This window comes from Azolla caroliniana, unplaced genomic scaffold (genome assembly GCF_043228905.1).
Source record: "Azolla caroliniana isolate FFs.n. ecotype wild unplaced genomic scaffold, voAzoCaro1.0.p SCAF_12, whole genome shotgun sequence".
NCBI lineage: Eukaryota > Viridiplantae > Streptophyta > Polypodiopsida > Salviniales > Salviniaceae > Azolla > Azolla caroliniana.
The window spans coordinates 17967430-18039518 of NW_028230447.1; the positions used below are offsets into that span (position 1 = coordinate 17967430).

Consider the following 72089-nt stretch of genomic DNA (forward strand, 5'->3'; position numbering starts at 1 on the left):
CTTTTTACATTATGTTGTTGATTAGTTTTAAGAGCAACAACACGAAATATTAGTTTTGATCTATTTTGCGATACATATACTAATCATTATTATTTTCGGACATGTTTTTGAGCCAACATTAAAGACTCTAAGGTACGCTATAATTATCTATATATATTAAAATATTCAATATCTTAGTTAGTGGCCATGGTTTTGAAGGTGAACTAGTAAAAGGGATGTGCTATATATCATTCTAGAAAAAGGGATTGCATTTATTTGTCCATAAGGAACTTTTGTAATTGTACACAATTTAATTTAATGCAATAATGGACTTAACGTGAAATTGTGGGTGTTCTCCTGTTTTTGTGACTTGTTGCTAGGAAGCAACTTGATCAAACTGGATTTGTTTCTAATTTATAAGTAGCTTCTTTATTTTTATTTTTTCCAAAATAAAACTCCTTCCGTTAGTTATAAAATTTTACAGACAAGATGATTATGTACAAATCCCTGTAGGGACGCGATAGTTCCATCTTATGTGGATGCCCGCTGACTCAAGAAAGGGAGAGGATGACCATTGTTGGATGAAGGCTATTCGTTGTCTTTCAACTCCATCGGAGTTGTCCTTGAGGCCATCATATTGGCGCTTTAGAGTGGCTACAATTTCACTCCATATCTCTTGCATTTATTATATCACAAAGCAAATTAATATCATCATTTTCAAACTTTAAACCAACATGTATTTTGTATGACAATTTCAATTGAACTTCTATCTGATTGTAATTTATAATGTCTTATAATTATTCATGCATAAGAGGAAGAGTCAACATATCTTAAGCATGTGCCTCACAAGCCTCTCCATTCCTCCCAAGTCCATGTACACGATCTCAGTGGGAAGTGTGTCAATGTCACAGTTCACTGGTATTGGGAGTGTGTCGGTCTCAAGAAGTACAAGCACGACGAGGTTTGTATCTTGATTTCAAAGAAAGTTTAACAATAAAAAAACATTAGAAATTTGGACATGTTCACTTTTGGAATTATGCGAAGAGATATTAAGAGTTTGATATTCAACGCTATAGAGAAGTGGTGGTGTAAGTCATCCATTATTGTACAAAATGTATTATTTCTTGTTGTTAGCACTTGGTTTGGTGCTATTGACAATTTTGTCTTGTTATATTACACATTGAAAAAGTTTCCAAGACCATATCGATAAGAAGTTGCACGTCTTTGAAATTATGCGAGTCAAAACAACACTATATTGTTTTTATATACCAAAAGCATGATCATGACATTCCCAATGGTTACCTCTTCCATGCCTTTAGTTATATGAACTTGTGAACCATTGTGTATGTGACATACACATAATCCAAAGAGAGTTGGTGAGATTTGCTTGACATGACTCATGCCTGTGAAAATTCTTCATGATCTCACTATCGAAAACTAGTATCTATGGAGAAGAATTCATGAATAAATAGTTTCTTTGTCTAGTCAAACTTTAAATGTCCTAGTGTATGTAGACTTGTAACATTCCTCCTATTCACTTGATGTGTTATACTTCAAAGATTTATTTGTCGAGTCAACCAACTAAAAACTTCTAAAGACATCTCTCCCATAGTAATACATACACGAGAGTCGATAAATCAATTTCTCATCAATATGAGACATTGGAGCCCTTGCATACCTTTCCAAAACCACTCACAATGAGCCACATCAAAATCTCCCTTAATTTCAAAAGTCAAAAGAGTGAGATGTGATGGGAAATGGCGACTTGATGTTTGCACAATCTTGCCAAACAATTCAATTTACTTTCTAGTGTGTTACAAATCCACAAACATTTTCAATATAAGACCAAATATAGTTACTAGAGTAAGTAATTAATTGCTTCTTTACAAGTTACACTATTCACGTCTCACCCTCGAAACCATGAGGCATGAGATGTAGAAGGGCACTAGTTAAACAAATAAGAGTCCATGTAATCCATTATAGCTTTCTTAGTATTCTCCCTATATATTTCTTCAAGTTCTATTATAGGATAAATTTGTGTATCCCGTGAAACTCTTGGCCATCATAATGCAATTATCGTTCTCTATTTGTTTCCCTCGTATAAGGATCAAACCACTATTTGAATGAGCATGATAAAGGTCATTTCTCATGAAGGGAGTTCATGTGTCAAAAAAAACATCGATGATCATCCTAAAGTTCATTGTATGTTTGGTTGAGGCTCCATTCAAAGAATAAAATGCGAGGTCATAAAGATTTTCATCCTTGTCGTTCCAACACTAAGATGGTACCAACGTTTCTCAACTATGACTTCAAACATCCAACACATTATACTACAACTCCTTCACATCAATCAAATAAGTACGAATATAAGTTCTTAGGAGTTTTGCAACTCCTAGAATTTATAGGCCTTTCAACTACAATGTAGAAACAAATCCCGAATGTCATTTAGGTAGAAGCAAAGGGCAATGTTACAATGGGCAAGGAACCAGTATGAACCTCTTTTGAGGATAGGGTTAAACCCCTAGTAATTTCTCAAATGTTTTTGCTACACTGCCTTTTGCGTGATTAATTTTTCATGGAGGTTGAAAATAAATCATTGCAAGAACAACATTTATGAGCAAAATTCTATATTAATACGCCTTGAAATAGATAATATTGTTTTTCTAATAGTCTATTAAGATATGTTTTTTCAAATATTTGAGCACTTAATCTTTTACTGTACAAATTATTTTTTGAACACATATATCTACGAATATCTTGCTAATTGAATGGTCCTCTAAGAAAGTGGACACCGGAAGAATTTCACAAACAAGTAGTATTCTTAGATCACCGTATTCAAAGAGGGTGGGGTTGGGTGGCAGTTGAGTAAGACTACATAGTCGATACTTCAAGGATGTCTTCACACTAGGGTATCTTTTCTATGAGACGATATACACTTTGACTTCTTTGTTGATTTTGACTTATGTCTCAAGGGAACATCTTCACCTACTTAATAACACACATTGTTGGCGGTCTAGCATGATATGAAGTTGCAAAAACTATAATGAAGCAACCACATTGTTTTAATTTTTAAGGGCGACTAACCATAAAGCCAAGCAACTATATGACTAATACATTCAACATATTTTTTGCACCAATCTTGTGTAATTGCCATTATTCTAATCTCATATAGATAATTGGGTTTGAAAATAAAATATACTCTATATATAGTAAGCCATTGGTTGGGAAACCAATCAAGAGAATTATCTCCATCTCCAAAAAGAAGGAATCACACATTCCTTCACTATTATCTTTCTTAATACAGTCACTTGGATTGCCTTGGCACCCAATGGTACAATGATTCATTGTAATCAAGCAAGCTTAATATGTTGAACATCAAGCTTAAAATTAGGGAGGAAAATAATATGCTGAATATAAATAGATATGTATGAACCTAGCCCAAATCAGCAGGGTGAAGAAAATGGCAAAACCCCCATTATTAGAATGGGACCTTTTTCAGGATGGCAAAACATAGTCCCTCTTACAAGGTATTGGAATGCCCCATGTGGGGTGCTAAAAATAGTCACAGTGACATAATATAGTGAGACGTGGAGCCTTCAAGGAATAAGTATTTATAGTTACTTTATTAATTTGGAATGAACATTGTTACAAATTAAAATAGCATTGGAATTCATTATAGAGGACACAATTATCCTTGATTGTAACATATTAGATTGGATCATGTGGAAAGGATGACCTCAATACAAACAACATAATTAACTTATAGACACAACTTACGACAGTTTTAGTAATTAAGTCTACCCACAATACTTAGAGAGTGAAGAATAGAAGAGCAAACAAAGACAATGAAATGTCAAATCAAATATTGGGCTCAACACAAATGGTAACACAAACGAGGATCTCACTAACCAATTATTATATTAGAGTCTTTATATCACATAGTCCAATAACACAAAAGCATGTGAGGTGACTAAAATACACATACATTTTTGTCGAAGGATTAAAATAGAGGGGCGTTTCTTGGTTTGCAAATGAGATTGGTTTAGGGTTCGATTGCAAGGCTCAAGGATGGATACAAGGGAGTGATGATGTGAAAGCGGGGATGATCGAAATATGGGTTGTACGAATCGACATTGAAGTTTGACTAGTGGAGTATATTCTAGTTATCCATCTTGTTGATACCAATAGTTGTGTTGCAAAAGGTAAAAGCTATGCATTTTGGCCAACAACAAATGTAGGGAGAACCAATCACAATAGTCGTTGCCATGCTCAAGGCATATTATTGTTTCTCTCAATGTGTGCTTTCCGTAGAAGCAACTTTTAATTCATCTCCTCACAACCATCGATATTATTCAACTCATAATACCTAGCCCAAACAACCCAAGGCCATGGTATCCTAAACCCAAAGGGCTTGTGTCATAAAACTTTGTAAAACATATAAATAGTCCAATAAGGTTGCGTCAGGTTGCATGATTGTTGAGGTGTGATTATTCGTGATCTGACAGATTTCACGAGATACAAGTAATTTAAAACACTCGCTCCTCTAGATCAATAGTTTGTAAGTGGGGAAACATTCACAATGAGGACAAAAAGTGAGGCAAATCCATGATATCAGGGCAAAGTGCCGGTCGGTCGGGTCAAGTGTGTTACAATATAGTGAGGAGTTATCATAAGAGTGAGTGATGATCATAACTCATAAGAGGACTTCAGATATAATAAAACCCATCTCAATGTTATGCACTAAACAAAGAACTTGTTATGTGATCATGTGATACATGATGAAGATGCTTTGTGGGTCATATTGTGGTTTGACTTAAAATTAGTGTTGTGAAGCTTTTGGCTTTGAGTGTGAGATGCTGCTCTGTGTCTTTCTTTGTTAAATTACAAAAGTGTCCTCTCTCCTTTCAAAGTTTAGAAATTTTAATTCTAATTTAATGCTTAAACTTCTTGATAAAAAAATTTGGATTTTTATCTTGCAAGTTTATTTATTTATTTTCAGATTTTTTTACCATTCAATTTTCATTGCAGTCAATTAATTAAAATTTCTATTTTCTATTCTTTTGTTTTATGTTTTCAATTTTTTGCAGTTTTTTCTTTTTTATTACACACACACAACATATGTATATATATCTTTTTTATATCTAATGTTCATTTGTTGTATTTATTACAAATATTTATTTATTTTTCTTCTTTATTATTATTATTATTATTATTTAAAAATGGTATTATTATTTAGATTTTATTTATTTATTTATTTTTTTATTATTTAAAAATGGTATTATTATTTAGATTTTTTTTATTTTTTTATTTTTTTATTATTTAAAAATGGTATTATTATTTAGATTTTATTTATTTATTTATTTATTTATTATTTAAAAATGGTATTATTATTTAGATTTTATTTATTTATTTATTATATAGCCCAAGGAATTTTAAGTCAACTAGACTTGTGCCCTCTCTTCACTTCTCAGATTTTATTCCATTCTCCAACCAACTAATTCTTTCTTAATCACTTTCCTTAATCACTCTGCTAAACATCATTTTTCTAACTGACTCTCCTTCCTCAATTTTCCTAATCACTTTCCTTAATCACTTGCCTCCATCATTTGCCTTAATCACTTCCATTTGATCACTTTCCTTTTATCACTTTCCTTTGATCATTTTCCTTCATCCCCTTCCTTAATCACTATCCTTAATCACTATCCTTAATCACTTCCCTTAATAACTTCCCTTTGATCATTTTCCTTCATCGCCTTGCTTAATCACTTTCTTTAATCACTGTCCTTCATCATCATCATCATCATCATTTTCCCTCTTGTCTTCACTTCACCTCCTCTTAATAAATCTTATTTTCATGACTCATCAATCGCCATCACCACCATTTGATTGATCTAAATGAGCCCCTAGTAATAAAAACTCTGTGTTTTAATCCATCACAGGTTTCTCCAATTACTTATGCAAAACCTATGCTATTTTATTGCGTTGCTAATCAGTTACAAATTACTTCTTCTACTTAATTATGGTTGTGCTAATTTCGCTAATCGAATAAATTATTTATTTACTTAGTTATCGGATTGATTTATTTTGGATTCAATTCAAATCACTAAGCCATGGAATTGGAGTCTGCTCATTACAACTACATTTCTGACGAACCTAGCTGCGATTTAAGAAGAAACAGAGGAAGAAGAAGAAGGAGCGGATTGAATATTCCTGCACCAGCAGCCGCTTGTGAATATTCTGGTGTGCCTTTCCGATGGGAGGAATCTCCAGGGAGGCCCATCATCATGGATAAAAAGAATATTCTTCAATCGGATGAGGAAGCGTATGAATCTAATCCGAAAATTAATCATGTGAAACTCTGGAGTAGCTGCCCTAATGCATCTAATTCTGCTGCCCTAAATTTGCCGCCTAAGCTTCAATATCAATATAATTGCTACCACAATAATAGCCAATCATTATATCATTCTAATTTAAACCCAAAACATTTGGATACTAAACTCTTTGCCCCACAAATTTCGGATGAATCTAAACTAAATCGCTCACAACTGGATCATACACTCATAATGAGCCCAAGATCAAATATGCTTGACAGGAGTGTGAAGAATCATTCTTCCAAGATTTCAGACCTATGCCAATCACAGATTAAATGTTCAGGATACAAATATCATCATCATCAGAATATACTTCAGATTCCTCTGAATCCATCCCACGACAGAATCAATGGAATTGATGATGACAAGGGGCATGGTGTTTATCATGATAGATTCTTCTTCAATGGCAAATTGAGCACTAGCCTTGACATGAAGCTTATGAGGTGCTTTCATGCTAGTTCAATACTAGATTCATGGAATCTGATTAATGGCACCCATAATAATCATGATGTTAGTACTAATGATGGTGGAGAATCTAATTTGCAATATAATCATCATGAGCAATTGGAATCTAGTCTATTAATGATGGATCGTGACGACGATGATGACGATCAATACGCGCCACCATCTCCATGGATTTTAGGGTTTAGTCCCAACATAACTAGCAATACTAATCATGATAATGCCGGTTGTATTAACCTAATGGGCATGATTAAGAAGAACAAGAACAAGATCAAGATCAAGGAGAAGAAGAACCAAATGCTAACCAATCATCACTCATATGTGAAGATCACTAATAAAGTCTTGAGGTTGGCCACATTGGTGAAGATGAAGTCTATGTTGGGCAAGCTCATTGATACTAAAGGGAGAATGAAGAGTAGTAGTTCATGGTATGGCCAAGGTCATGACCATAACAACATTTGGTCACCCACCTTGGCCACTTACCTATACAACCAACAGAAGGAATTACTTACAACATTTAAAGCCCGTGGACCCGAAGAATTGAAAGTGTCCAAATCTAATGGTGAACCGTACACAAGGTGTGGAACGAACTTAGGGTACGTCAAATCAAGCCCCGACACGAATGGATGTCACAACTTAGGTCCATCGGGCCAACATCAGCTCCTCAAGTCTCCTTCTAGAGATATTGAGGTTGCTAGATCAAAGAGTCGCGTCGAAACCAAGCCTACCAATGGTGACCCCACCCATGGAAAGCCTTTACATCAATCACGCGAGACCATAGTAACCAAGTCGAAGATTAATGGTGAGTGTGATTATAATGCTCCTTTAAATGATTTATTGACCGATGAGAATGTGGAAACCAAATCCAATGATGTTGCTTTCAACAAATTGCTTGAGAATGTGGAAACCAAGTCCAATGATGTTGAATATGGTTACAAGATTTCTTCAAATATTGGAAATGAGACCAAACCGCTGAAGAAATTTGAAACCCCTCAGAGGACGATGGATATCATTGATGATATTGAAACTCATGTAAATGTATCTAAAGGTGAACATAGTACACATGGGTGGAAATCAAACATGAGTCAAGCTAGAGCTCAATATTCAAGCCTAGCCAACAACCCTAACTATAACTTCTCATTGGGAGCCGGAGATAGCCATGGATTGGAGAATGCTGCAAACGAATCAAAGAGTGGGATACAAACCTTGGTCAATAACAACAATACCAATGAGCATCAATATTGTTTACCTCTTAATCTAAGGCATGGTGAGCGCTTGATACCAAAGGACAATTCGGAGAGTGATGGGCCAAGTGACAATATTATGGCTACAAGAGGTGACCTCAAGAACGTAACAAGTTCTCAAAAAGAAACACGTGACATGGTCAAGGAATACTAGGGATAAACATATTGGTAAGTGTTGTCTCATTCCTTTTTTATTGTCAAAACCTTGTCTTGCATTTCATGTGGTCCATACAAAAGGACAACATATAAATAAATGAAAACTTACCCATGCATATAACACTTGATTCTTAATAGAGAAGCCATTGTTTTCATCATAGTTGCATTTTATCAATACATGTATCCAATAAATTACCACGGACAAATATGTACTATCAATATCCATGGTTTTAATCATGTTTCCATATATGCTACTAAAGGGTATTATATATGGTAGTAACTTTTGGGGTATCTATGAAACTTTGGTCAATTCGTGCCATTGGAGTTTCAAAGTTTGTTGGGTGTTGTATACCGAGACCTCTTGACCATGGTGAGATGAGAAGAAATTGACTTGGCCAATATGTAAAGGATTTCAAAAAGAGAATTTAAAGTGTTGGGTCAAAAGAGCATATACATACATACATAAAATGGACCATTAACATGTAACTATGAAATGTCTCATTAGAAAACCATGTTAAAAAGAGAGGCTTCAGTAAAACATTTCATGTATTGATGTTAAATATGTGTCTTATATTGTAAATAAATTGTTTCATTAATTCTTTTGCCCTATTGGGAAGCCATTGTAATATCTGTTGACATCTAAGTGATAGATCATATACATATGCATACACTAACACTTTGAGATGTTGTGAATGTAGGTAGCAACAAACAAGCTTGCATATTGTTGTTTCTTCATCATAAGTCAACAAGTTCAAATATGTATATGTATGTATAAGCATTGTATTCAAAAGATTTAGCTTTTCCACATTAGCTTGTGCCATAAACCTAGTCAAGTTACGAGATCAAGTACTTGGTGTGAACCTATATGCAAGTACACTAGACAAGCATTCATTCCTATCTCATTAGCTTGTTTAGTCACTCAATGTATGTATTGGGTATATATATATATATATATATATAGAGAGAGAGAGAGAGAGAGAGAGATCTTGTAATATTTGTTATTTTTACTTTCATATTGTATATAGCTTTTCCAAATGCACCCGTGACCTCACCATTTCGATGAAGAATATGAGTGAGAGTACAATGCCTTTTATTGCTGTGGCTAAACATACACAAACTAGGAGGCAATTGAGAATGTGTATTGGAATTTCAAAAAGTATGCTTGGTCATAATTTTCAATGAGTTTTCCTAATAATAACACTTCTGTATTAAATCCTTTGCAATTTGAAAATAAGCATTTTCAATTGAAATAATGAAATCCTTGATTTCGTAATTATGCTTCTGAGCCATTCATTTTGCTCTTGATTCAAAGCTTAATTTGCTAATTAACATGCAAATCAATATAATTACAGAGCTTCTGATTCATGTAAAGCAACCATAGTTTTGGTGCGATTACTGAAGCCAATAACACTGGTTCAATACACTGATTCAGCAATGCGGCATTAATTTAGGAGACGTGTAGAATTGAACCCATCACGTTGTGTTGATAATCCACGACCTTGTTGTCATTATCATCAGTTCCCATTTTGTCTTGGCTGAAACATTGATTACCATGCTACACAACAGAATTATGTGGACAGCTCAGTTATATCCAGTCTTTCAGCAATCATACGATCAATCCATGTTCTTTTCCACTACTTATGGGTGTTGATGAGGGAAATTCCGGAAATATTTGAGAATTCTTCCCTAGAACTGACGAAGCGCACAAAACATTCTGTGGCAGATTGAGTTGCAACTTTCTTTGCTTGGTGTTGACTCTCATACCTGTATCACTAAGTCTCTTCAAGCCAAATCTTGTCCATTCTTCTAATTTAGTGTGTCAACTGCAATTATTATAACATCTCTGAACACTCTCATCACTTGCATATGAGCGTGTACCCTTCATATGTCTCTGACATGCATATGAAATAGTTAGTCAAGCATGGTTCATGCAATAATAGACCTTGGGTCTGCATGCGCTGACTTTGGTTTAGGATCGTGGTAATTGGCACAGAATTGATATAAGGTAGTATGCTAACTCCAATAAATACATATACACCATATGATCTTGCACAGATTTTATTTTATTTTATTCTTCCAAAAAGATCTTGCACAGATTTAATCCACTTACATTGTTTATAGAAGTGGTTAATTGTCTTCAATGAAAACAGATTATGATATTGACAAAAAAAGTTGGTGCGTTCGCAGTTAGGGAAGTACAGTACAAATTACAAACACTACTGATTCTCGGCTTCAAATTTGGGCACAAGTGTCCATTTAAATTTAAGAAAGAGTAATTACAGAGGTCATATGTTATGACCAATAATGCTGGTTTTCTTTTTCTCTTATTTTTGGGGCCAGGGAAGGGGGGGGGGGAAGATATTCATGGTGTGATAGATACATGGTAGAGTGAAATCCTCACATGAAATCAAGATACCACTAGTTTAACATATGCTTCATTCAGAGGCAGATGCAATTTGTTTTAAATTTGGCATCATACTTTGTAATTGTTCTCGTTTTTCTTCTACTCTAGATGAAGTGCAATCTGTTCCCTGATAAAGAAATAACAGTCGGATTTCAGAGAATATGTTCAAACAATATTAAAAGACGTCTAGAAAAAGAGAGAAAAATTGAATACTCAACAACACAGTAAATATAAAATTTGGCTAGAGAAGGCTACATACCAACAATATCAAGGGAAATTATTGGAAAATACACACACAGCGTGCACCTCATATCACCATGTGATGCTGATACTAGTAATTTACGTTCTTTACTGATAACTGCAAGTCATTTGACATCGTGATTTGTGTATGTTCAATAGAGGCCTTGCTACAGGGTCTCTTAGAGACGTCAAGTTTGTGCACAATTCCACAATCTGGAGGATATCATCCAGCTAGAAAGTATATGATTATATGATTCATCACATGTTTGTAAAACTTTATGGGTCATGCTTGAGACAGTTGGGCACTTCTGCTGAGACGGAGGGCTACAAGCTCTAAATATCCAAGATTCAGCCATACCTTCATGATTAATAGATCATATTTTCATCATTCATGCTAACTACCGGATAGACCATACCCAGTAGCAAGAAAGCGACTCCTTCAAAAAACTTACAGGCAGTCACATCCAAGATAGCATGGGTCAAGTCTGAGGGTCTGCAAAGTGACTTTGTTAGACCCTTATGTGAAGCAAGATTGATGGTTATGCCCCTACAGGTCTCAATTAAACTAAATCTCTTACACAACGCACTCCTCTACAGGTGGTGCTAATGCAATTAAAATTCCTAGTAAATGCTCTACATGTTATGCCAGCAGAACAAAATCTGTCATATTATGCACATGTCTACCAGTGCTAATGAAACAAACCTCTTAAGCATTCCCAGTAGCAACTTGATTTTATAGGAGAAAGAAAGGGAGAAAGAAATATTCACAATACAGACCCCAGGAGTTGAGGTTGAGAGCATCGAAAGTAGCGCGACAGTACTAATTTGGTAATTCGATAAAGTCTTGTAAGCTTCATCTGGGATTCGATTCTGTGTGGAAGTACCATAACATTAGTGTGCCATATTAAGAGTAATATTAATCATATTGCTATCACAAATACCTTTAAGTGGTTGATAGCCGCCAAAATAGTCCTTCCAGGAGCTTGCAATGCTTTATTAAATACCTTCACAAATGATGACTCAAAAAAAAAGTTAAGCTTTTCAGTATTGAAAACATGTCATAGAATCTTATTTTCCTTTACCTGTGCAAACAGCAATGCAACAACTTTAGGTAAAAGGGCTACTGGATCATCCTCTTTCTCAATCTCTGAGCAGAGTCCCTTCAACAAGAAAACAAAACAATGGCATCACACGGCCATGGCAGCTGTGTATCATATCATGTTAAACTGTGTACCTTCTTATATGATGAAAGAAGGGCCTTTTCTGACTTTTTGTCCAGCAATTTCAAGCGCAAACCACTAGTTTTAGAGGAAACACGTGCATGTTACACTAAAATTTTCCTGAAAAAAATCATTTTCTATGCAAAACTAGAAAAAATACCATTCTTCAGCTACATCTTGCAAAGCCGTATCAAATTCTGCAACATTCTTCACAGAGAAAAAATAAGTGAGATCTTTAAACCAATCAATTTACATGAATTTCCTCACAAAAACTCAACACTTATAATGAATGTGGTTGCTTCTTTTCAACACCAGTATCTACTAAACAAAAAGATGTGCTTTAATAAAGGATGAGAATTTTAGCACTATATTGGACAGGATGAAAACAATTAATCATGGTAAATTCCTCGATATAATATACCTTGCCATCTAGTACCTCCACCATTTTTATACACTTTGTTGATAAAGAACCCTTACAACCTTTAGCCTGAAAGAAAAATAACCTATTTCATCCATGTAAAATTGCATCATCTTATAATGTGGCCTATTTTTCAAAGAAAAGAAAATTACCAGAACAAGCTTTTGAGGAGTACTTAAGGGAACTGCAGTGCTCGGGAAGTTCGTGCAAGTATCCCCATTCTCCAATCTCTTCTCAAATTCCTAATCATCATTACAAAAAACAAGCAAACTTTCACCCTATCGATTAAATTCGAGTAAAATAGTACACAGATATATTGGACTTGATAGAAGAGTCTCTGCAGGGGAAAATAGCTTTTATAGGTGAAAAGAAAGCATTCTTTCCCTCAGCAAAATTCATTCTTGAGATTCACGTCAATACTCTTTAGAAAGGGGATAGACAGATGCATTTGATACTAAAATTCATTCTTCAGACCTTGTTTGTATGAAGAACAACATTTTAGCTTACTTGAGTATACAATATTGCATCCACAAGTTCTGATGCTGTTGTCCTCAGTAGATGTCTGTGTAGAGCAGGCTGTAAATAGCAAACAGAAAAAAAAGCAATGGCATAACTTAGACATTGAAATCTTTGTAGTAAGATTATCTTTAAGAAAAACATTACCAAAGAAATATTGTCATCATCAAATATATCCAAAGCTTTAGTGAAGAGCTGCAAATTTGCATATAGCTGCCATAGACAAAGATGTTCAGTTGACCAGATGCAATAGGAAATTGTTGATGCTCATTCAGGAAAATTCTTCTAAGACCTCGTCAATTGTTTTCTGCAGGTTCTCTGCACGTTGACGCCGCTCTTCAGCTGCAGCTGTGAAGGAAGCTTGTTTGACTTTTTCCCAAGTAGAAACAAGTACAGGTTTAAGGTGAGCTGCAATGGCCTTTGATAATGCTCCTTCACCATCATCATCTACAAAAGTTAGCATGTATTACACAGGAAAAATATTAATATCATTATTTTCGTTGTTCATAAAAAACAATAAAGCTTAACTGTTCCTTTCCTGAGGGCAACACCAATGATCAGGCATCAAATACAATTGCTGATTATTCATAATTCATGATTATATTTGAAGCCATTTTTAGTCTTAGGATGCCAACATAGAACACAGTTTTTCTTCCATTTTTTCTTTTGTTGATCAATGGCGAGGGTCAGATCTCAAAAACTAAACCTCTTCATGGAAAATGAGAGAAAACCAAGAATGGATAGTTCAATTTAGTTTTTTATTCTGTAAAGATGCCTGAATAAACAACTCCATCTGGTCATAATATGAAGAAATTCATGATTCCAATAACATCTGGTCATGTAGATATTATGATTGATCTATATATATATATATATATATATTATGACATTAAACCACAACATAATACACATATCACATATTTAAAACATAATATCTTTAAGTTTCCACAAATTGAAATATTATCCGGAGTAAAGACTTAACACTGTTGAACTAGTGATTATAGATAGACAAAAATAGACAGATCAAAATTCAATTATCCTGGACGGGGAATTCAATCAACATAGACAGGGAATCAGAAATTTTGCAAGGAAGAGAAGCAACAGTAAAGGCAGGAAGGCAATACCAGTAGAATGGCAAGGGAAATCGTAATTTTCAAAAGGGCTACATTCATACCGCTTACCATGCAGGAAACACTGTTCCCCGCATTATGCTAGCAAGTCACAAAACTTTGATAGATGACATAGTAGGGAAACGTTCATTTGACTTAACTAGTACATTAGTAGGGAAATGTTCATTTGACGTGAAAACTGAGAAACAATTAGGACAAAGAAAGAAAGAAAGAAAGATATATAACAATTAGAACAAAGAGATGAATATCAATAATGTCCTGGAACTCAAAGAGGTTATTATAGCTATGAACTTCCCTATCCTTCAAGGCATCGTTAGAATGCGAAAAAAGATAGGAAAAGTATGACTGGAGCCCAAAGTCTAACTGGAAAAAAAATATAACAAATTGCTCAAGAGTTAAATCCATGCAACCAAATAGCAAAGAGAGATTTGTATTGTCGAATGACCATGTAAGAACAAAGAACTTTGCAAATCCTTCCAAACGAATTGTAATCATGAAGATACATATAGACTGCATGTTATAGAGTGCATCCCATGTACGGAACCAGCACAACCCATCATTTTTTTAGCAATTAATTTCCGTTTTCTGTAAATTACAACCTCAAATGAGGTTCTTGATTTCTTCACAAGATTTGGACCACAATTCAAACAGCATCAGTTTTGGAGAACTTAACCAGAAAATACTCGTTCTCAAGCTCTCATGTAGACATCAAAATTAGTAATGAGATACAAGCATAAAAAATGTCACAGATAATTATATTACCTGTACCAGCACCCTCAAGATCAGGGAAATTTTCAAGAATCCGGGACGAAATATAGTCTTCAGATAGCACCTCATCTCCTCGTGTAACTTGTTTTTCTATATTTCCTCTGCCTCCTTTGCTTAAAGAACCAAGTTCAGAATTTCCACCCTTTCCTTTTCCACCCTTCTTCTTAGATTTTAATCCTTTTCCAGAAACATACTCATCTTCTACAACTTCATTTACTGAGAATTTTGTAGCTCCTTTTCTTTTACCAGGTTTTACTTGTGAAGCATTCCCTTTAGAGTTAGCTTCCTTATCATCTGAAGCTGCATTCAAGATGCCATTCCCAGAATTATGTTGACTCAAACGTGCCACAAGATCTGTAACTGTTGACATTTTCGCCAGCTCTCTGACTTCAGTTTCCAATTTTTCTGACACCACCTATAGATAAAATTTACCTTACTACATCATAAAAAGGAAGATAGAAAGCTTCCAGTTTTCCAATCTATTTTAAATCAGTGTCAGTGTCAATGAAAGTCTAACCATGCCAATAGGTTTGTCCCTAAGGAAAGATGGTTATATTAAATTAGTTAGCTCAATTTTAAACAGCAGAAACAAAACACCAAAGCATTCTAGAAAGTTCAACAACAAGCTGAAGAGGTCAAAGAAAAATTTAGATTTCTGAAGATCATAGAAGACTTTCCTACATACAACTTGATCCCATAAAAATTACTCATAATAGCCACAGGTTATTAATCACTTAAATTCGCACAGAAGCAACATCCTTCTAATCAGTAGTCATCTTTCGTCTCCACATCCAGGTATGTGAAGAAATGGTTCTTCCATCTCTGACAGTAATCCGCAGACCACATGACTAGAGAATAATCTCGATTGGTTGGTTAGGAACTGTTACAGGCATGACCATATAATATCCCGTGGTGAGAATTTACCGTAGTATTCTATACACATGGATAAGTGTGAAGGTTAAATGAGAGTGTAAAGAAGGGGAGGATCACTTTTAATCCTCGGGATTGAGACAACCCATTAGGCCAAGTGTGAACGTGCCTGGGGGCCTTGGATCTCGCTATAAATATGAGGCCTAGCTACCCTCATTTGATCATCTCTTGACTACGTCGAGATTCTGTTCTTGTGGTGGGTCAACTCTTGTAGCGAGCGCGCCAGCACCAGGTACGACTCGACGACACGGCGGTGGTATGGGACGCCGATCGAGGCTCGAGTCCGTCTCAATCCCTTCGCTCGGGGGTGGTTGGGTGCATCGGCACCCTTCTTTCTCTCTCGCGTTTCTTTTTTCTTATATCTTATATCCTTATCATATGCTTACGTAAGATCATAACTCTAACAGGAACTCTGGCTTTAATAGCAAAACAAAGATTGCCATTATACTGAATGACAGTGATCACTCCTTGATAATCCTTGACAATACCAAGAACCACTAAACCTAAGATTAGCCTAGCATAAAGTTCTTCCCTAAAACATAACTTAGGAGTATACATCAATTCAACATACTTGATCTTAGAATATGATTTTGTAAGCATGCTTACTACTTGGGCAGATACACATCATTTCTTTCATTTTTCTCGTAGAAGATACAATATTTTCAGTTGCAATAACTTCTCAAACATCATAGACAATTTTGGTTTTTTGGAGATGTTACGTCCCTTCCTCTCCTCGTGCAAGGGCACCAAGCATTTGAGCCTAGTGGTGTTTACTAAAACTTTAAGTTTCAACCTACAGGTGAAAGCTAAATCAAATTAAATCTGGTGAGATCACTCTAAGACACTAATATTGAAGACTAATGACAAGAGCCTTCACCGATATGTGAAAGAGCAAAGGAATTTAAATAATGCACCATAGATGCTGATTCAGGATGAGAGAATTTTCAAAGATCCTGAAGAAATCTTCCATGAAGAGAAAATTTAACCTGCACTAAAGAATGATGCTTGAATGTTGGAAGTGCAGGTCTGTATTCCTCTTCCACAAATCATATTTCTTTTCACTCAGGTAGCTCAATCCTCAAATTCTGGTCATTGGGGAGTGGATTCAGCAATTAATTCCGTAACAAAGGACATTCTATTGATAGCGATGACAGTGTTTACAAATCCTTGCATACCTTTCAAGAAGTAATAAGGTTGAGGGTTTACAAGTGACAGATATGCATAGTAATTTAGATACTTAGTTATCCATGTCATGCAAGCAAAACAGCTGAAGTAATCTGTTTGGACAACCATATCCACCATGTGAAGATCACCCCATATATTGGATGATATATGTCCTATAGGGAAATTAAAAAAATCCAGGGAAAGTGAATCCCTAGTTATGTTTGACACTATCAATAGGCTTATGACAAGTGAAAGCTCTTATCTTTTATTCGTATACAATTTTGCTAAGATTTCAAATGAGAAAGGAAATATTTCTTGAAATGGAATGCACTAGATTGGTAATCTATTTCATTGCATGAACGGATTGTAGCAATGAATCAGTGTCAATTTAAGTATGTATTTGCTTCCAAATTATCTGAATATTATACTTCGATGCTATGAGGAGTGGAATTAAAGAAACTTCAAGTTTAATGTATATTGACTATTATTCCTGCTGTAGTATTCCCCTATACCGGTACTTAAATAAATGAAACAATTGTAAAATTCTTGGGGGCTTTACAAACAGTAACTTACCTTCAGAAATCCAGCACTTATCACACAGGTCTCTGCGAGAATTATGGCTCTAGATTCCTGCAAGGAGAAGCATATAAATTGCATGAAGAAATGAGATTTAACATAAAACTGTTTAAAGAGAAAATTACCTTTTCAGCCCTTTGAACACATGGGCAAAGGGATACAAGTTTACCCACATCAGATGATGAAAACATTGATGGAACCAGTGCAACACAGTCAATCCTGATCATACAGACCAAAAGTTTCATTACTTATAATCTTGTATTTTGTACAAGGAGGGCCAACAATATGGCAATTTATTGTACCATCCACCACCATCAATTGCCTCGTCTACAGCTGCATCTATCATGTTAACCAAAGAGGAATGTACAAATACAGAATCCAATGCGATGCCATCTGCATACTTCTCCTGCAAATTTACACACCATCATATAAAGTGCCACAAGGAATACATTCCAAGTACTTTGCAAAATAGGCTTACCTGAAGAAACTGCTTAGGTTGTGATATTGCAAGCCTTCGAAGCATATCATAAGTTGCATATGAATTCTGAGGTCCAAATGTAACGGTTAATGCCAGGAATATTTCTTTATCTATCGTAGCACATAGATATTAGCACTTTTCCCTAAATAAAAAAGAAACCTGTGAGTAAAAAGACTCGACCCCTTCATGTTGAGCTTTTTCAAATACCTGCAAGTTTGTAACAATAAATGGCGTCATGTTTCTATCCTGGCATAATATTACAATGTGTAACAAGCATGGTGTTCATATTCATAGCTGGGAGTCCTTTGGTGTTGATTAACTATAAGGGATTAGGATGAACTGCATAGAGAATTCTACCATCATGGCCATATGGAGACGTGATTAACTTACATTTTTAAAACCAAATTTAAGTGATGCTGTTTGCTTTCTAATGTTTCAACAAAATACAAAATATAGAAGTAAACCATTTGATATTTCTATGTCTAGAGGCAGCTTTAGCCCTTCGTGTATTCTATTCATGATTTCAATATGCACGAAGTACATCATAAAAGGAGCAACACAATGTACAAGAATCTTACTGCAGGGATCCAAACAGATCCACCCCCACGAAGTGTGCCAGAGAAAGCTCCCTCCTTCAGAAGTCCATTGAACAAACTTTGAAATAACTTTCCTTCACCAATGATTACCCCAGGACCACCATTTGTCCCTATAAGTTGTTGCTGCAGAACATCCCAAACATTTGAAAGATTTGTTGGAACCATGAGTGCTCTAACTGCCCCCCGAATCATTGATTTTATCCTTGTAACATATGCTTGTGTATAAAGTTGTCCTCCCTCCAATTTCCCATGAATCTGTAATGACAGGGCCCCTAGACAAGTTTAGATATACAATAATTTACAATAGTTTTCAGAAAAAATAAGCATACTTTTGTGGTCTATAAAATGCACTATCAAACTTGCTAACCCAAATTTGGCATATTTTATTGCCAAATTTACAATTTCAGTATTTGGAATGTGAGAGACATGCAATTTTTACTACACTTGTGGAGTTTATCGTTCCTCTAGGTCAAGATACTTATTGGATTGGCCACATCCATGCTTACCTCGATGCACATGTCCAGAGTATAATACATACATACATGGAGGCCTTCAATGTCTTCCAGACTGTCAATAGCTCAATTAAATACATCTGGGGATGTGGGGACTGTTTGTCAAAGGTACAGTCATATCTTTCTTAAAGCAACAAAATGTAGGTATGTTCAAGCTTGGATCCTTTACTTGGAAAGGGTAATGATCTCTTCAGTTTGGCCATTTGTGATGGCATGATTGGAAAAAGAAGAAATTTAAAACCCAGCACCATACATCTACAATCAATCACATTGCACAGATACTGGCAACTATGACAATGATGATGATAATGCTAATTATAATTATGCTATGGAACATGACGACATTCCCATATCTCAGATATCTCCAGGGGGAAATCTTTATTATCAATACACATACTCAACAACGTCCACTACTAGATTGAGGGAGTCGCCACCATTACTACATTCAAGCCCAGGCTGTGCTATTGTTCCATTCATAGACACAATTGCTTCATTTTAAATGAGGAGTGCAATAGCACAAAGAAGATGATCTTTTACAACACTTAATTTAACCTCTTACAAGATTTCCCATCCGTGGCTCCAGCATAGTTGTGAGTAGCTCAGAACCGACATTCAAACGTGCAGCAAGATCGGCTAACGATACTTGACTTGCTTCCTGCAAACTCTCATTAATTTCTTCAGCTACCATATCCCAATATCCAGTTGAAATTACTTCTCCTTGCACTAGCATTAGGTCAGTATGGGCAGCAACAATAGACTCCGCTTGTCTCTCACAATAAAAGAGATCAACACCAATCCCATTGGCAGCTTCAATTAATGAAACACGCCCAAGTCTTCTAATCTCCAATTCCATCTCATGTCTCAAATGGTCCTGCATTAAAGTTAAAGGTTTTCGTGATTTTCGTTTATAAATCTATAATATGACCTTGGGAATTAATCATTTCCATCTAAACCTATTAAAAGTAAAAAAGAGATCATTTTTTTTCATTTCAAAGCATAGGACTCATGATAAAAGTCTTGATCTAACATGAAACATGAAATCTAAGTATGATATCATCATTAATTGAACCACGGAAAAAAAAAACTATGATGAATCATCAAGCATGCTCCAAATCAAAAAGAATTTCTTTTAAATTATAAAATGAAAATAATAATTAATAAACAAAGTATCAAACTTACAATTAAAATTGTGAAACTACTCTGCATATAGCCACACTCACAAAGCATGCATATTGAATATAAATGCATATACCCCGAGTCATAAAGGAATGCACACGGAATGTTAATTCATGGATGCACGTAATATGACGATATGCGGATATTGGAATTGATACATAAAAAACGAGCACATTAGGTGAGTGCACCTATGAACAGCACCTAATTTTATGGATGCTCTTGTTTAATTCGCAGCTATAAAAAGAAGTGCAAAAATGGCCACGCATGTTATGTATATATATGTATAGATTTGGATAGAACACGGCAATCCATGGATGAAAAATATTATGTATGCACTTTCTCTGTGCACTTATGTATGCATTTATTTCAAATGCATCCGACATGGGTGCACTTGTTTTACATGAATCTACAAAAATGAAAAATGAATTCATACACAGATACACGTATTATGTGCATGCATGCATCGAAAAACATGTGAAGACGTATAGATTGACATAAAGAAAAGGGACATACATGGATGCATGTATTACATATGTCCATTCCATGGATATGAACACTGTGTGCATAAATGAACGTGCATAGCGCACACACACATGCATAGATGTACACAATGCGTTCATAGTACATACATGAATGTGCATAGTAAATTCCTTCATATGCATACATATATACAACACGTGAGTATGTGGATGCGCATACATATAGAAGCATTTGAAACATGTGCATGAAACGATATTACATATACATAGTCACTAAAACATGTATATGCCAAATAAGCAAGACACGATAAATAAATAAGCAAAAGGAAATCAAACCTGTGTGAGGTATTCCTTCCCAGAAACAGTGTGAAGTAGGTTGGATTCAAGCAATCGGAGCTCTTGCAATTTGGTCACCAGCTCAACCACGTTGCGCTCCGAAAGCCTGGTGCTTGCTTTGGCCTGCTGCGCCGCTTCGAAGAGCCTCTGCAGCTGCAGAAGCTCAGGATCCATGGAGACCAAAAAACCTTCTCTCTCTCTCTCTCTCTCTCTCTCTCTCATGGATCCAAAAAACCTTCTCTCTCTCTCTCTCTCTCTCTCTCTCTCTCTCTCTCTCTCTCTCCTTCGTCTCCTTCCTCTTCGCCTTCTTCAGAAAACAAGAAGGAAATTCTAAGACATGTTTTCCAAAATTGCTCAAAATACCCCTCCCTCTATATATATTCTAAATTTCCCAAAATACCCCTCCCTCTATATAATACATATATTCCAAATTTCCCAAAATACACCTCCCTCTATATCTTTCCAAAATTTCCCAAAATACCCCTCCCTCTATATCTTTCCAATTTTGCCCAAAATACCCCCTCCCTCTGTAACTTTCCAAATTTGCCCAATTTACATGGAATGAAATTGTCCAAAATACCCCTCCCTCTGTAACTCTCCAAATTTGCCCAATTTACATTGAATGAAAATGTAAAATTACCAATTTATTTTCTTAAAGATTAATTCAATTGGTTTCCTTCCTATGCATTTATGCTTCAAACAAACACATGCCAAATGGCAATAGTGTAGATTGTTGGAGATATGTTGGTCCCTTTCTATGGTAGAAATCTATGGATGTGACTTGATATATCCTCCTTGTATCTCTCCAAATTGGTTTAGGGTTTAGGTTTTAGGGTTTCCAAATTTTGCCAATTTATCCCTCTCTTCCTTGCAATTCTTCCAAGCTCCCAAATATACACCTCTTTATCTCTTCAAAAATTGTCTTTTAGCACCCTTCAAAACTTTCAGAATACCCCTTACTGTCTCTCAAAACTACCCTTTCGTAGTATTGTTCCAAACTCCGAGAATACCCCCCTCCTCTTATCTTTCCAAGATACTCCTCTATACCTTACAATAACACCCTTTAATCTCTTCTCCCATATGCACCTTAATATCTTTCGAGCTCCAAGCATTACCACTTAATATATTTCAAAACTCCCAAACTACTCCTTGATGTCTTCCTTGCGGAAAAAAGCTACAAGAAGGTTGACAAAGTTCTCTCGCTCGATGGCAACCTCTCTCTCCCCCTCCCCTCCCCCCCCACCCTACAAATCAACTCACTTTCCCTTTCACGTGTAACATGGTGTTGGAGGTGACATGCAAGAAGACTCATCGATTATGCAAACTTTTCATGTAACAAAGTTCACAAGTTTGAATATTGCATTCTATTTGTCAAACACATCATACACATTACAATGTTCCACCTTTGGTTAAATTTGAGTTTGCTATACTCGAATTGTCCATTTGGTTGTATCACTCCATATATTCCTCTTACAATCGCAATACACAAATTCATCAACAAAATTCTCAAGCATTAAGAATGAAGACTCAACCTTACACATGTTGTGCAAAGGAATTCCCATTGGCCCCATAGGTCATATTTGACCTCTAATGACAATTAAAAAATATCAACATCTATCAACTATGCAAATTCATTGTCAATATAATAAAGAATGTGCACCTAAAGATTGTATAGCCATGACACTTGCATTCAACCTATTTATCCTTTTTTTACATCAGCAAGCACTTGTTTTATTTGCAAACTTATCATGATGATTCTTTGATAATCGCCAAAAATAAAATATCAAGGAGGATCAAACAATCAAGCGATCTAAAGTACGTTAAAAGCCTTTCTTTCTTTTACAATTTGTACAAAGTGCATCTGCATTCGCAAAGCAATCAAACGAGATTCCCTTTCATACATGAAAAAAGAGAGAAGAAATATCACCACACAATCTACAGAGATGTATGAAAGCAAAATGTTCACACACACAGTTAATTGATAGATGGATAAATATATATGTATTATAATCATAGACTGACATATTCACATTCGTGGGGCCTCCCTCACGAATGCATACGAATGCGAATACAAATATAGGTAACAATATTCATTTGTTTACTTTTAAAACTTTTTTTTGAAAAACAAAATCAACTTTTTTAATGCTAGTTACTGTGAGCGAGCAACATGGAACTTACAACACCTTGCATCTTGTTCGCGATGCTTACACCCTCGCCTCCCCTTGCATTATGTTCTTGGCCGCCAAATTAGGGGTTCTGCTGAAAACCCTAATTCTAGTCAAAACCCTAATTTCGACCATATTTATTCTTCTCGGCCTACATCCTCGCCTCCCCCTCATCCTTTGATGACACCTACATATTGTTTTTGGCCTCCAAACTCAGGATTTTGCTGAAACCCTTAATTTGGTTGAAATTAAGAACCCTAATTATTTAATTATTCGCAAATTAATTAATTTTTTAGCAAAATGATTCATTATTAGTGAATTAATTCATATTTTTATTCTTGAAACCCTAAATTTGGCCGAAATTAGGAACCCTAATTAATCATTTAATATTTTTAGTAAATTAATTCATTATTAGTGAATTAATTCTTTTTTTAGTAAATTAAATCATTTTTATTATGTAAATTTAAAACGAATGGTTTTGTAATATTCTTGGGGTCATTTTGTATTCTCTAATATCACGTATGTGTCAATCTATAATTATAATAAACATATCAAAAACAAATTGTTGATGGGATTTACATCTCTTATTGTGATGCAAGCAACCCTTTGCTTCATCCACTTTGTCAAGGAAGAGGGTAGATAAAGGTGTGAATCAAGGTAGAAGAGAACATATTGGAAGGAATTTTACCAGAAATTCTTTCACCAAAACCTCCCTTGTCCCTTCCTTATATAAGTTGTGTTCAAGAAATTCCTTTTTGTTGCTTGTCGTGATGGATTCACGCCCTTTTTGTTGCTTCCTCCACTTCATTAAGGAATAAGCTAGAGTAGAGGTGCGAACGAGGAACATACGTGGTAGACATAACATATAGGGAAGGATTTTTACCAGAAATTCCCCTACATATTCCACAAGTGAAGTTTAGAATATCCCCTAAAATACCCATCTAATGTGTGTGCATGTGTCGTCCTCCTAAAAGAAAGCTCAAATGGAGAGGGAAATTGGTATTAAACTCTTGACGCAAGTCTTTCTCATAATATCCACCATCACATTCATTCATCCACTTGATTTCCCAGGGTCCCAAGTAGGACTCAAACCTCTAACCTCTCACTCATAACATATACTTTTACACTAATTGAATTTCCCTAAAATACCCCACAAACCTCAAACCTCTCACTCATAGTAGATACTTTTACTAATTGAAATTCCCAAAAATACCCCTCAAACCCCAAACCTCTCACTTGTAAGGAAATGAGAGATACATGAACAAAAATGAGGAGAATTGATACTGCTATGTAATAGATAATAAGGTGGGATAACAAGTTGGAATACAACTACAAGAGTTAATTGCTACAACAACTAGAGCATAAAAATACCACACTCTAACGTTCCTGGTTTCCTCTTTATATAATAGAGAAAGTGGAGGGAACGTTGATGTGTTTAAAAATACGGTTACTAATAAAAGGAAAACAGTAATAGTTAATAATAGTAACTAATCTAGATGTGGTGTAGAGTTAATGTGATAACTAAAAGTAGTTGCTTTGAAACTGTTTTGTTGTTTCTAACACCCTCCCGTAACTCTAGCACCGCATTTGAGGCCAACATGTTGGCAACAAGACCAATGTTTGACAGCAGGCACTGGTTTGGTCAAGAAATCCGCCCACATGTGGAGGGTAGGAGTATAGTCAAGGCGAATGGTACCATCCTCAAATAATTCACACAAAAAATGATAGCGGGCCCGAATGTGCTTGTTCTGTTCAGTGATATTTGGATTCCGTGCTATCGTTATACATGACTTATTATCACACCAAAGCTAGAACTCATTAATGTGGATAATGTTGAGTTCATCAAAAATGGATTTTAGCCAAAGCCCCTCTTTAGCGACCAAGGTGGCAACGATATACTCAGTCTCTGTGGAGGACAATGCCATCGTAGATTGTTTCTTTGTCTTCCAAGTGATGGCACCACCACTGAATGTGAAAAGATATATGGATGTAGATCGTGAGGTATCTTTGTCACCACCCTAGTCTGCATCTGTCCAGCCATGTAATGGAGCCACCATTCCACCTTTAGAGAACGCGGGCAAGGCTTTGTACGAGAGGGTCATATCACGTGTGTATTTTAAGTATCGGAGGACACGTTTCAAGGCTTCCCAATGACATGGGCCTGGATGCTCCATAAAAAGTCATAGAAAACCTGTGGAGAATGATAGATCAGGGCGGGTGCAGCTCACTAAGTATCGCAAACTACCAAGAATTTGGCGATATGATATATTTTTCATAAAAGAAACTTCTTCGTGAGTAGAGGAGGAGAGTCAGAGCTAGATAGATGGCAAGGAATAGTGAGTGGAGTAACAATCCATCATATCAAACTTTTGAAGAATACCATAAACTAATTTATTTTGGGAGATGGAGAGGATTCCCGTACTGCGATTACGCTTGACTTCTAGACCAAGAAAGTATTCAAGTTCTCCAAGGTGCTTGGTGGGAAAGGAAGTTTGTAACTCCTTGAAAAATTGAAGAATGTCATGTCGAGAGGTACCAACAATTGGTAAGTCATCCACATAAACTCCTAATAAGAGGAAATTGGAATCCTGCTTGCGGATGTACAATGTTGGTTTTGATTGTAGTTGCATAAAACCCTTGTGAAGGAGAAAGTTATGGAGTTTGGCATACCATTGACGCGGCGATTGCTTCAAGCCATAGAGAGGTTTATGCAATTTGCATACATAATCAGGATGTGCACTATCTTGAAGTATTGGGGGTTGCTCCATATAGATATCCTCCTTCAAATCTCCATGCAGGAAAGTTGTCTCAATGTCGACATGATGGAGTTCTAAAATTAAATATGCAGTAATGGCAAATATGAGATGGAGAGAAGTGAGTTTAAGTGTGGGAGAGAATGTCTCATGATAGTCAACCCCCGGAATTTGAGTAAATCATCTAGCTACCAATCGAGCTTTGAAGTGAACAGAATTGCCTTGAGCATCAATTTTTTTTGTAAATAACCACTTACAGCTAATAATGTTTGATTTTGATGGTTTGGGAACAAGGCTCCATGTCTTGTTTTTGTAGAGTGCATCTGCCTCGATTTGTACCGCTTGTAGCCATCTTTCCTTTTCATTGCTTTGGAGAACTTGTTTCAGAGTTAGAATAGGAGCAAAATCGATGCTTGCATCTTCGACATACGTGGCAAAGGCTGAAATGTCAGAGTCGATGAGAGATTCGAAATACCCGTCGATGGTAGTTGTAGTTTCGTAGAGTTCTTGCATAGGTTTAGCTTTCCCCTTTTTTGCTCTACTCTCTAATTCTGTCATTTTATCATTTTTGTGTGTGTTTTCCTTCGAGCATCTAGGCAGTGGTGCCATTGCGACGGCTACAGAAAGCAGCCGTCGAGATCGGCCGCGGCGGTAAGTATTTCTACTCTCATCTGTTATGTGGTACCTATGAGATTGTCTCTCCGCCATTAATGGAGATGATGAGGTTATTATATTTAACACATCAAGTTGAGAGCATGCAACAGGGTTTTTGGGACATGAAAGACGAGGGCTTGAGTTCTCGATTGTTGTCCCTTGATGTTGGGATTCTCAGTGCATCTGTGATGGAGACTCTTTTGTTGCATCATCAGGAGATGTAATCTGAGATGAGTCATTTGGGTAAATACTATTGTGGTCAGTTTCCACCAAGTGTGGTAGACGTGCGGGATCTTCTCCATCTTCACTAGTTATAGTCTCTCCATTTATCTGTAAAAGGAACAACTCATCAAATTTTACTGACCTACTATAAACTGTTTTACCTGTTTGCGGGTTGAATATTTTGTATGCTTTGAGACCATTTTGCTCCCCGTACCCAATGAATCATCCTTTGATGCATCTATCATCCAACTTTGATCTGTGATATGGATTTACATATACATAGGTTACTGCACCAAAAATTTGAGATGGGAAACATTAGGTATGTCACCATGCCATAATGTAAATGGAATCTGGCCTTGTAATGCAGTGTGAGGAGTCCTATTTTGCAGATAACAGGTTGTGGAGATAGCAAACTACGGGCAACATTTAACAACGTTCTGTTCTTTCTTTCAGCAATGCCATTCTGTTGTGGAGTGTAGGGTACTGTTTTCTGATGAATTATTCCATTGTTGTCGAAAAAATTCTCCCATTCTTGGGATACGTATTCTCCACCATTATCACTTCTCACCTTTTTAATTGTTCTTGATGTTTGATTTTCTGCAAGCTATTTGTATTTACAAAATAATGCAAATGCCTCACTTTTCTGTTTTAAGAAGTTGACTACTGTGAATTTGATAGTATTATCAATAAATGAAATGAAATACCTTGCTCTAGAGAGAGACGGTACAGGAATTGGCCCACACAGGTCTGTATGAACAAGTTGAAGTGGGAATTCTGTAACAGTCTTGCTTTTGGCAAATGGCTGATGGGACATCTTTCCAAACAAGCAGCTTTCACATATAGAAATAACTTTGAAGCCTTTTTTTGGTAATCCTTTCATTCTTTTTAGTTGTTGACATTGTTGAAGTGCTAAAAAAATCATGTGACCAAAATGACAATGCCATAAATATGTAGCTGAGTGCACTGATTGTTTCTTTGTTTGCACAGGTGCAACTAATGCATATGTTGATTGATTATGGACTGGATACATATGTTGTTCTTTAGGACAGACCATCTGAATGAATGGGCTACCATCCTGAAATTGTAGAATTACATTATCTCTGCAAAACTAAATTGTAAGTCCATCTATTGTAGCTTGTCTGACTGATAACAGATGTTTTGCCAATCCAGGCACATAATACACATTATGTACAGTAATTTGGTGATCTTTTGAAAGTTTGATTTTAATTGTACCTTTACCGATTGCAGATTTCTTTCCTTTATCACCAAAGATTGCCTGCAACTGGTTGGAGAGAACTTGATAATCTTCTAGCCAATTCTTCGGTATGTGAAATGGTGTGTGGCACTAGTATCTAGGTACCATGTGTCATAATCTGTTTTCAATTCTTCTGTAGTGACATGGTATGCTTGAATAATGTTTCCTTCTTCTAGCATGTCATCGTAATCACCTCCTGATTCTGAATCGCATTATGATTTATCATCAGATTTATCCTCTAAAATGACATTGTTGGCTTGTGGTTGTTTCTTATTTTCCGCATATTGCTTGAATCAACATACCCTCTCGATGTGCCCTTCTCGTTTGCAATATTTGCAGACTAGTTTCAAGCCTCCACCAGGATGTTTTGATGAAGTTCTCTGTGATTCATTTCCCTTTCCAGTGTATTTGTAATTGTCAGATCTAGACTTGTAGCGATTGTTATATGACAATTTTTGTGGTTTGATGCTTGTAGTAGTCATTGCCATTGATGGAGTAGAAATTTTAAGTTGTCGTCGTAGATTTTCATGACGAACTTTTGTAATCAAATTAGATAAGGAGTTACCCTGACTATTCATAACGATAAAAGTATTCCAAGATTTTGGAAGTTTACTCAATAAGAGCCCAATCTTCATTTCTTCTGAGATTTCATTTCCGACAGTGGTGGCTTCTTCGAGATATGTCTCCCAGGTATCCAAGAAGGTAAGAACATCTTCTTCTTCCTGCAAAACACACGTGTGAAACTGGGTAGCAGAGTATGGATTCTAGTTGTACCATCTTGTGGTTCAAACATTTGTTTTAGTTTGGACCACATTTTTGCCGCAGTTGTGAGTTTTTGAATGGCATCAGCCAGCCTGTCTTCTACATGTAACAGTATTTCAAGTTTTGCCCGTTTATCTTTGTTTTTCCATTCTTTCCATGCTTTTGATTGTGTGCCTTTTGGTGCTTGATAGGTTCTCGTGGTGACTTCAAGTAGCTCCTCCAAGTCAAGTAGTAGCTCCATCCTTGGTTTCCAAATTCTGTAGTTCTTTGCGTTAAGTTTATCTACCAAGTATTTTCTTGCTTGAGTGGATCTTGCCATAATGCTAAGGTTGTTGTCTCGTATTCTCTTTTTTTTTTAGAAGTAGAGTATGGAGTGGGAGGTATATTTTCAGGCTTCGTACTACTAACGCTCTGATACCATGTAAGGAAATGAGAGATACATGAACAGAAAATGAGGAGAATTGAAATTGCTATGTAATAGATAATAAGGTGGGATAACAAGCTAGAATACAACTACAAGAGTTAATTGCTACAACAACTAGAGCATAAAAATACCACACTCTAACGTTCCTGGTTTCCTCTTCATATAATAGAGAAAGTGGAGGGAATGTTGGATGTGTTTAAAAATACAATTACTAATAAAAGGAAAACAATAATAGTTAATAATAGTAACTAATCTAGATGTGGTGTAGAGTTAATGTGACAACTAAAAGTAGTTGCTTTGAAACTGTTTTGTTGTTTCTAACATCACTCTCATAGCAGATACTTTTCCTAATTGAAATTCCCTAAAATACCCCTCAAACCTCAAACCTGTCACTCTCATAACAGATACTTTTCCTAATTGAAATTCCCTAAAATACCCCTCAAACCTCAAACCTCTCACTCTCATAACAATACTTTTACTAATTGAAATTCCCAAAAATACCCCTCAAACCTCTCACTCTCGTAGCAGATACTTTTACTAATTGAAATTCCCTAAAATACCCCTCAAACCTCTCACTCTCGTAGCATATACTTTTCCTAATTGAAATTCCCTAAAATACCCCTCAAACCTCAAACCTCTCACTCTCATAACAGATACTTTTACACTAATTGAAATTCCCTAAAATACCCCTCAAACCTCAAACCTCTCACTCTCATAGCAGATACTTTTACACTAATTGAAATTCCCTAAAATACCCCTCAAACCTCAAACCTCTCACTCTCATAGCAGATACTTTTACACTAATTGAAATTCCCTAAAATACCCCTCAAACCTCAAACCTCTCACTCTCATAGCAGATACTTTTACACTAATTGAAATTCCCTAAAATACCCCGCAAACCTCTCACTCATAGTAGATACTTTTACTAATTGAAATTCCCAAAAATACCCCTCAAACCTCAAACCTCTCACTCTCATAGCAGATACTTTTACACTAATTGAAATTCCCTAAAATACCCTGCAAACCTCTCACTCTCGTAGTAGATACTTTTACTAATTGAAATTCCAAAAAATACCCCTCAAACCTCAAACCTCTCACTCTCATAGCAAATACTTTTACTAATTGAAATTCCTTAAAATACCCCTCAAATGTGTGTGTGCCCTCTTACTTCTTCCTCCTAAAAAGAAGTTCAAATGGAGAGGGAAATTGGTATCAAACTCTGACTGAAGTCTGTCTTGTCTGTCTGTCTGTCTTCTTCTTCTTCTTCTTCTTCTTCTCCTTCTTTAGCATCCCTCTGCAAGATTGAGACGAGTTTGGCCCATCTCATTAGCTCAAGGATATGGGTTTTCGTTTTCGAGGAGATTTAAGACCCTTTCATCTCCTCTCTGTTTCTCTCCGTCTCTGTGTGTATCTCATTCAGAAGGATCTAAGATTTTGAAAAGAAATTCAACCCCCCTTTCTCCAGCATAATAAAGAAGACCCAACTAATCAAGGTGATTTTTTTGCCCTCACTCTTTATTCAGCTGGGAATTTCTTTTGTTCTATTTTAATCAGAGTACTCCCTCTGTAAAGAAAAAAACGGAATCGGAGTAGAAAAAGGAACAAGAAGTTAAGAACCAGAAAACAAGAGTTTGATTTGTTGATAAGCTCTCTTGTGGGAATGGTCTTGTAATCATGGGAACTGGAGGATATGGCAGCAAAGAATGGATGTAATGGATTGGAAGCTTTGCAATTCTCTGTTGAACAGGGTAAAATATCTTCACTGCTCAAAAGGAATGCTGTGGACTTTGAAGCAGAACCTCCCCCAAAAAAGGTCATATCCAATATAAGGATCGAATCTATGTTGCCTGATGAAGGTGAGACAAAGCCCCTTTGTAAGAGATATACGGGCAATGTATATGAAACCCCCCTATCAAGACCTTTAGATGAAAGATTGCGAAAAGATAGAAGAAACACACACCAGGATGTTTGGGATCCTCACCTAGTTTATTCTAAGGAACAGGATTGTGTTGATAACTTTGCTGGTCATACCCCTCATAAGGGGTATACAAACTCTTTATACGAAGCCCAACTGCCAAAACCATTTGATGAAAGAATGCAAAAGGATAGAAGGAGCATGGTTGATAACGTTTGGGTTGATCCTAGACTGGATTTTCAGGTAGGTTGTCGTATGAAAGAAGCTCATTGTGAAGATCAAGATGATCGAGGAACTGGTTCCTATCTGAAGCCTAACGTTACTGTACAGCCCACCCATTTGCATAACTCTTTTGCAACCGGATATAGAGTTCCTCCACTATCATGTGGGAATCAGCTCTCTTCTACAAATGCTCATATGTTAAGAGATTCATCTATAGGCATTGTGGATATCCATGATCCTCGTTTCATTGAGAAGAAATATTTGTCTCATGATTTTATTCCAGTATATCCCACACCACATAGTGCATCAGGTCTTCCACATCCAGCCTCTAATGACACTGCACATAGTATGCAACCACAACCTGTAGAAAGGAATATGCATGCCAATAAAGTCGATATGAAAACTGTATCAGATAATGAAACCTATCCTTATCCAAATAATACGAAGGTAATCGATAATCACCTTGTTCAGCTTGAAGGAGAAAAATACAGGAAAGATAGTGCAGGGATGCCACACAGTGATCTTCCACAGTTGGGTAGTGTGCATCCAATGTGGGTTGGTGTACAAGAAATGGCTGGTATGGGTCCCCCCCTGGGTGGGTTTTCTTTTCAGAGATTAATAAATGGGGATATAACTGGCCTTGAAGATGAATTGGAAGAGGATAGTGATGGTGATCATGATGAAATGGATCAAAACGTAGACCATGTCAATGAGCAGGTCTACATTGAAGATCATGATAGTGACATGTATTCCACTATGTACCCTTTATCATCTGAGCCACCCAATCGAGGCCATGATGCTGATTTTAGTGATGAACGAGAAGAGTACAGTGATGGAGATATTGATTATAACAGTGGGGAGGTTAATGAGAAGGATGCTCAAGAAGAGCACGAGAGTGACATGTATTCGACTGTATGCACTCCCTCATCTCGGGTTGAGCAAATTCTTGATCCTCAAATGGTTATGTTTGAATCGGAAAGTCCGGAATCTTATGACATGTATAAAGGTCACAAAGGAATTTCCAAATATTCAACCTCTGAATGGACGCTACATGCCGATGTCCATACGGATGGAGACCTTGGATGTTCCAATGGAATTCCATTGCACAGCAAGCATGAAGAATTCCATGGAAGTCCTAGTTTGCAGTGGGAAGGCCAGTGCCTGCAGCAAACATCCTCAGATTCTTCTAGAGACCTTTACAGCGAAGGAGTAGATTCATTGAGGAAGATAGAAATGGATCATGAAAGTCCTTGCCTGCATCCAATGACTAATTCTAGCTGCCCAGCATCACCCGACTATATAACAGAGAGATGTGCATACGATGATAAGCAGCTGATGGATCATGGAAGCCCCTGTCTACATCCAGTGATAGAATCAGAAACGCCTAATAAAGGAGAAACTGTTGTACCAATCACTCCCAACCAAAATGTTGCTAAAGCAGGCACACTAACTGAGGTGCCCAGTACTGCCAAGGCGCTTTTGTTGTCTGGTGTACTTGAAGGGTGCCAGGTCTCATATAAAGACAAGTGTGGTGGAGTAAGTAGAATGAAAAATTGGTATGATAAGATGCATTCTTGGTTTTGAACTTATCCCAACTTCCCTTATCAATTTCACTAGGTTAAACTTACCGGAATTGTAAAAAATGGTGGAATTCTGTGCAATTGCAAATGTTGTAAAGGAGAATCTGTAAGAACCTGACTTTATCATGGAAATCTATTTGTATTCATGTCTATTTTTATTTTAACCTTGTGTATGTGGTCCCCATCAATGTTTGAAGATGGTGAATGTGTCTCTCTTTGAGAGGCATGCTGGGAGTACTGCGAGACATCCAAGTGAGAATATTTTCATAGACAACGGCATGTCATTATCTGACATTCTGAGAAGTGGCATGAAAACTGAAGTAAAGTCTTCTAAAAAAGTCTCCAAAGTTATTGATGAGAGTGCCAGGAAAAATCAGTCCATGAGCACAGGTTTTTATACAGAAGATGCTCTTTACTATGCTGTTATTTTATATTTGATGATTTTGAATTGAGTGTGTCTAAAACCTTTTTTGTCACTCGTTATTATCAGGTGCAAGCAAGCGTCGTTCAGATGCTCATTCTTCAAAGGTTGTTCAGACATCCTCTCCTTCTCAAATGGGTCTAGATCAGATGGTTATTTCTCAAGGACAATTGAGACGCTCTCTCCATCTTGATGAGACAGAGAGTGCTAGGAAAAATCACTCTATGAGCTCAGGTCTTGATCAGGAGCATGTTCTTTACCTTGCTGTTTATTTTACACGGTGGTGATTTTGGATCAAACTTTTCTAAAAACTCATTTTTTCCACCATTATCATTAGCTACAAGCAAACGTCGGGCTGATGTTCATCTATCAAAGGCTGTCCCAACGCCCCCTACATCTCAAACAAGGTACCTATTGTTTGTCATAATGTTTTTATGTGGTGTGCTAGTGACAAATTTAGACACGTTCTTGTTTGATCTTTTTTAGAGAAATGAACCTTCATAAAATGCTTTTCTTGCCGGGAGGTTTAGCAGATGGCACTGAAGTTGCTTACTACTTTAAAGGACAGGTTTGATTCAAACACTCATGGATTCTTGTTCCATATAAATTTTTGCTGGACGTACATTTTCTTACCCGATATCTATTTCTGTAGCGTATTTTGACTGGTACAAAAGAAGGTTCTGGCATCTGCTGTGGTTGTTGCAATGAAGTGGTATGAGAACTTTTGAGTTTTGATACCTTGCAACAACTCATCTTTTCTTCATTTGAACTTAAAATCTCTTGTTTTAATCTCATGTGGCAGATTAGCTGTTCCTTGTTTGAGGCTCATGCAGGGTGGGGTTCACGTAGGAATCCGTAAGTCCCTCGTAAAACTCTATCATCAAGAATCCCATATCTAGATCAAATAGCCTAACATTCTTTCTTTCAATATATGCAGGTATTCAAGTATTTATCTATCGGATGGGCAGTCTCTTCACATGTTTGCTCAATCGCTTGATGCTAAGAGACAAGAAGAATCCAGTGATAAGATTACTAGAGAGAATGATGATGATTGTGCAGAATGTGGGGATGGAGGAGATCTTGTTCTTTGTGATGCTTGTCCAAGAGCTTATCATACAGGCAAGTTTTTAATATCTCTATTTCTGGAGGATGTGTTTGTATCCCCATGTATTTATTATAAATACCATCCATTTTGTGGGTCTATACACACCTTGAAGGTCTATTGGCAGCATAAAACAAAGTTTGTATTACGTCAGCCAACTTTTGATGTGAGATATCTCCAATGCAACATGCAAGTCTGACGCACTCAAACGATCTTCTATTGTCAAGTGGTATAGATAGGAAGTTCCTTTCACAAGCTTATATTAGAGAAACTTAGGTAGGTGTGACTTGGCATCCTCAATATCTTCAGGTGTTATTATTATGTTCAAATTAGCATACTTTGCCATTAAGGCAATTGGCATGCATGATATCTCAAAATTCATGACCCATGTGAGTTCCTATTTTTTTATAGTTGCTTTCTTAGACCCTACCTAGATCATGTATCCATGCATGCCTGGATGAAAGAAAGATATATTAACGTCTTTTAAGAGGCCAAAATGGCCTATAAGACCAAACAAGAGATTAGATCTTAAGTGTTGTCTCATCTCTGACGTTGTGGTTCATGGGGTTGGGGCCTACGTGCACGACAATTTGCTATTGCCCGATCTATTGTAACCCCTTTGTTATGTCTTGGTTGGGAGCCCATTTGTGTATCCCTTGATTGACTTGTAGCATTAGGAGTGATGGGGCTAAAGAAAGTTTTGATTATTCTTTGTGGATGAGCTTGTGTTGTTGTATTATTCAGCCACAATCGTCGTAGTCGGAGTTTGAGGTATAGTTGGTGAGTTGTCGGCTTATGGAGGCCGACTCACCCTTCTTCCTTCGACACTCTGCCTCGTAGTGGCCAAATTTGCCACAGTATCCACACCGGGCGGAGTTGTTTTGACGGCTAGGTCCGGCATGATTGCTCCCCCTTCTACCAGACACTCGGCCTCGCGTGTTTGCAACGTCTTGCCGGCAGAATTGCCTTTGGGATTGCCTTTGGTTGTTTCAGCCTCGGCCGGATTGGTCCCTTCTTCCATGGCCTTGCTCTCTTCCTCCGTCCAAACTCACATAGAGCATTTGTTTGTCTGATTCGTTGCCTCTTGTTCGGACGTGGTTTTCTTCGATCAGTAGCATCGACTGGAGGTTGAAGGAGGGAGGATTCTCCCTCGCAAGGATTGCCGACCGTATGGTGCCGAACTAAGGTGCTAGGCCTTCGAGGCATATCTGCACCATTTCGTCGTCATCAATGTTGACATTGATCGACCCGAGGGAGTTGCACAACTCCTTGATCTTGACGGTGTAGTTGCCAATTGACATATCCCTCTATTGTATGCTGTTCAACTCTTGGCGAAGTTGAAGCTTTCATGCGGTTGTGTTGGCCACGAATATCTTTTTGAGGTTCCCCCACGCCTCTTTTGGCATTTTGGCCTCATGGGTGTAGCTAATCATGTGATCATGAATGCATGATGCAAGGCAATACTGCACGCGACTCGCCGCTTGCTCCCAAGCTGGGTGGTTGGCATGTGCCGGGTTGGGTTGATTTTCTTGTGTTCCCTCGACATAGCTCCAATAGCCTTGACCGACAAGGTATTGGTGCATCTTGTACTCCCAAGATGCGAAGTTGTTTTTGTCGAGTTTCTCGGTAGGAAGAGCGCTTCCCATTTGAGTGTTCATGTTGAAATGACTTGTTTGGAGTTAGTTTTCTTCTTCTATTTCTCTTTGATACAAACTGTACAGGTTGCTGCTTCAGCGATCGGCTGGTTCTTCGTGAACGTCAACGTATACACAACACGTGAGGATAGGCTTGGTTAAAGCTACCAATTGCCCTGATACCATGTAAAGAATGGGGAGTGATTCTGTGCAGCAGAAGAGATATGTGTGTGTGAGAGAGAAAGAAAGAAAGAAAGAAAGAAAGAAAGAAAGAAAGAAAGAAAGAACGATATATTAACGTCTTTTAAGAGGCCAAAATGGCCTATAAGACCAAATAAGAGATTACATCTTAAGTATTGTCTCGCCTTTGAGAACAAATCAAAATAAAATAAATATCACACAGTAAATATAAAAGTAAATAACATGAAAAGAAAAATAATGAGGGAATCTAGTTTTTGGCACATGTGAGATCCTCAAGTTAGGTATAGTGTAGCTTTTGTCTTCGAAAGATCTCTAGCATAGGTCAATCCAGAATGGAAATGTCTCCGAAGCGAGGGAAGCACCTACGATGGCGGGAGATAATGGCTTTTATCTGTCGATGACAAGGGTGTTGAGGTTGTGGTCCATGGGGCCGAGGCCTACGTGCACGGCAAATTGCCATTGCCCGATCAATTGTAACCCCTTTGTTATGTCCTGGTCTGAAGCCCATTGTGTATCCCAGGGTTGACTTCTAGCATTAGGAGTGATGGGGCTAAAGAAAGTTGTGATTGTTCTTTGTGGACGAGCTTGTGTGGCTGTATTCTTCAACAACTTTTCCCGATGTCTCTTGAGCTCTAGCAAGAAAAGCCCTAGGCATCATTGGTTCTCATATTCCATTACCTTGCGTAGTGGGCCAAAGCCTTGTTTAAAGAGGCAATGGTATCTCCCTCTGATTTCATAAAAGACACTACAATGACAAACATAGTGTTCTTCAGATTCCACTCCTTGATGACACAATTGGAAAATTCTCTCTTCTAGAGGTAGTCGTGTATATCTGGCCTACCTCAATCTGTAGCTGATGTGATGAAGTTCGCAGCTGCCCTATCACACTACGCAACGCATAGGATAGATGTATGTCCATATAAGGTGGCCTGATGACAAATCCATCCTCCGATGTATGTAAGAAGTGTGTCTTATAGTGGGCCATCTTTGTACCAAGTGGTATTTTGGGGCTGATCCATGTTATCTTGTTTTCCAAGTTAATAATATCAGTTCGGATCACTCTATTCTTTTCCACTTTGGTCATATTTAGATGGGGACAGTCCAAGCTATATTGGAACGGGGGTAGTGCATTTATACTCATGCCATGTGACTCGAACCATTGCTGCATTTAAGCATACCAACAATGAGTGTCTCCATTTTGAGCCAGTTGTTTTGATGACATAAGTGCCAACCTTGGGTACCTTCGTTTAGGGAGCTCCCAAAAATGTTGGATAAATGTCACTGATCGGAACAACGCCTTTGTTATTATAGGTGCTGCTCCCATCTATGCCCGGATTATATCGTGGGGCACCGATGCTTTGCTCCTTATCATGCGAGCAATCATTGACACTAAAGGTCTCTCTAAATCTTTCCAATGATTTGCCTTGTTAAGACTCGGTCCCCATGTCTCTACTCCATAGAGAAGAGTTGGTGTGACAAGTGTATCAAATAACCATAGCTTAGTCCGTGGCTCTTGGAACTGCAAATGTGCACATTGTCTCTCGAGAGCAGCAAGGGTTGCATATGCACGAGAAAGTCGGGCACAAGCGGCCTCCTGTAAGGAGAACCGAGGTCCTATAAATGTTACTTCTAGGTATATGTAGGAGCGTGTGTATTCCACCTTTTCCTCTCCCAAGAAGAATTCTGGTTTTGATCTTGTTACCCATGCTTGGGTGGTGTTAAACACCATCACTTTAGTTTTATTCATGTTGATTGACAAATCTTTGTCCGTACAAAATAGTTTTAAGGCATTTAGATGTCTTTGTAGTCCCTCCGGAGAGTCAGAAATCAGCACAATATCATCAGCATATAGTAATATTTGTATAGCTATACTTGCTAGGTGTGCTCCGGAACCCCCAAATCTCTCTATATACTGTGATACCTCATCTATATAGATACCGAAGAGTGTGGGGGATAGTGGGCATCCTTGCTTCACGCCAATTGGGCTAGCCACTGCCTTTGACAAGCCCTTAGAAGACCGCACTTTTCCTGACATAGATTCATAGAGTGCATAGATTCCCCATTGCATATCTATAGGAACACCAAGGGCTTCTAGCCGCTGCAAAAGCTGAGCATGTGGGACAATGTCAAAGGCTTTTCGGAAATCCACAAAGCAGCAATAAATCCTCTTATTGTGGGCTTTGCCCTCCTCAATAATGTGATCCAAAGTTGTGAAACCCTTTCGAAAGCCTGCTTGTCCAATTGAACGGCAACCATTTTGCTCTGCCCATATACTCAATTCTGATTCTAGAATCGAGCTATATAGTTTAGCCAAGTAATGGCCAATCATGATTGTCCTATAGTTGCTTGGCATCATGGGGTCTCCACTCTTGAGAATTGTCACAATGGTATGTTGAGTCCATCTAGTAGGAAAACCTTCACACATGGCTCTATTAAAGATGTGTGCTAGCAATGGGAGCAAGGTGTCATAGGCATAGATAAAGTGCTCACCCACCAATCCATCATGATCTTGGGCCTTCCCAAATTGTAGCCGATCAATGACATTTCTTACATTTTGTGGTGTAAAGAAGGTTGATTCATGTGGGCGTGAGGCATTCGGGTGGGGTAGAGGAGGTTGCCCCGGGATATCATATAGAACCTTTGCATATTCCTGCCACACTTGAGGTGAGGTCAGTTGTGTGGTGGGTTGCCTCTCATTAAACATTTTCCATGCTCTTTTACGCTCTTGTCCTAGAAACAAGTAATACAAATGATCTTCAAATTTAGCCAAATACAATCTCTTCTTCTTCCTCACGAGGCGTTGGAAGGTTGCTCTCGCGTGGTTGTGTATAAATGCCCCGAGTTACATCACGTTGCAAGCATCTCCTTGTATCACGACATTCCTCATCATACCAACTATTTTGTATTACTCTACCGAGTTTGGGGGGATTGGCCGTTGTGTGAAGGAAGGCATTTGTGGCTGCTTTATGCAATGATTTGGATAAACCTTGGGTAAGTTCTTCAAGGGGTGCGAAAGGATCCAAATCTAGCATGCCATTGTATACACCACAACTATACACATCAATTGTCTCACGAGTGAATAGATACTCAGCCAGCCCACTCTCCTTAGCATATACATCCTTTGTGCATCCATCCTTTACCTCAAAGCGTAGATATGCATGATCAGCTGCCAAGCCAATTGGTCTTCCCGATATAGTGAACACTTTTATTTCAGGTATAAGAAATGGAGATCCCATTAGATAATCAACTGTGCTTGCACCCCCTTTTGGGTTCCAACATGTCAAAGCATCTGATCTAGGCCATTGTGACAAGCCATTATATATCACAAATCCATGCGCACTTCCCAAGGCTAGAAAGTATTTTCCATATTTAGTTATAGCACTCATATCTTGAACTTGTCGCTTTAGACCAACCTCTTCTGCCATAACTTATCCATAAACAGCCTCGTTGGTGTTAAACATATTTGTTTGTTCATCCTTGGTTTGTGCATTAAAATCTCCTAATAGTATTATGTCCCCCAAAGTAGCAAATCTTATGATATCATCATATAGTCAAACTTGCACCTTTTCCTTCTTGGATTCTTGCTAATCACTGTTCTCCTCTGTAGTGGTTATCTGACCTTGTGCTATGCACATCTATGACTTTTATTGTACTTAGCGATGGCTCTTTAATAAAGAGTGAGGTTGAGTGTGGTGAATCTAATTTTACTACTCTCTGAATTTATCGAATGTGTCACTGTGTTTGCAGAATGTGCTGGGTTATCGAGTATACCAGAAGGTGATTGGTATTGTCCATCTTGTGAAGGCAAGGGTGAACATCCAAAGCGAAAGAGCACACGATCATCTGGACACCTCTTTGCTGCATCTGTTAATGAGAAACAATCAGATCGATGTCAAAGAATTGTTAAAGTTTCGAAAAATGCAATAGGAGGCTGTGTGATCTGCAAGTAATAGGCTGCAGGAATGAGTGGCTAATTCAAATTTTACGTTTCTATAAGGACCTTGATTTATGTGGTTTGTTGTATTATATGTGCAGGAATGGCGATTTTTTAAAGTCTGGTTTTGGTGAAAAGACTGTGTTGTTGTGTGATCAAGTAAAGTCTATAATCATCTAGAAGTTTGGTGCTTTTTTAAACTTTTGAAGAAGGCCCTAAATGTAGTACTTCTTCTGTGTATATGCCTGCAGTGTGAGAGAGAGTATCATGTTGGATGCATGAAGGAAGAAGGTATAGCAGACCTCAAGGTATTCAAAGTGTAATTGCTACCATGTTGATGAATAGAAGTTGGAAATTTGTGATTTTGCATCTTAAATCAGTGTAGAACTCTCTATTAGATTTGCTCAAAGGGTTTTGTATTTGTAGGAGCTACCAGCAGGCGAGTGGTTTTGTGGTTTGGATTGTACACGTATACATAAGACCCTTCAAGAACTAGTTGTAAATGGACCTCAACCTATACATCGGAGCATTTTTGACATGCTTAAGAAGAAGCGTGATCAAGAAAGCAGTGAAGAGTTGAAGTTTCTAGATTCAGAGTTTTCATGGCAGTTGCTTCATGGTAGAAGAGGTGACCCTGAGAATGGAAGAATCTTGTCTAATGCCGCAACAATCTTAATGGTAACAAAACAGTTTTTCGAGCATTTTGAAAAATAACATCTGCATGAATATTCATTCTGACATTCAGTGTTTCTGTCATTGCAGGAAAGCTTTGATCCAATTATCGATGCAGCTTCAGGGCGAGATCTTATTTCCCTTATGGTTCATAGGTAAAATTTGAACTCTTAAGTAATTCCATAGGAATCCTCAATCCTTATATTCTAGGTTGATGTATATTTCTTTGATATGTTTTAGCCACAATATATGATGTGATGCAAACTATGGAATCGCTTTTATCACATGAATGGGTTATTTAGTGGGTTTGCCCATTCTTCTTGCTATTATCTTATGTGTTTTTGTTCAACTTGTTGTCGGCAGTCGAAGCATCCGGGATCAGGATTTCCGGGGTGTATATTGTGCTGTCCTTAAGTGGAAGTATGTCGTGTTCCGTTGAAATTGATAATGCCTAGCTGTCTATGCTTGTTACACTCAAGAGATTTAAAACTCAAGATTGTGCAATTTCTTATCAGGGAAGCAGTTGTATCAACCGCAATAATTCGAATATTTGGACGACATTTTGCAGAACTTCCTTTAGTGGCAACCAACACTGCCAACCGTGGACAGGTAAACCCGTGTACCAAAAAAACTTTTTTTTTGTTTTTAGTCCTTTATATATTTACATTGAATTTTATCAAGAAATGAAACGAATAGCTATGGTGGAAAAACAGTGGTTCGTTTTATTATTATTATAAATAATTATTCTCTTATGCCTTAGAACTGATGAATTATATTGTGAGCTTTGTAGCATCATAAACAGACATTCCGGCTAAGACTGCCCCGCCGGGAGAATTCACTTTTTGCACCTAAGAAAATGACATTTATCCAATAGGTTGATGACAATTTTCAATCGATGTATGCTACGAAGGAAGAGAAAGAAAGAAAGAACTTTTGACTGTCTTCCAAATAGTTGATGAAGTAAAAGTTTTTCTTATCAGCATTCAATGACAATCTTGTAATGTATTTAGGTTGCAAATTTGTGGTAACAATTATGAAATCAGAATTTAAACATAGAGTATGCCAATGGTAATGTGGACATTATGATAAAAATAATCTCAAAACATTCACAACATTACTTTTTTTTGCATAAATTTGTTGTTTAATTGACAACTGGAAGATGGAAATATGCATTGGTAATAGAAGAAGATGAGATAACATGAGTATATTGTGTTTGTGAGGATCAATGCTGAAATTTTCTCCCTTCTGACTTTTTTTCAATTTCATAGGTTATTAATAGACCATTAATATAACAATGATATCTTATTCCCATCTTCGCGTAGGGATTTTTCCAAGTGTTGATGTTAAACATAGAGAGGCTTCTTGGTATACTACAAGTGGAGCACCTTCTCCTTCCTGCCGCAGAGGAGGCAGAATCAATCTGGATAAATAAATTTGGTTTCTCAAAGATTAATAATGATGAACAGGTTTTTACATTGTTCTTCTTCTACTGTTTCTTTTCCATAAATTAGAATTTCGAAGCTAAAAATATTAAATATTAATCCAGAAACTCTTTTGAACATGTGTACTATTTGTGTTTGTTACAGTTGCAGCAATTTGCCTCTCAGGTGCAGATTATGATTTTCCAAGGTTCTTCCATGCTGCTTAAATCCATTAGACCAGACTACTCTTCTTGAAACCATTTCATTGGCAGATAAGAGGTCGACTTCTCCTTTACCTGCAGGCCATATTTTTTTCAATTACAAAGAATTCTTCTTTTGAGTTATTATGTATGATATATATACAGATTTGTGTGCATATCAGAATACTATAATGAATATTATTGAGATAAACAAGCCTCATTAAAAGTAATGTTGTAAGTCGTACGATATGGTAGATCTACAATGCTCAACAATAGGTAGTGTATTTATAGTGTTTGAAGATGCATATTATTTGATACAATAGCTATGAGGGAAATCACTAAATTAAACCATTAGAATATCTGAAAAGTAAGATTCATTAGATAATGTTAGTAATAGCACAATACTACACTCCAGAAAGTAGATGTAAATTTAAACAGTTCAAAATCATACTAGGGTATCCCAAAATCCTAGAATTTCAATAGTTATGTTCATCATCTAATGAATGAGTGGACATTATAACATCATCACCATCATAATCCTCCTCGATGTCTGTAGTAACAATCTTTTAATCTGGCCATTATCATCTATAAAGAGTGGTATATTGGTCAAGATTGTCCATCCATGAGCAATCTATGGGAAGGAATGCATCATGGTTCAAGTCATATGCCAAGGGGGCCCTTTTCATCCAAACACTTCTTCCCAAAAATATTTAAAAGCTGTTTCTTTTCTTGGGCTACAAGGACTTCATACGTCTTGAGTTGTAACTTTGTCAAACTTCAATCCAAAGAATCCTCATTTAGACATTTTTTACCCCTCTGCGTTTTCTGCAATGTCTGGCTAATCACAGTGTCCTCTGGTTATCTGAAATGTCTGCCTAATATCTGTGTCTTCTGCCTTTTCTGTAATATCTGATCCTCTGGTTAATACCATTCTTCACTCTCAACTGGTTGGAATACTCAGATTTGTTAATGTTCCGCGGGGTGCTCTCCTTAGCCAGGATCAAACTCTCCATGAGATTCGTAGTTGCATCACTTATTGCTTCTTCCTACGTGAATGAAGATGATTTGGAATTCGGGCGAGCAGTGTTGCTTGCAAGATCTCTGGGTTTTTGCCGCCCACGTCCTGGAACTTCTTTGTGATTTCCCCGCAATCAAGCAAGCTCGCAAGTAAGCAAGCAAACTCAGGATTTGTTTCCTGGCATTTGATCTGTCCTTGGAAGGCAAACCTTATAAATCATATTTCCAATTCTTAGGCAATGCATAAAAATCGGCATTGCTAGTAACCCTAGGGTTTCCAGGAGTTTCCTGCAATCTCTGATCCTCTGCATTTTCTGTAATGTCTGACTAATCTCTGTGTCCTCTTTGCCAAATCTCTATGTTCCTGGTTTCACTCTATTCCCTTTTCCCCTTGCATGTCTCTGGCCATAGGGTACCCGTTGTCCTAACTATAGGAGACTATGGATTCTGAATGGATAGCTAATGAAGGTATGGATCTCAATACCTACAAAGATGGTCCAGATCCATGGAAGACCCCAAGAAGATACTATAGAAGAAAAAGTGACCAGATGAAGCACCCCGAGTAGCACCAGAAGGTGGCACAAGGCACCTAAAATGCAGGTTCCATTTGATGTCGAAGAGGGGAAACATGATCTATTAAGCCATTTGATTAGGCAAGAGATCAATCTTATAAGAGATAATATAGAAAGAACATTAAGAGAGGAAATGAAAAAGGAGATAGAGAAATAAAAAACAGAGCTGTGTGCCTCTCTCAAGATTGAGTTATTAGAAGAGATAAGAAAAGACATCACTAGCCTTATCAAGAAATCAAACTTGCTCAAGGATGATAGGGTGCAATACCTTAAGGATGAAATATCCTCAAATAATGGCATGCTAGATTCTGATCCTTTCGAACCCCTAGATGAAGTCACAAGGATTGTCAAAGTCATTGCATAAAGCAGCTACAAATGCCTTTCCCCACTATGGGCAATTCCCGCAAACTTGGTAGTCATACAAAATAATTGGTATGATGAGGAATCTCGTGATACAAGGAGATGCTTGTAGCGCGAAGTAACTCGGGGTATTTGTACACACAATAAGCAAGAACAACCTTCCAATGCTTTGTAAGGAAGAAGAAGAGATTGTTTGGTAAATTTGAAAATCATTTGTATTGCTTGTTTCTAGGACAAGAAAGTAGAAGAGCATGGAAAATGTTTAATGAGAGGTAACCTCTCACACAACTGACCTCGTCTTAGGTGTGGTACGAATATTCCGAGGTACTATTTGATATCTTGGGGCAACTCCACTTCCCCACCCACATGCTCATGCCCACATGAATCTACCTTTTTTACTTCACAAAATATAAGAAATGCCATTGATCAGTTACAATTTGGGAAGGCTCAGGATCATGATGAATTGTATAGTGAGCACTTTATCTATGTCCATGACATCTTGCTCCCATTTGCTAGCACACATCTTTAATAGAGCGAGGTGTGAAGGTTTCCCTACCACATAGACAGAACATATCATTGTGCCAATCCTTGAGTGGAGACCCCATGATGCCAAGGAACTATAGGACAATCTTGGCCACTACTTGGCTAAACTACATGGCTGGATCCTAGAGTCAGAATTGAGTATATGGGCAGAGCAAAATCACTGCCATTTAGCTGGACAGGCAGGCTTCTGGAAGGGGTTTGTGACTTTGGATCACATATTGACCCTCAGAGCCCTTATCGAGAAGGGTAGAAAGCCCATAATAAGAGGATTTATTGCTGCTTTGTGGATTTCAGAAAAGCCTTTGATACTGTGAGGTGTGTTGGCTTATGCAACAGCTAGAAGCCCTTCGTGTCCCTATAGATATGCAATAGGGAATCTCTGCACTGTTTGAATCCATGTCATGAAAACTGTGGTATCCTAATGGTTTGTTAGAGGCTATTGCTAGAACAATTGGGGTAAAACAAGGATGCCCACTAGCACCTAGTCTCTTCAGTCTCTACAGAGATGAGGTATCGCATTACATAGAGAGGTTCAGGGGTTCGGGAACATGCCTAGTGAGTATAGACATACAAATATTACTATATGCTGGTGATATTGTGCTGATTTCTAACTCTCCAAAGGGACTATAAAGCCATTTAATCTCCCTAAAGGTATTTTGTATGAACAAAGTTTCATTGATAAACATGGATAAAACTAAAGTGATGATGTTTAACACCACTCAAGCATGGCTAACAAGATCAGAACCAGAATTCTTGGGAGAGGAAAAGGTGGTACACACACACACACACACACACACACACACACACTCCTATGCATACCTAGGAGTAACATTTACAGGGCTCAGGTTCTCCTCACCGGAGACTCTTGTGCTTGATGTCCTCGTGGATATGCAGCCCTTGGTGCTCTTAAAAGGCAATGTGCACATTTGTAGTTCCAAGAGCCACCAACTAAACTCTAGCTATTTGATACACTAGACATAGAGCCACTTGAGAACAATCTGTATGCAATCAAATCTGGTTCAAAAGTATGAAATTTCATATGCTTGTTTTGGAAGTTTTTTCAGTCTCCATAGCAACTTTATTACATCTTTCACCCGTATAAAAGATTCCCATGTCCATACAGTCTTAGGAAACTCTGCTTTCATTAATCCTCCTATGGATACACAATTCAAGGCATTGTTTGTCACTGATTGCACCACAGTTTGTGGTCTAACCTATCTGGACCATGTAAATTTGTTTTTTCTATGTTATAAAACTGTAGCATACATGCTACAAGATGTAACTTGGTTGCACGAGAGTAGCCGGTGCAACAAACTGTAAGTTTATACTATACAAAAGGGGTTGTCTTGGTTAAGGGAGGTTACCATATGGGAAACTCACTGATTATGTATCATCATCATGTAGAGGAGCTTATTAATGATTTTAGATCAGAAACAAAAAGTATAGCTTTATGAGGAAAAGTTGACATACTAAGTCATAGAATACCTTATATGGTTAGGTGTTGCAAACATTCATTTTGTTTGTGTTGAATTGTAACTTATGTAACAAGACAATTGTGGTTAGAGATTTTCCTAAGAAATTTATACCATGTTTTGATACCAATGTATCCAATGGTTTCAGACCACCTCTAGAAGAATCTTCATCTTTCATACTAAAATATAGATATTGCCTTTTGATACATACTAAAATATTTTGCTCTTCATCTTTCAGAGCTCAAGGGTGATGGATGAAGGGCTTCATTAATTTATTTGGATATATGGCTTCATAGTTTCAACGGATTGAGAGCTACATTGTTTGTTAATGTTACTATTATCAGACATTCTGTCCATATTCTAAAGGAAAACTCGATATATCTGAGAATGTATGGATTTTATTCTTCTTTCCTGAGGTGTTATAAGCACATAAAGAGCATCAAATTAGCAATGGTGTACTAGGCCTATATGCTAATGTAATGGATTTTACATGCTTTCAAGATGTAATTCATATCCTATATAAATTTTCTTTATAATGTTATGTGAATAGAGCTACTACATATTGCAATATCTGATGTATATTTGGAATCAAACATTCAATCATTCAAGTTGAGGCTATGTTTTGGTCACCCTTCATTAGGGCCAAGAATCTTAATATTTTAAATAATGCCACTCATTGTTTTATGTGATGCGTTGATGACTATCACCATTCATATGCTGTTTCTCTTTCATATCCTCATTTCTGTTATTTACTTTTTCCTGTCACATCCGTTCTTAAAAGTTTTTTTTGCTGTGATAACCTTTTCTGTACATATTTAGAGTTTTGTTTGTAGATGATATTGCTGTGACACTTTTCAGAACTTACCATTGGTTGCTCCTAGAAACAAAAGACATACACAAGGCTTGTTTTTCATGACATTAATAATGCCTTCAATATTTGCAATGGTAGTAATAATGTGAGTACCGTTCTCATTTGTTGTTAATGAGTACTTCAGTTCGATAATTATTGTCATCATTAAGATAATCATTTCTTTTGAAAGTGTTCAACAAAGTTGGTGATTCATGTTATTTTAAACAATTTCTTTTTCGAAGCCTAATAAATATAGCCAATATGGCTATGACTAATTAACAATTAAAATAGCAATAAAGGGGAGATTGCTTCTTAGTTTGGTGAAATGAAGTCCAAATTTTGCAAGGGAAATGTGACAATGTCCAAAACGAATAGAGGAAGAGGCCATTGAACCCTAACAATCTATTTTGGGGATGTTGACAAAAATGTAGCAAATAAGTGAATTGTTGCATAAGAAAAGAAACAACTTTTAAAGTTGAGGCATGTGAAGTTCTTGTAGCTCAAGAAAAGAAACAACTTTTAAATCTTTTTTAGAAGAGGTGTCATTGGATGAAAAGGCCCCCCTGGCATATGACTTGGACCATCTTGACCAATATACCACTCTTTAGAATTGATAATGGCCATATCGAAAAGACTGCCACCAAAAGAGGGGATTCACAAGGCTCTCTTCCTAATGAATAATTATGCAAAATCCTAACCACCCCTTTGGTTATTGTATTAATGATATAGAGAAGGTGATTTTTTGTTTTACTATAAACATTGGATGATTTTGATGGTGATGATGTTATTATGTTCAGTCATTGATGGGACGATAAACATAGCTATTGAAATTCTAGGGTTTTGGGATACTCCACTAGATTTTGGATAGTTTAAATGCTAGTAGTAATGTGAAAGAAATGGTTATAATGGAATGAAATGAATCCATTCTGGTAGCTGGCAAGTATGGTATACTCCAAATTCTTAGTTGGCATTGCATAGTTGATGAATACAAACATAGTTTACCTATGATAGGACAAAAATAGGTTTCTCAAGTATATTGACTTGGCATTGCATAGTTGATGAATGTAATGACAAGAGTCGGTCTAGGAAAGGACACATATACTTCTCTTAAAATTTAAATCACCAATAACACAACGACAAATTAGAATGTACACTAGTGGCTCAAGCACATGCAATTCATATAGGCACTCAATCAATATACGAGATATGTGAATTGGTTAAGGGAGAAATCTTCAATTTCAATGAGAGAGAAGGATCATTCTCATTTGTTGTTAATGAGTACTTCAATTCCACGACTATGGTCATCATTAAGACAATCTTTTCTTTTTGAAAGTGTTTAATAAAGTTGGTGATTCATGTCCTAATGGTTATTTTGAGGAATTTCTTTTTCACGAACCTAATATATACAACCAATATGGCAATGACTAGTACATATCTTGGTGAATTGAAGTCCAATTTTTGCAATTTACATGGCAAATGTGACAATTTCCAAAACAAATCCAGGAAGAGGCTATTGAACCCCAACAATATATTTGGGGATGTTGAAAAAAATGTAGTGAATAAGTGAATTGTGGCACCTAGGGCAATCTAGTTGACAATACCATATATATGCACCCAAAAAGCCCTATTTGGAAATTAGTGATCCAAACAAAAAACCTCACAAATTAGAAATTTTGCAAACAAATGAAATGAATTCACCTAGGACACATGAACCCAACCAACAAAATTGTCGTGTAAGTTGTTTCCAAGGGAGTTAGTGGTGTGATGCTACGACGTATGTGTGCACAACCATAAGACCTTTTAGTGGGCTACGATTAATACTCACTCACACATTAGAAGGGTGGGCAACATCTACCCATGTAGACTTGATCTATGTGTATGAACCAATACATAACTAGCGACTGGCTACAGGTTGAGTGGTTGGGTGATTTCACACGTCTCCTACTAGAGCCTCATGTGAGATAAGGTCCTCATTATGATTTATGTGTCCAATCTTCATTTGTTTGCCATCATCAAAGGAGCATCAATCTTGATTTTAACGCATAGCTAGTCCCATTTTTGTTTGAGATTTTCCCAGCAAGCCATGATAGGGATGCACAACATTCTTGAAGTAAAAAAGGATAGGGTTGTGAGAGAGAAAAATGCGGAGAGGTTTCATCAAACTCCATTGAGCATACAAACATGCCCCATGTGAAAACTGATGGGGGAAAGTAGTTAGCAAATATTCTAAGGAGGCGTTGCCATACCAGTTGAGACTCAATGTAGTCCCATTAACAACGTTTTTGAGTTTCAGTTTGTAAATGACAACGAGCACATCTAGAGGATATGCCCATCTTATGTAACCATGTGCAAACAGGCAAGGCTCGATGTACAAGTAACCATTGTACATGCAATATTTGTTGTCATTGTTTTCTTGCCCATAGATTAACCCATAACTTAGCAAGGAGCTTCGGAGTAATACTTTGTTGTCTCCAATATTGAAATGTAGTTGGTAACACATCTCGTCTATCCTAAACCACGTGTATTCCCAATTGCATAGAATATTCGAAAAAATTAAAGTGAAATGGAGTTGGTAACACATCACGTCTATCCTAAACCACATGTATTCCCAATTGCATAGAATATTGGAAAAAATTAAAGTAAAATGGATTTGTCCATTGATAATCAACAAAGGTTGTTTAGCCAATACCCACAACTTCCAATGTGACCTTATATCCTCTATAGGTGGATCAATATACCATTTACGATCAACGTATCCAATTACCCTTATCTTGTGTTCATTAGCATAAGGATAATTGATTACCATTTCCTCCGATTGGGACAATTGATTTGTTTTATCCGCCTCATAAAAACAAAAGCCTCTAAAGCCGCTCAACGTCATGAGTTACTTACCTTGTGGATAGCTACTCCACTTATGACCTCCAAGAATGGCACTTCTTTCTGGCACTTTCAACCACCAAAATGGTTGTTTCCACACATCATGTAGAGTTCAAAACCTTGTAAATTGTTTACACTAATGAAAGGTATGTATGTATGTATGTATGTATGTATGTATGTGTTATGTATGTATGTATGTATGTATGTATGTATGTGCGACGTGTCTATTATGACACAAATCATAAAGAGGGCTGGTGAGGGAATCGCGGCCACAGACGGTGCAGGTTGCTCAGAGAAGGCGCGTGCAATCTGCATCGTCGAATTTCGATAAGGAAGAACGCGCGAAAAAAAAAGTTGTGCAGAGGTCGCCCAACCTTGTCAGAGGTCGCCCAACCGTTGGGTGACCAGTTTAAGCAGGTTGCCCAACTGCTTTAGGGCTTATATTGAGTTGGTCACCCAACCAACTCAATAAAAGATGCAGGTCGCCCAACCGTTTATTTTTAAAGCGGTTGGGTGACTTGCAAAAGTAGGTTGCCCAACTGCTTTAGGGTTTATATTGAGTTGGTCACCCAACCAACCCAATAAAAGATGTAGGTCGCCCAACCGTTTATTTTTAAAGCGGTTGGGTCACCAGTTGAAGCAGGTTGCCCAACTGCTTTAGGGTTTATATTGAGTTGGTCACCCAACCAACCCAATAAAAGATGTAGGTCGCCCAACCGATGACTATAAAAGCCTAAAACCTGTCATTATCTCTCATTTTTTCAAACGATATTGACAGGTTTCTTTTGCCGGGAAAGAGTTGGGCATTAGGCGGCCTGCAATCAACATACACAACAATCAATCTCCTCCATCACTATTCCCAGGTATGTACTAAACCCTATCGCATCACTTTTTCTGTTTTTTTTACATGTGGTAGGAATAGTTGAGGGATTAGGGTTTGGAGTAGTTGAGGGATTTTGTTTCTTGTTGAGGGATTACAAGGATAAGGATTCATTACTAAAATCATGTAGAAGGCTCTACCTCAGACATGAAATCTATGCATTGAATAAGGCAGTATTCGATATTGCATCCTGAGTCTTTTAACTGCATAGTTAAGGTACAAAACATGGAAATGCCATCACTATTATCCCCCCAAAACGAAAAAATAGTAATAATAATCACGAAGTTGCATTTGAATTATCTCAATCCTTGGTTTGATTGATTCAAAAAGGGGTATTTCAATCTTCCCCCTAAGATCATCCACATCAATTACCACATTTTTTTAATCTTCTTCGAGAATGTGTAACACTTTTCGTTGAGCGGCATGCAAGCATACTCTACATAACGAAAGGAAAACTATCTTATGTTCTATCAATTACACATTCACTCATCATCATAATCATGGTTCCATACCATCATCAATAGCCTTACCCCCTCTTCATAAACCTTCTTACTTTTTTAATCATGTACTCTCTCTAGTTTACCAACACCAGAGACTCTGGCTTTGATTCAATTAACTCTCTTTTATTGACAATCCCCAGAGACAGCTCTGTGCCATGTTTAAACTGTCTCAATCCTTGTTTGATTCAGAATGGCATTGATTTAACCCTGAAGTCATTCATATCATTATCATCAAAAAAAATTTGTCATCAACAATGTGTAACAATCTCATTGTCATCTTTTCTTTTCTTCATTTTTTTAGTCATCAATAATGTGTAACAATGGCACTAAAGCATTGCCATTGTTCCATCCTCATCTTTTTTTCTTAGAGGTCACATCAACCACATTCACTGCAACACATGACTTTTCCTTTTAGGACAAACCACATTTACTAAATCATTTAACCTTCATCTGTTGTTTTGCACACAATCCTTACATACAGGGAGGGTCACCACCATCATCATTATATTCCTCCTCCTCTAATTAGGGATTTGGAACATGATAAGTAGGATATAACATATGGGGAGATTTGGAAGTGAGGGATTAGGGTTTCGGGTTTAGGGTTTAATGATTTGCTTGCTTAAACTTAATATTGTGTGTGTTTGAGTATTAAATTCAAAAAATGTTTGATTACTTGAATGGTGGTAGATGGCTTCCAAATCCAAGTACAAAGATTGGTGGGATTTCGATAACAGTGACATATATCCAACTCAAGAGAGGTATGTCACGAACCAATCTCCCCTAATACTAGTTTAGGGTTTGATGCATGTATGTTGACTCGTGATTTGTTAAAGGGTCTTCGTTAGAAGACATTGGTGGGGGAGTTCTTACAAGGATGGATATCTCCGACTTTTGTAAGTGTAATTGCAATGCCTTATTCATGTGGATTGTGTATAGATGTGTTCTTATACATATTTGGTGACAGGGCACAGAGATGTGGTTCACCAAACACGAAGTGGATTCATTTCGGAATCATATGGACGAGTGGGCACGAAGGGTACTAGGATTTGCACCTGCGACCGGTGGCTCCATATTGTAAATTTTGTGAATGTTGTTTTCAGCACAAATTTTGCTATAGGGCTGATGTTATAACTATATTTTGGAATCCACACAAATTTTGTATAGCGAGAATCGACTCATTGTATATCGCGATTACTTATTAATGGAAATGTTGTTTACAACAAGTGTTTATCTCAAGTTGATTTGTTGTTTTAAACCAATCACAAGTTGTGATCTAAAGGTGATTTGTTGTTTTCAACCAATCTAAGTTGTGATCTAAAGTTGATTTGTTGTTTTAAAAGTTTCTCAAGTTGTGATCTCCAATAGATTTGACGTTTTAACCAATCATCTACTTAATCCTTTCTCTATCTTATTGGTAAATTCTAATTTCACACAGCTCCTAGTTCCTAAAAGACTTTCAATTGACTTTAGCAACGTTCCTAGAACCTTCCTCGCGTATGTCTAAAAAAAGGACTTTTTTTATTTCTTTAATGAACTACGATTTTTCATTCAACGGAGAAACCAAGTTGCCCAAACCTCTTACAATTAATTCTCTTTTGATATGGTCACCCAACCAGGTTGCCCAAACCTCTTAAAATTTATTCTCTTTTGATATGGTCACCCAACCAGGTTGCCCAAACCTCTTAAAATTAATTCTCTTTTAATATGGTAACCCAACAAGGTTGCCCAAACCTCTTAAAATTTATTCTATGTTGATATGGTCACCCAACCAGGTTGCCCAAACCTCTTACAATTAATTCTCTTTTGATATGGTCACCCAACCAGGTTGCCCAAACCTCTTACAATTAATTCTCTTTTGATATGGTCACCCAACCAGGTTGCCCAAACCTCTTAAAATTAATTCTCTTTTAATATGGTAACCCAACTAGGTTGCCCAAACCTCTTAAAATTTATTCTATGTTGATATGATCACCCAACCAGGTTGCCCAAACCTCATAATCCAGGTCACCCAACTTGTTACCTAAACGGCCAAAAAAACGGTCACATTTTAAGTCATATTAAACCCTTCACCGTCTTAATCAAGTTCTTATAATCACATTCTCTGTCTTAATCACGTTCTTATAATCCCATTCTCTATCTTAATTAGGTTCAATTAATTACATTCTCTAGCTTAATCAGATTCTTGTAATCACCGTCTCTATCTTAATCATAATCTCTGTCTTAATCAAATTCACTTAATCACATTCTCTAGCTTAATCATGTTCAATTAATCATATTCTTATAATCGTCGTCTCTATCTTAATCATAATCAGATTCTCTATCTTTATCATAATCTCTGTCTTAATCAAATTTACTTTATCACATTCTCTAGCTTAAATTACCTCTGATTAATCACATTCTTATAAACCAAGTTGTCGAGATGAATCAAAATGAAATAGATTTCATCACGTCCTTGTATGATTCTGAGGATGGTTATGCATCACCATACTCCGCAACCATCGATGAAGACTTGGATTCGTCTACATCCGAAGACTATGAGTCGGCTTCATCTGAAGAAGAGGCGGAGGAGGTTGATCCCTTCATGTATTGTTCGGCGAGGTATTTTGCGTTCACTAGAGGTATGTACGATTTAATGCTTAAAGATTTATTGGGTCAAGTTAAGGTAACATTTGAAATATTAAGCACACTCGCAAGGGGTGCACCTCTTAATTTACATGCATGGAAGCGCATGAAGAGTCGTCTCACGCTTAGAAATGAGAATGCAATACACCTTAAGGCATCGCCTCATCTTCAGATTACGCACGTAGAGAAATGGAGGGAGATAGTATTGGCGTCACATTGTGGCGCATCGCACCGTTCTTTGACAAGTACTCTGTTAGAGTTAAAGAGACTTTGGTCCAATGACCTTCGTGACCATGGGATCCCTAGTGCGTATGTGAAAGCAATGATTGACCAATGTGGTTGTCAAGTTGTGTCGAGGTTAACTCCATCTGACATGGAGGGGACAAGTGTCGTGAAATATAAAAAGTCTAGACCCATAGAAGTGATCAAGATAGAGGCACATAGGGTTGATGATACGCTCATAGATGTTCAATTGAGGTATCACACACGCTTCCGTACAGGGATCACAAGGGGTGCACATGTGACTAGGTATAATTGTCACCGATGCGGTGTGGCCAACAAGCAATATCCATGCACTCGACGTAGAAAGCATTCATCTCGATGTGGGTGTACTTTTCATGTGAACGCTCGAATGAATGGCGGGGTTGACCATGGGACAGTGACCGTTTCAATATATGGACCTCATACGGGTCATGTACCGGGAAGTAGACCAGATTTGTAGTATTTGCCAGTGGCCCCAAATGTTATAAGTTGTTGTAGAGATGACCTTTTTGATGTTGGTTGCCCACGACATGTGGCACGAATGAGCATGCGTAAGGAAGCATATCATAAGTCCAAGGCTAGTCCATTAGACCTTGTGAGTTATAGGTTCTTTATGATACCAAAGGAGGTCAATAACATGGCCAACAAGTTAAAAATTGGGAGTGCCATGTCAGGGGTTGATTGGTCTTTGATGATGCAAGATGCCTATGCCCTCCGAGATCTTGGGAAGGTGGCTCATGTCCAACCCTACTTGCCTGGTGAATATGGATCTCCCGCAAGGCAACCGTTCATCTTGGTGCTCCAAGATGAATGGATGTTAGAGATGTGTGAGCGATTGTCAATAAACAACTCTTGGGCAATCGACTCCACGTTTAAAACAAACCAATTTGGCTTGCCATTATATGCAGCTGTGACCCCAAATGCCATGGGAGTTGGTATCCCATTATGGTACATGATATGTAGTTCTGATAAGGGGTCTAACCATGAGCAAGTAGCTTTAGAAACTTGCTTGAGAGTCATATTTGCACGGATGCCCAATGTGAGGCCAAATGCCATAGTCATCGATAAAAGTTGGACATCATATAATGCCATAAGTAATGTGATTGCAACAGACCGATTATCTTGGATAGTTACAAATGGGCAAAGGTCGCAAACACATTGTCGACTTTTGTTGTGTCACTTCCACGCAAAAAAAGCATGGTTGGACAATTTGTTGCCAAAGGTAAGTGTAACTGAGAGAAACCATCTTTATAATCGGATGTGCCAACTCATGCAATGCATTACGGAATCCACATTCAATGCCCAATGTGAGGAGTTAAAGGTAGAATATGCAAACAAGCCAGGTGTTTGGCAATATATAGAAGGAGGATGGTGTGGCTTGACATGTGTGTGGAGGAAACTGTGGCCCAAATTTGGTAGAATGTTCAACTACGGACATGTTGACACTACCAATCTCGTGGAGAGACATTGGCAGTTTATCAAATATACTGCCTTAAGAGGGAGGATAAACCGATCAATTACCGATCTCGTGCATGTTTTAATCGGGGACAGTCAAACTGGCACTTGCATCGGGGGTACTGTTATTGAATGGTACAAGCAACGACAAGAAATATGTGAGAGTGGTAGATTTGCACCACGTGCAAATTGTAGGGATCAAACAACAAGACTTAAAGAGGCCGAAAGGCTACTAGAGGGGTATGAAACTAATGATGCGACAATGCATATTGTGGACGAGCCCCGATATTGGTTTAAAATATTGAGCTTGAGAAAACCGAATGTATGGTATAATGTATCGCTCCAATGTTCATATTGTGATTGCCAAGACCCTACGAGTAAATGTAAGCATATACTCGGCATCAGGATGATTATTGAGAGGCACATGCCACATCTATGTGGGTCATTGCCTTTTATAGATCATGCAACCCATATGCGCAATGACCATTTCACAGAGACGGAAGTGGAGACAGAAGTAGAACCAGTCGAGGAGACAAACCCTATAACATCACAAATGGAGGAATGGGAGTCGAAAATACAAACGGTTGAGGGGGCTATTCAATGTCTTAGGCAAGGGTTACGATCCCTCGACCGTGCAACAATTTTGGCATGTATGGAGTCCATTGAAGAAATAGGTCAGACGCTGGTGTATCACCTAGGTGCACCGAAACCAACCAATGAAGAAGACCGTGGATCCATAGGGCGTAGGCAAGCAATTGGTGCAAAAAGGGGAGCATCAATCAACATTTCACAAGATCTTATTGGCAGCTCCCCAAACACTTGCAAGGCACACACATGAAAAATGCAAAGAGGCGCAAGTCGAGCTAGGAGGCGGTTGCCAATATGTGCAACAGAGAAGATGCGATGCTTGCATTGCGATGCCTTGACCTTTAGATCAAGGGACTCAAATGTTGATTGTTGCAAGAATTGTGGTCGCATCTTGCCATCATCTCTGGATGAGCCATAAACATAGCTTGGGTGGTTTTGCGGACCGGTGCATTTGGGTTTACAATGTTTCAAGTGGATTTATGTTGATTTATGAGTGCATTTGGGAGTATGTCATATGTTGATTTATGTTTTAAGTTTCCTTATTCAAGTATGTCATCCTTTGATTTGGGTTTACGGTGTTTAAAGTGGATTTACGTTCTCTGTTTTAAGTTTTATGTTTTTTAACTTTTAACTTTTATGTTTTAATATGATTATTTGTTTTAACATAAGTATGGTAAAGATCGTCGATTTTGAATAATTTAAGGTTGGATTTTGTGACTATTTGATATGTTATTGTAAGTTTTAAGGGTAATGAACAAGCTTATTTGAAGATTTTGGTCGAAATGATACATTTGGTTGGGCGACCTGCAACGGTTGGGCGACCAATCGGTTGGGCAACCTGCAAATGTCAGGGTTGGGTGACCTAAAACGGTTGGGCGACTTGCAACAGTCAGAGTTGGGCGACCAACGACTCAGAGTTGGGCGACCTCTGACAGGGTTGGGCGACCATCGACTCAGAGTTGGGCGACCTCTGACAACTCTTTTTTTCGCGCGTTCTTCCTTATCGAAATCTGACGGTGCAGATCGCACGCGCGTTCCTCTAAGCGACCTACACCGTCTGTGGCCGCGATTCCCTCACCAGCCCTCTTTATGATTTGATGTAGAATAGACACGAGCATGTATGTGTTATGTATGTATGTAATGCATAGTTCTAGCCATACGTCCCATTCGTGTCATACTCAAACGCCAATATTCGTATCATACTCATACGTGAAAAGGCTCCAAGTATGATTGAAATCCATACGCGGTACATAGATATATTATATATACGTATGGTGTATATGGTGTACATAGTGTGTGTGTGTGTGAGGGAGAGAGAGAGAGAGAGAGAGAGCGTGTGTGGTCTAGAGAGAGAAGCCCTGTTTTGCATGTGTGAGGAGACAGTGATTGAGTGTATATCTAGACTCTAGAGAGAGAGAGAGAGAGAGGAGCTATGGGTTTTGTCTGTATGAGGGAGTATGTAATATGTATATTAGATATCTAGATTTTGTAGAGAGAGAAAATCTGTCAGTTCTCGTGTGAGAGAGAGAGAGAGTGTGTGTATGTGTGTCAGATGTCATTTCTATTCACAAAATATTATGAATATCAAAAATTAAAAAAACCAAAAAAAAGTCAAAAGAAAAAAAAAAAAGCCAAACGAATATCGCGTATCATACGCGTACGTTTGCAAACGTTCGCGTACGTCCAGTAAATTGGACGTACGCGAATATTAGGAACTATGATGTAATGTATGTATGTATGTATGTATGTATGTATGTATGTATGTATGTTATGTTATGTATGTGCATTTTGTCCGCCAAGGTTTGGACACAGCCATGAAAGCTCATATAGAAAATATAACTACAAATCTCCTTCTTTTGTTCTTTCCTTCTCTTCTTCTCTTGAACACAAGAAAGGAATTAAGGAAAGGAGTGCAGGTGATTCTCTCTCTCTCTCTCTCTCTCTCTCTCTCTCTCTCTCTCTTAATAGATGGATTTGCATATGTTTTCATGGGAGAAATGCATTAAGCATGATCGAATTATCCCAATTCCTCCTGACAGACATGAAATGTTAGTTTAGTTAGTTATACAATGCATGGTAAATCTATGAGTTTTGTGTGTAGGACAAACTCACAAACATCGGTTTCCCTCCCCTACTCTTTGCTATCATGTGACAATTAGATGTTAAACAGGAGAAACAGTTGTTTGTCTTGCTACAGAACCAAAGATTTCAATAAAATGCATGCGTTTTCTCTAATTTGTGCCGGCTTGCCTTGGAGATTTTGATGCTCGTTTGACATCACATGAGCCCGCCATCATCTGTTGGAGATATATAATTTGCTGTGACAAATTTGATGGAATCGACCGAATCTCAAATCGATGTATGTATTCATTGTTTGTTAATATGTGTTTTTTGGTCATTACCATCATCTATTTGTCAATGTCCATATTGGATCTCAAATTGATGTATGTATTCACCTTTATTATGTGTTTGTTGTCCATCAATATCCATGCCTGTGTGCCAATTACAAATAAAATTTGTATCATGTCCGAAAGGAAGTGTTCTCATGTAGCAATTCCTTGTCTTGTTTGTGTCTGTGTGTGCAAAGTTAATTTATAATAAAGATATTTTGAATCAAGTAGAGATCATTAATTGAAATTCATTGTATGTAACTGTAGCCAAGATTCGTAGCGGACGATATTGGTCGGATTATAAAGAATTCGATAGATGAGACAATCATGAGTGCTCAATTTCACCATGATAAGGTGAGCCTTCATACTTCAACCTAACAGAAAACACGTAACCAATGTTACACCAATACTAATAACCTAAGTATTTGAATAACGAGTGGTGGGCAGAACTTGTCTGATTGGTCTTGAAGTAACAATGATTGTAGTGCATAAAGTGACCATTGTCGATCATTTTAAGCAATAGCCTATGTGTTTACTTGCCAAATAGCTATTTTATTGATAATCTTAAGTAATAGCCAGTGTATTTGAAAAAGACTTGGTGTGTAAAGTTCATGCATTTACTGTTCAAGTAAGAGAAGATCGATCAATGTAAGGAATAATGTTTGTATTTGAACAAGACTCGCGAAAGTTGTTTAGTTATAGTTATGCACAAGAAGAAGATTAGTGTAGTAACTCTTCCAAGTCATATATAGCTCATGGAATGCATCCACCAACAGAATTTGCAAATCCATTGATTTTGGAATAATGACAAGCGAAAACTTCGGGATATCCCTACGTTGTTCTTCATTTCTGAAATGCCGCATCCAATTAACCACTAAAAACAGGAGGAAATGGAGACAGATTGCTCAATTAATATGCTTGACAAGGGTGTTTGCAGAGGAAAATTTGGGAAATAACACACCCCTGACTTCTCAGATATCTACAAGAATATCTTGATGGTTTCAAAAATATTGTGATACCCCTATGTGGCATGAAAGTGATTGTTATTCTTGTTAATCTGAAAACCTCAAGGGCATTTTGGTAAATATACAAAATGCTGGTGGTGTTTTTACCATAATAATATTCATTGCTGTATTCTATGATACTTCTTGATATCATTTCGATAGCTTTGGTTTAGGTCAAACAATGGTCATCAGATGTGGTAGAGCTTTGCATGAAGCGTTTGTCAGACCTTGATAAGCCTTTCAAATATGTAGGTGAGATAGAAATCTCAAGAATAACCTTTTAGGACACATCTAAGCTTGTGTAAATAAACAAAGGAACTAACAACCAAAAAATACCCCTAGCATGTTGGTGTGTCCTAGAATACCTCTTATGTTTCGAAGATTACCTCGGAGACCCTTTCATAGCACGGACTTTATCAAAGAAGCTAGGGGTATTTTTGGTGTTTTGCTCTTAAATGAATTCATTGTGGACAATATGTTTGGGATATGTATATGATGTGGGCATGCTTTTTGCTAATTTTGTTGGCTTTTGTCCATATGAAAGTTACTTGCATTATCATGCAAAAGAATGGAGCCGGAATGACTACTGCCGTGTCATGCTTTTGGGATAGCTCTACCGATGGTACATCACCTACTTCTTTTTGAAGCTAACTTTAAAATATGTTACTTCAAAGACTAAATACAAACCTTTAATCTTCTTACATTGGGTTCATCTATATCAAATAATAATTTGGTAAACTACACAAGTGCACATGTTCTTCAAATATAAATATAAGTATTTGGATATAACTAAGCATTTGATGTACACCAAGCTTCTTATTTCAATCATTGTGAATGCAAAGTTTTGCTTTTTGTGTACTATCTTTTCATAGTCAATGAGTTTTCTCAAAGTTGGGAAGACTTAATGTATGCAACTTTATAAATTTATTGCATTTTCTATTTATTAGTTCATTTTCATAGATATACAATAAATTCTTATATGAATGTCAATGTCCAACATAATTGAAAAACACACTAATTCGTTGCATTCAACTTGAATTAAACTACTTCTAATGTCGTTTTCTCTTTATTCCTCATAGGTAGTAGGACCATAAGGTGGGAGAACAAAACGATGTATTGCATTGTAACTATTTTTGGACTCGGAATATGAACTTCGATTGTCAAAGATACTTACGAAATTTTATTTGTAAATTTCCAAGATCATTAGAGTAGTCGTTGTAGAGTCACAAGTATTTGAAAAGTGGTTGGAAATTCACAAAACTCTAAGTGTTTCTATGATTTTAAGTGATTATTTGGGATGTACGTCAAATAATAGTAAAATTATATTCATTGCAAGTCATGGAAAGTTCGAATTGGGACGAAGTTGGAATTGCTAGTGTATGTCACTAATATTGTACATTTTGTCATATAACACCGGGGCCATTAATCAAACATGAACCTTTGAATTCTTGAGGATCGATTGCGGATGAGTTGAAGAATTATCCCAAAGTTATGCATTGCAATATGAATAGTAGTAAATGGTAAAACAGAAATGTCTTAACATGAGCCATTGATACTAAAATAATAGTTTACAATCCTTATTCATTAAGGAATTATCCAAATAATAGGCCACACGACTTCATTCAAGTTATTATCTCTTTCAAAAGCCTTTATGTTTTTGCTGGAAATTCACTTGTGCAATAACACAATCATTCTTGAAAAAAATAAAATAACACAATCATTCTATCCAAAACTTTTGCTTGCATACTAACATATTCATTGTACGAATGATTTATGGTTCTCACTGTTGATACATGAAGGATAAGAAACTATACAGTCAAATGCTAATAAATGTAAATGTGAGGTTAAGGTTTTTGAAAAGAAACTTGAAAAGTGCGTATTCCCGGCTTATATTTCAAGATGGTGGTTTGGAGGCCGCACACATTGGCACTCATTTCTCCTTCAAAGATGACTTAAATTTAAATTTCCAAAACACTACAAAGAGAATGAGTGATAACCTTACATCAAATTATTTGGATAAACCTTTCATACTTAATCCAAATAAACCTTTCATAATTAATCAATCCATTGACATTAATCATAAAGTTTTCACACCACCTTCCCATTCCATTGAAGAGTATTGTAATTGTGTTATTTCCAAAGGCTATTAAATCTAAATATTGGCATACACCTAACATACTTAAGTTTTCTTGTTACAAAGAGCTTGGGTAACAATTGACACAAAGATATGATATCAATTATTATATGATACAAAGACTTTTAGTAACTATTATATGATACAAAGACTTTCGGTAACTTTGTCATTACGTAGTGCCTACGATCTCACATTTTCAACCTAGATTACAAACATAGTCATATTCATATTGAGCTTTGGAGAGTAGTCGTGTGATTGGAAGAAAGAATCTTGTGTGGATATGTATGTTTATTCTATTAATTTGAGAAGCCTCGAATGAAAAGCCTTTAAATATCCATAAAATATATCGATTTGTTTTCTCTTCATTGGTTTTTCCTTCGATAATCAGTTTCAAAAGGGTGACTCGTGTGCAATACGACACAAAGCACAATGAGAAAAGCATAATCATGTAAAAGACTTTAGATATGCCCTCAAAATTATTGTTAAACAAGTTGTAAGATTCAGGTATATCGCCTTAAAGTCTCAAACAGTGGGTTTGATGCTTTGTATTTCTTTGAAAACTCTTTGTAGATTTTGTTTGAGATCATTTTCTAAAGAGATAGCTCCACAACTTGACATTGACACGTGGTTGCAAAGAGCCAAAACTAGGCAAAACTTAAATTCTTAAACTTCTATCATAGTATAAATGTCAATAAAGTGGCTAATGTTATCCATTTTCAATTTTGTCATATAGGAGTGGTGAGATGAAATAGATCAATGGATCCCATTTTTTATTGATTTGTATATGGTCAATGGATCCCATGTCTCTCTCTCTCTCTCTCTAGGGTTGACTCGAGGCTATAGGGTAAACAACAAAAATTGAAGGGCATTTCATTGTTTTTACGACGGGGTATTTCACACTTCTTCCGACCATCACTAACTAAAGTCGAGCTTGTTTCAACTTTGAAACCAAGTAAAAGTGCTCAAGAACAATGTGTGTGTGTGTGTGTGGTGGGGCTTGGCACACAGCTGGAACACACTAAGGAAACTATATCTTTCAAAAGCAAAGAATAATTTGCAATCATAGTACCAACTTTCAAACTACATATTTATGTCACATCCGTTCTCATGTATAACCCACTCATTTCATTTCAAGTGAAATTCAAGAGCGAATTTGCAGCTATGTGCTCTCAATTGTATGCCAATTGATAATCCTTAATTGCCAATCCGTACTCAATCCATTCCTTTGGCTCCTGAATTCTTCTTCTTACACGAACCAATATAGCCCATTGTGAAATATAGGATCGGCATAGCCAAAAAATGATATAGTGTACTCTAGTGCCTCTAATGTTGCATCTTGCTCAGCAATGACCCAAGACAAGCATAAGTTCGGTACTACCACGCATGTCATTCGTGTGGTTCAAGTCTTCTCGCCCACCCTCACCGTGACTTGCTCGAATCCCGCCTACTTCCCATCTCTAGTTCAACTCCTAACCGGGAACCATGACTCATCCCATCAAGTAGATGGTGTCAATGGTCATCCAATACTCCAAGATTTCACTAGTAAAGATTGTCCCCATTCCAGTGGTCATCTAGTAGCTGGCCATAGTTCAATGATTGGTCACTCATATCAATTCCCACTTCAATTAGACGATGAGCTTCACACCACTCCCCAACAAAATCAACAAATCCATGAGCTTGTTGATCTCACACCACATAAATTGGATGATCCGATCCATGCGAATGATGCAAGTTGTAAAGCGAATCATATGGCGGCATTAGTAGATTATGGGCTTCACGATGACATCAATGTTCAATCCATTGAGGATATCAACAGTAGCTATTATGATCAACATTCCTTTAGTCTGGATGCCTTACATGAATATGATGATGACCTTCACATCGTGCGATCCATAGATGATGTTAATCACGATTTCTCTAATTGTCGATACAATGAAGATCTTTATGACTCATACACACCTTCAATTGTCCATGATGATTATATCCTTCAAGAATTGCATGGAAATTGTGGTGTGACATCCTAAAAATGAATTTACTTCTGACCACAATACAATGGGGCCATTATGAGCAAATGTTGTGTATGATGCAACTACCTCATTTTGTTGTTTCATAAATGAAAATGATGATTCATATTAGGTTATGGTTGCCCCTCATCATTAGCCATTTAATTTTGGAAGCAAGCTGGTTTGATGATTTGCTTATAGAAAAGCCCACAAATTTCCCACTAGCACTCAATCTTCCTATGCATATCTATGTTTTCATATAGCTGTAGGTCACGATTCTGTGTTTCACATTGTTTTATGCAGCAAGCCTCCACTGAAAAGGATCTAGAGTCAATCATTAGCTTAACTCAAATGGGCCAATAGATCGATAGACTCGCTATATGTAAAGCCTCACATATATCCCGTGCATTGTAATAATGATGTTTTAAGGCATACTGTAACATTCAATCTTCGTACATATTTTGCAAGACAAAACACACACGATATAGGTTTGAGAAATGACGTGAAGTTTGTCGGAGCTTTAGTGATATGTTTTTTTTTCCGAAGATGGGAAAGAATCTCGAATCATTAGGGTGGAGATCGCGCTATATTGCCAGGTAGTAGATCCAATTTGATGTGGTTAGGACTCAAGTGATCAGTACAACAAAAGTGCCCATTATAAGGGTTCCACAAATTGATCGCATTCTGCTTCTTCTTTTTGAGGTTAGCGGGTGTTTACAATTGATTGTCGACATTACTATTTTACTACAGAAAAAGCTTTTCTGTAGTGCATCGAAGATAGTTCATTAATCAATGAAGTTTCTTTGACAATTTGAATCCTCGCATCATCACTGTGGTCTCCTGTTTACCAAAATTGTAATTACTAATTTGTTACCATGTTATATTCCTTGCATTATAAATGGATGACCATTCATTAACAAATCATATCTCTGTCTCCTGGAAATAATTCAATGGCTAATCTTGCTTCTTTCTTTTATGTCTAATGAAGTATGTCCTCATCTCTTTCTTTCCTAATTTCAAACAGACATATTTCCACATGTTGGATCTAAGCTTTCCACGAAGTATATGCAAATTGCAAAGGGTCGAGGTATTTAAGGAATCTCACCTTTCAATGGTTTATGAAAACATTGAAGGAAAAGAAACCACTAGGAGATGTGCATTGGGTGGGTTGGGTCATTGTATTTCCTAATGGATTGTAGGTGAAGGTTTGGAGACTCTACGTATAGCTATAATAGTTATCACCGTCATTAGTATTGGTTGTAGAAATCTATAGTAGCCTTCTACTTCTAGTAAAACACATGGTAGAAGTAGGATTTGTTTTCAAGAACCAAACTTTCAATGAAATTTTACAATTCAAAACAAAAGTATGATTGTGTAATTGGAAGGGATATAATATGTATAGCACTCACTGTATACATTTTTTAACCTATGAATTACAAGTCCTTTCTTATGACCACAAAAGCATCCAAAAGGCTAGTATTTCTTCCCCAATGCATGAGTAACCAACGAGATATGTACTATGACTAATTTGGAAATCGGAATACAGCATATGTCAAGGTACTTGCCAACGATACATTACATAACTCTTTTACAATTCTCTCTGATGAATGAATGAATGAATATGTACTTGGCTTTTCCCATTGCTGCATGAAGAATAAAGCTAAAAGCATAATAAAACTTGGCTTCCCACGGCTGCATGAAGAATATTTCTCTCCATTATCTTTTGGTTTAAAATAAAGCATGGTGCTGTTGAAATTGGGAAGTCTTCAATTTTCAACAGGCAAAGAGAGAGGGGTGAATTTCAATTCAGCAGCAAACACGCACAGTTATGAAATGAATCAAAATGTAACCACAAATATACTTTTGCTAAAAAATCCTGCTACTCCATTCTAAGTACTAAACCTTCTTATTTCATACTTGGGCCATATTCATTATCATATTAATATATACCCCCTAGGGCTCTTCTATTTCAAGTTTGCTTCATATCTGCATCCTATTTCAAGTTATAAGCTTTCAGATGCTATTGAAAATACATACTCTGTTTTTATACATTTCTTTTATCAAGCGTCTTTTGCTGTAATAAATAATTCATTTAAAAAAAGAAAAAGAAAAATAGAAACTCAAACAATAAGTAAAAAAAGACTCAGAAAATATAAAAAATAAAGGGACAAAAACATCAGACAAAAAAAAAAGCAGCAAACGACAGTTTTTATATTTTTGTTTTTTTTCCTTCTTTTTTTTTCTCTTTATTATCTTCCTTTTTCGTCCGGACATCAGGAAAGAAAGAAAAACGACAGGCCTCAGGTGCCTGCCACGTGGCAAGCAATCATTGTTCTGCTGACGCGGTGCCACGTGTCAGAAAACGCAGAGAGAAACGCAAACGAATTTGCACCAAACGCAGAAAGCAGAGAAACGCAAATCTCCCCCAGAAAACGCAGACGGCAGGCAAACGCAGAAACATTTGGGGCCGAAAACGCAACGCAAAGGAAATGCGTTTGCCAACACATTTCCCCTATAAAATCCTGCAACCTCCTAACCCTAACCCTAACCCTAATTCCCGATTTTCTCCAGAATAGCACACCACCTCTCTCTCTCTCTCTCTCTCCCTCTCTCAATCCCTCAATCCCTTGCATCCATCTCAATCCCCATCCCATCTGCCACATTTCCCCTATAATATCCTGCAAACCCATAATTCTAACCCTAATTCCTCCTTACAAGCTAGCTCACTCCAATCCAATCCAATCCAATCCATGGATATGCGCCTACCAACCCATTGCTCCTCCTCCTCCTCCATTGCTGTCAACACTCGTCACCACCAAGAGGTTGCAGCAATTGAGCAGCGAATCATGAATATTGCTGCGAGTCCTCTCCAGAATTCGATTCCAGTCTTGGTGGACCTGCTGCACAAACTTCAGCCGCTCATCCGGCTCCAGAAGGACGTCCACATTCTCACCGACACCCGCATTGGCAAGGCCGTCCACAAATTAACCAAACACCCTTCTCCCGCCATCGCCCCCCTCGCCAAAGCCCTCATCTCTGCGTGGAAGAAGTTCCTCCACCATCACAGCAGCAGCGGCAGCTATGAAGAGAAGATGCAGATTACAAAACGGAAGCTAGCTGCTGGTTATGAGCGAGAGCTTTTGGCAAAGCGGCAGCGCACCATCTGCCTCCTCCAGCCAGAAGAACTATGGGAGCAACAATTGGGTCATCATCACCTGGTCCAGAAGCAGCAACATACAACCCTAAACCCTAAACCCAATATTCTCGGTCGGATGCGGGTCGCTGCATTATCCTCTTCTTCGAAGGAAAAGAAGCAGCTGTTTCAGCAGCAACTCGGGGTCATGGAGGCGAAAAGGAGTCTGCCGCAGCAGCGACAGCAGCAGCAGTTTGACAGCCTTGAATCCGGCAATTACAAGATTATCCGGAAATCCAAGTTTAAATTTGTCATTAAGAAGCTTCGGCCTCACCACAGCGTCCCTAGGCATTGACAGTCTCCTTAGGTTTACATAGGAGCACAGCCTCCCTAGACATACATACATCTCTTGTTTTGTAAATCGAAGACTGTTCATTAATCGATGAAGTTTCTTTGATAACTTGTCTCTCACCATCATATAAAATGGTCTCCTGCTTATTAAAATTGTACCTACTAATTTGCTACCTTGTTATATTTCGTGGCTAATAAATGGACGATCATTTGGTAACAAATCATGTCTCTCTGTCTCCTGAAACTTATGACTCTTGCATCCTTTTTTATCATTCATCACCTTGTTTATGATCTTTTTTGTCTCAATCTAATAATTACTTCTGTCAAAATCTGAAGCCCCATTGTACGAGAAACTCAGATATTGAGCAGAAATGTGATTCGCAACGACCATCTCTTTTCTATCAACACTCTTTCGTTCCTAATTTCTAACAGACACATTTCCATATGTTGTCGAATCTAAGCTTTCCTCCCAAGCAGATATTTGAGCCTTCATCAAACGGCAATTGTCAAGGTGTAGCAATGTGTGGATTCAATGCCATCACTCTATAATTAACCGCTTATTCCACAGTGGGCCCAATGACCATTGTTTACCATGCCTTGCATCAATGACACGAGAACACTTTTATTTGTACTTCACAAAGACTCCTCAACTAGTTTTGTCGTCATGTGAGACTCATGGAGATATCATTAAGTTATATCTACTGTACACTTATTGCGAAAAGTATCTCCTCATACATTTTTGACAAGGGCACATAATCTCTTCACGCACTTGTTTGTCATGACATAGTGGCCTTCCAAATCGGCAATGTTAGTAATAATGTGGATGAAATGGTTATAATGGAACGAAATGAATTAATTGTGATAAACCGGTAACTATAGTATCCTCCAAATTCTGAGTCGGAATTGCATAGTTGATGAATACAAACATTATCAGTCTATGAGAGGAGAAATGTCATACTTTTCGTAAGTATACTAAGTTGGCATTGCATAGTAGATCAATACAAATACAGTCGACCTATTTAAGGACAAACATAATTTTCTTAAAAGTTAAATCACCATAGTAGATACATCCACAAGTTTGAATGTCAACTACTGGCTCACATGCACGCAATTCATACAGGCACTCAATATAAAAGATGTGTCAAATTGGTGAATGGACAAAGCTACGATTTCGATGAGAGAGAAGGATCATTCTCATTTGTTGTTAATGAGTACTTTAAATTAAAGCTGCTGATTGCAGTTTGGAATTGCAACTCGGCACTTTAGATATACCCGGGCAGAAATGGAAGAGATCATGAGAAATGCTCTTCATTATAGAAATGCACCAGAGCCCAGAGAGAGCTTCGATTGAGAAATGTAAAGAAAAAAATCCTCAACTAGTTTGTCGTGAGATCATCAAGTTATATTGATAGTACACTTAATACGAAAAGTATCTCTTCCTACAAAAGGTGGTCAAACAAGTGTGGTTGAGCTTGTTTTTTCTTAACTCTAAGAAACCTTGTTATAGGCACAGTGAATTCACCATCCGTTGATGAATCGAAGCTTGTAGTGTCATTGGAGCACCACTATGTTTGTCTCTATTTGAGCTCAAGCAATCTTCCTCATCAAAGGGGTGAGGCTTGTGTGAGCCATGAGCTATTGGTATACTCCGTCCGCGTTCAATAGATCCAAGATTAATGATTCGAAGCTTGTCGTGCTCTAGCAATCTCCTTCATCAAAGGGGTGAGGCTTCAGTAGGTATTGGCATACTCCACATTGTAGATGCTCCAAGGGATCATCCAATTTATGTGGTGTGTGATCAACAAGCTCACAGATTCATCGATTCTGTCGAAGAGTGGTGGCAAGCTCATCATCTAATTGAAGTGGGAATTGGTATGAGTGACCAATCACTGAACTATAGCCAACTACAAGATGACCACTGGATTGGGGACAATCTATAGCAATTGAAATCTTGGACTATTGGATGAGCATTGACACCGTCTACTTGATGGGATGAGTCATGGTTTCAGGTCATGGGATTTATATGAGTCATTCTCTGTGTCTTGGCCTATCTATGTAACGTATACCCTTGTTGTTCGTAAACTCGGAAACTATGTATCATTGCACTTAGACTTTGTGTCATTATGCTAGAGTTTGTTACCAACATACTTAAGTTTCTATATATGGAAACATTCAAGCTTTATAGGTTTTTAAAATTTTCGTCCATGCAGTATTGGGTTTAATCATGCCTAGACCTTCAACCATCACTGATTTGGAGTGAGTTTAAACATTTATTTTCAAATGATACAATTAAATCCATCGAAATTAAATAAATCTTAGTATGGTAAAATCAAGCTTTGATATTTAGGTTTGAGGGACAAATTTACTAACATGACAACAACTCCATCTCTAATAAGAAAAGTTCAAAATGTCTATCTCAATGTAGGATTTATTTATTTTTAATAAGATTTCATTCAAGAATATGCTTCCGTTAGCTTGTCTGGAAATTATCATTAATGATCACTAATGATAACTAATGATGTTGTCTAGAAGACCGTGAGGACAAAATACTTCACGCATAACTAGATTTGTTGTGCCATTTTAGTACATCGATCAACTACTATTAAGATAGTATTGAATCATTTACAATCTGGAAGATTTGTAGTAAAAATTAAAGACATACATTGCCATGGCTTGCTCAGATCTAGATATGTCAAGATGGATTTGTGTACATAAAGTCAATGAATCTGGAAGTCCATCACATTTCAGGCAAGAACAATACCATGGCATACATGCTATCAAGGTGACGTGCTTTTACAATTGATTCGTAAACATTCTTCATAGCATAATATGTACTCATTCTGGCATTGAGTTCCGTATGCCTATGCCGCCAGAAATGGTTCATTACCTACTGCAATGTATCTGTAATGTATTTTCAAAGGAGTATATAAGCAGAGATTAGCGGATTATTCATAAATTTCTTAGCATCATATATATAATTCTGAGGCTAAATTTTGAATGTAACAAGAGATGGTTGGTTTCGTAAGGCATCAATTTCATCTCAGTTCTAAGAAAAAGCAATGTTTTGACACTTTCATAGATAAAAGAAGACGGAATGATCAGAGTTATAATTTGGATCGGTGCATAGTCACAAATGAATCTGTTCTAAAAGCAATATTGGGCATACTCCACGGGAACATTGTGTTTTGCATATACATAATCTAGCAGATCGACTAATTGGGACAACATTTATTTGGATTATGATGGCTACCGAGCTAGTCGAGACAAGGTCAAATCTCCTACTGACCAAGCATTTGAACCTTCGTTGAATCTAAAAAGGTAAGAGAACCATAAACGAGCATAAGGTGTGAATAATATTCACGTATGCTGCTTTTCTGCATAATGCGGAAGTAATTGATAGCAGAAAGATAAACTCTTTGGTACCTGATGGCAAAAGCTTCAATATTTATTGCAAGTTGAGGTGAGATAATATATATAGAAAGATATATAAATTCCACTCGGTGAATACGAGAGTAACGTTTGAATCCGGTTGGAGACTTGACGGCAATGTCCCTTGAAATGTCATAAGAAAGAAACAATGTTGTGCTTGACAACAGCAAATTACTGAGAACAACGTGGCGAAGGAAAGTTTCGTTCATCTTCATTTAACAACATCGTACACTCTTATCATTATGTTTCCTTCAGAACGCAAGTTTCTTCCGCAAACTCTTCCAGATCATACTAATCCTTTAAGTTGTACGTCTTTTTGTGCTGAATTGTCCTTCTGTAAGCAGCAAAATGCAACGGCAATGGATTGATGATGAGTAGATCAGATTAAATAGCAAGGTCCTGGAAATGTGATCTAATAAGAGAATCTAATGCTGAAAACCTAGGTTTTTGGGGACGAACACAGAGAAAAGAAAAGCTTCGTCGCACATATATAAATCACTAAAGGAGCAAACTAAACGGTTTTCATTCTTGTGTATACAGCAGATCAATGCATAACAAAGAAGATTGAAGATCAAGGATCAAGGATCAAGAGTCATCATGACACGGAGACACAGAGAAAAGCCACTGTCTAATAATCAACGAGCTCTATAACTGCAGCAGGTTCTGCGATATAGAGTTAATTGTTCACACGGAAAATGGTTCACTCCTAACAGTTTCTCCCATTCTCAAATAATCTCAAAGCTCACACGCTAGACTCTTACCAAGATTTCTAGATAATGCCAGCTCTTTGAAACTTTGACCGTATTTTAACTCGTTTTTGGGAAAATTCCCCTTCGATTGCCACGTTTACTACGCATTATTGCACAAAAGTTCCGAATCATGCTATTTATTTGATGTTTAACTCGTTTCTGATCGAATTCTTCTTCCATAAGTAAGCGAGCGACAACAGAGGAACA

General features: G+C 37.3%; 3 protein-coding genes and 1 long non-coding RNA gene across 5 annotated transcripts; 3 read left to right on the forward strand and 1 right to left on the reverse strand.

Annotated features, from left to right (window-relative positions):
* Window positions 1-7702: 7702 nt before the first annotated feature.
* LOC147857321 (uncharacterized) lies at window positions 7703-9470 on the forward strand. Its single transcript, XR_015530564.1, has 2 exons — window positions 7703-8224; window positions 8911-9470. It is a non-coding gene; the product is annotated as an uncharacterized LOC147857321 (long non-coding RNA).
* A 918-nt stretch (window positions 9471-10388) lies between these two features.
* On the reverse strand, window positions 10389-21428 carry LOC147857322 (E3 UFM1-protein ligase 1 homolog). Of its 2 annotated transcripts, XM_087328414.1 has the most exons (21): window positions 21391-21428; window positions 21156-21343; window positions 19724-20035; window positions 18635-18907; window positions 18216-18263; window positions 18057-18122; window positions 17881-17984; window positions 17704-17797; window positions 17576-17632; window positions 14903-15323; window positions 13303-13457; window positions 13158-13223; window positions 13002-13070; window positions 12647-12736; window positions 12498-12563; window positions 12237-12283; window positions 12091-12154; window positions 11939-12016; window positions 11798-11860; window positions 11634-11726; window positions 10389-10743 (listed from the first exon to the last, which is right to left on the reverse strand). In XM_087328414.1, exons 2-21 carry the CDS (start codon window positions 21327-21329, stop codon window positions 10648-10650), a joined length of 2436 nt encoding a protein of 811 aa, XP_087184540.1. In that variant the 5' UTR covers window positions 21330-21343; window positions 21391-21428; the 3' UTR covers window positions 10389-10647. The 2 variants fall into 2 exon arrangements, 1 of the variants encoding a protein (XP_087184540.1); XR_015530589.1 differs by lacking the exons at window positions 10389-10743; window positions 11634-11726; window positions 11798-11860; window positions 21391-21428 and having other exon boundaries at window positions 11952-12016; window positions 12237-12273; window positions 21156-21369.
* Window positions 21429-30944: 9516 nt separating this feature from the next.
* LOC147857323 (uncharacterized) lies at window positions 30945-43173 on the forward strand. Its single transcript, XM_087328248.1, has 18 exons — window positions 30945-33063; window positions 33145-33213; window positions 33305-33497; window positions 33598-33762; window positions 33866-33935; window positions 34015-34096; window positions 34181-34240; window positions 34331-34383; window positions 34466-34647; window positions 40213-40411; window positions 40501-40558; window positions 40651-40707; window positions 40826-41077; window positions 41162-41226; window positions 41435-41491; window positions 41587-41680; window positions 42394-42537; window positions 42658-43173. Exons 1-18 carry the CDS (start codon window positions 31081-31083, stop codon window positions 42745-42747), a joined length of 3873 nt encoding a protein of 1290 aa, XP_087184374.1. The 5' UTR covers window positions 30945-31080; the 3' UTR covers window positions 42748-43173.
* A 15316-nt stretch (window positions 43174-58489) lies between these two features.
* Window positions 58490-61248, forward strand: LOC147857324 (uncharacterized). The gene is made up of 6 exons (XM_087328184.1): window positions 58490-58605; window positions 58887-59048; window positions 59347-59433; window positions 60257-60335; window positions 60628-60705; window positions 61163-61248. Exons 2-6 carry the CDS (start codon window positions 59022-59024, stop codon window positions 61231-61233), a joined length of 342 nt encoding a protein of 113 aa, XP_087184310.1. The 5' UTR covers window positions 58490-58605; window positions 58887-59021; the 3' UTR covers window positions 61234-61248.
* The last annotated feature ends 10841 nt before the right edge of the window (window positions 61249-72089 follow it).

Bases quoted from the DNA above. Each gene is read 5' to 3' on its own strand.
- LOC147857322 (XM_087328414.1), bottom strand. From the start codon at position 21,329: ATGGATCCTGAGCTTCTGCAGCTGCAGAGGCTCTTCGAAGCGGCGCAG. The intron at 15,324-17,575 runs GTAAGTTACTGT...TTTTATCTATAG, and splicing joins TAAGTGCTGGATTTCTGAAG to GTGGTGTCAGAAAAATTGGA. The intron at 12,284-12,497 runs GTATATTATATC...TTCTCTGTGAAG, and splicing joins TGGAGGTACTAGATGGCAAG to AATGTTGCAGAATTTGATAC.
- LOC147857323 (XM_087328248.1), top strand. From the start codon at position 31,081: ATGGCAGCAAAGAATGGATGTAATGGATTGGAAGCTTTGCAATTCTCT. The intron at 33,763-33,865 runs GTCTTGATCAGG...CATTATCATTAG, and splicing joins AAATCACTCTATGAGCTCAG to CTACAAGCAAACGTCGGGCT. The intron at 41,492-41,586 runs GTATGTCGTGTT...ATTTCTTATCAG, and splicing joins TGTGCTGTCCTTAAGTGGAA to GGAAGCAGTTGTATCAACCG.
- LOC147857324 (XM_087328184.1), top strand. From the start codon at position 59,022: ATGGAATCGACCGAATCTCAAATCGAT. The intron at 59,434-60,256 runs GTGAGCCTTCAT...GCTTTGGTTTAG, and splicing joins CTCAATTTCACCATGATAAG to GTCAAACAATGGTCATCAGA. The intron at 60,706-61,162 runs GTACATCACCTA...TATTCCTCATAG, and splicing joins TTGGGATAGCTCTACCGATG to GTAGTAGGACCATAAGGTGG.